This window comes from Silene latifolia, chromosome 2 (genome assembly GCF_048544455.1).
Source record: "Silene latifolia isolate original U9 population chromosome 2, ASM4854445v1, whole genome shotgun sequence".
Lineage (NCBI taxonomy): Eukaryota > Viridiplantae > Streptophyta > Magnoliopsida > Caryophyllales > Caryophyllaceae > Silene > Silene latifolia.
In genome coordinates, this window is record NC_133527.1 from 195,635,261 (window position 1) to 195,706,576 (window position 71,316).

At 34.8% G+C, this 71,316-nt stretch overlaps 6 protein-coding genes and 2 long non-coding RNA genes across 13 annotated transcripts; 5 read left to right on the top strand and 3 right to left on the bottom strand.

Annotated features, from left to right (window-relative positions):
• The first annotated feature begins 2,697 nt into the window (after positions 1-2,697).
• Positions 2,698-9,860, top strand: LOC141644210 (uncharacterized). 2 transcript variants are annotated; one of them, XM_074453679.1, is made up of 4 exons: positions 2,698-3,645; positions 6,575-7,213; positions 8,207-8,495; positions 9,443-9,860. In XM_074453679.1, exons 1-4 carry the CDS (start codon positions 3,049-3,051, stop codon positions 9,475-9,477), a joined length of 1,560 nt encoding a protein of 519 aa, XP_074309780.1. In that variant the 5' UTR covers positions 2,698-3,048; the 3' UTR covers positions 9,478-9,860. The 2 variants fall into 2 exon arrangements, 1 of the variants encoding a protein (XP_074309780.1); XR_012543951.1 differs by having other exon boundaries at positions 2,701-3,645; positions 8,207-8,723; positions 8,842-9,721.
• Positions 9,861-11,319: 1,459 nt separating this feature from the next.
• Positions 11,320-13,154, top strand: LOC141632488 (uncharacterized). The gene is made up of 4 exons (XM_074445036.1): positions 11,320-11,381; positions 11,559-11,721; positions 11,980-12,129; positions 12,772-13,154. Exons 2-4 carry the CDS (start codon positions 11,633-11,635, stop codon positions 12,908-12,910), a joined length of 378 nt encoding a protein of 125 aa, XP_074301137.1. The 5' UTR covers positions 11,320-11,381; positions 11,559-11,632; the 3' UTR covers positions 12,911-13,154.
• Positions 13,155-21,228: 8,074 nt separating this feature from the next.
• Positions 21,229-23,246, bottom strand: LOC141632493 (pentatricopeptide repeat-containing protein At1g59720, chloroplastic/mitochondrial). Its single transcript, XM_074445041.1, has one exon. The coding sequence runs from the start codon at positions 23,178-23,180 to the stop codon at positions 21,366-21,368; it is 1,815 nt and encodes a 604-aa protein (XP_074301142.1). The 5' UTR covers positions 23,181-23,246; the 3' UTR covers positions 21,229-21,365.
• Positions 23,247-25,623: 2,377 nt separating this feature from the next.
• On the bottom strand, positions 25,624-26,938 carry LOC141632498 (NAD(P)H:quinone oxidoreductase-like). Its single transcript, XM_074445047.1, has 3 exons — positions 26,784-26,938; positions 26,276-26,470; positions 25,624-26,172 (listed from the first exon to the last, which is right to left on the bottom strand). The coding sequence occupies exons 1-3, from the start codon at positions 26,878-26,880 to the stop codon at positions 25,865-25,867; spliced, it is 600 nt and encodes a 199-aa protein (XP_074301148.1). The 5' UTR covers positions 26,881-26,938; the 3' UTR covers positions 25,624-25,864.
• A 2,354-nt stretch (positions 26,939-29,292) lies between these two features.
• Positions 29,293-33,538, top strand: LOC141644213 (uncharacterized). 4 transcript variants are annotated; one of them, XR_012543953.1, is made up of 4 exons: positions 29,293-29,322; positions 30,204-31,025; positions 31,706-31,870; positions 32,825-33,538. It is a non-coding gene; the product is annotated as an uncharacterized LOC141644213 (long non-coding RNA). The 4 variants fall into 4 exon arrangements; XR_012543954.1 differs by lacking the exon at positions 32,825-33,538 and adding an exon at positions 31,997-32,076; XR_012543955.1 differs by lacking the exon at positions 32,825-33,538 and having other exon boundaries at positions 30,204-30,327; positions 30,900-31,025; positions 31,706-32,076.
• Positions 33,539-37,819: 4,281 nt separating this feature from the next.
• On the bottom strand, positions 37,820-38,917 carry LOC141632504 (uncharacterized). Its single transcript, XR_012537788.1, has 3 exons — positions 38,816-38,917; positions 38,550-38,655; positions 37,820-38,216 (listed from the first exon to the last, which is right to left on the bottom strand). It is a non-coding gene; the product is annotated as an uncharacterized LOC141632504 (long non-coding RNA).
• A 13,260-nt stretch (positions 38,918-52,177) lies between these two features.
• Positions 52,178-56,256, top strand: LOC141644216 (uncharacterized). The gene is made up of 2 exons (XM_074453686.1): positions 52,178-52,841; positions 55,446-56,256. The coding sequence occupies exons 1-2, from the start codon at positions 52,267-52,269 to the stop codon at positions 55,888-55,890; spliced, it is 1,020 nt and encodes a 339-aa protein (XP_074309787.1). The 5' UTR covers positions 52,178-52,266; the 3' UTR covers positions 55,891-56,256.
• A 1,444-nt stretch (positions 56,257-57,700) lies between these two features.
• Positions 57,701-65,024, top strand: LOC141644214 (uncharacterized). 2 transcript variants are annotated; one of them, XM_074453683.1, is made up of 7 exons: positions 57,701-57,888; positions 60,389-60,486; positions 60,586-60,705; positions 60,805-60,883; positions 61,194-61,280; positions 61,540-61,602; positions 64,709-65,024. In XM_074453683.1, exons 2-7 carry the CDS (start codon positions 60,431-60,433, stop codon positions 64,784-64,786), a joined length of 483 nt encoding a protein of 160 aa, XP_074309784.1. In that variant the 5' UTR covers positions 57,701-57,888; positions 60,389-60,430; the 3' UTR covers positions 64,787-65,024. The 2 variants fall into 2 exon arrangements, with proteins under 2 accessions (XP_074309784.1, XP_074309785.1); XM_074453684.1 differs by lacking the exon at positions 57,701-57,888 and adding an exon at positions 59,836-59,970.
• The last annotated feature ends 6,292 nt before the right edge of the window (positions 65,025-71,316 follow it).

Consider the following 71,316-nt stretch of genomic DNA (forward strand, 5'->3'; position numbering starts at 1 on the left):
GGGCCTACCCAGGTCTTGTGGTAGTCTTCTACTTTGATGGCTTGGTCAGCCAACTTCCTGGCGGCGTCCAAACCTAGGCCTCCGCACTTGATGAGCTCGTTTTTTAAATCTCCCCTTGGGAGGCCCTTCATCAGTGCGAAGGCCGCCAGGTCGGGATTGATTTCTCGAATCTGCTTTGGACCTTTCCGTCGAACCTCTTCACATAGTTTCGTAGAGACTCGTCTCCCTCCGTCGATAGTCGGGAGGTCGGATGTCTCTACGGCCCTTCTCTTATTGCAGAGTCTTGGGCTAGGAAAGCGCCCTTGGTCGGCGTAATAGTACACCGAGCCATCGGGAAGCCCTTTGTACCAGCTCTGAGCCATCCCATGCAAAGTTGTTGGGAAAATTCGGCACCAGACCTCATCGGGCTGCTCCCATACCGACATGTAAGACTCGAAAGCCTCAGCGTGGTCGGCTGGATCACTATCTCCCTTGTATGACAGAGGTGGCAACTTGAGCTTATGCGGCACCGGGACTTCCAGGACGTAGGCGTTGAGGGGCTGCCTAACCACGTGTCGAGCGACACGCGGCGATCGGCTCCTTGCATCCCTAACCTGGCTCCTCCCCCCGTAGCGGGAGGGGCTCCTTCTTCGACTCGGACTTCTTCTCCAACTCTGCTGGGTCGGACTCCTCTGGCTCCTTTGGAGTAAGCCTCGTTCGTGCGGCGGGGACGCTGTCCTCCCACGAGTGCGGGAAGGACTTAGGTCTACCGCGCCCACTTTGGGCTCCCCCGGCGTCTTGGCTGGGTCGGCTTCTCCTAGTGCCCCGTTCAAATTTCTTGGAGTCACGTTTAGGGCCCTAGCCTCCTGGACAGCTTCCGCCGCTCTTGTCGGCGTGACAGTGTGAGCGGGCGTATTGCTGATTAGGTCCAGGAGCATTTTCAGCTTTGCTACGTCAACCACCTGTCCCATGATGGTGACCTGGTTGGCTGGCACCGGTGTGTCGGGTATTATTGGCATCCCGAATTCTGGTTGGATTACTCCGCCGGTGGAGGGTTGCACGACTCCAGATTTGTGGACGGTATCATCGTGGTAAAATTCGGTTTCGTCCGTCACGAATACCTCTTGTTGTTTCGACATTTTCTTAGCTTTTTGGGTGGGTTTTTGTTGATTTGTTGTTTTTTTTTTTTTTTTTTGGGAATGAATGTGACTAGCTTCTAGTGTCTTTTCCCACAGACGGCGCCAATTGTTCCGGGTGTAATTCCAGAGCAAGTATCGTTACCACCCGTGGCTTGTAGAATAATGTCTTGGGTTGAACCCTTCTCGCTTCTATTGTCCCTTTCGGCCTCTCTCGCAACAATGAACGAGGCGAGGGCTTGGCTGTGTGCCAAGCGTACTCACTCCGACGCTCAAGTCAGTAAACTTAAAGGATTAAGCTGCGTTACTTGGCTAGGTATGTATTGTAGAGAGATAAGGGAGATATTACCAGATGAATAGTGTATTTAGGTTACGTTTCTTAGATCCTTTCCTCAATGAAGGTTGAGGAGTATTTATAGGCTTTCGCCTTTTGTCACGTAGTGGCCAAGTGGCCAAGTGGCTAGCAGGTGGAAAGACTGATCTACCCCTCGGCCGAGGGACCTATGGCAGGCCGGCGGGCCATGTTGACTCACCGCCGAGGGGTCTTGGATATGAGTACGCGGATATATGTCCCGGCGACTAGTTGTCACGCCGAGACCCAGGCTAACAGGCCGATGGGTCGTGATCGGCTAGGTCAGTATAAGTCGTTGACTTGTTGTGGACATCTTTGACCTTGCTCAGTATGTTGACTTGGTCAGCGGTGCAAAATATGCCCCATCACCTTTCATAAAACATCATATATTTTAAAAATAAAGGAAGGAATAGAATAACAAGATTACTAAGTTTTAAGTCTATTAAATTGAACTCAATCTAAACTTTTCTTCTTTTTCTTTTTGACGAGGGAACTCGGCTTTCTTCTTCTATTTTTTTTTTTTTTTTTTGTGACGAGGAAACTCGCAGCCGCTACGCTACCTTCGGTGCACACTGGGTAAAACATCGGGTGTACGTGATAGCATGCAAACCCTATATACCAGGTAAGCCACCCGAGAGTGACATGCTCGAAGTCTATTAGGCATGGACTCGGACCAAGAATGTTCCACAAAATTTTGCTCTTGGTTCAAGTTTGAACCTGAGTCTCCTAAAAATTTCACCCAAATTTTAACTACTAAACCCCACCCTTGTGGGCATCTAAACTTATCTTGTGCTTTATATTTAACTCGTTTTAAGCTTATAAACTAATAGTACAATCGTTTTAAAGGAGATCGACTATTGTAGACCGTAGTATACTACTCCCTCCTATTCTTCTTTTTCTTCCTCTTTGGTTGGGGCACAAATATTAAGGAGGATAATAAAATATGAATTGTGAGTTGGGTGGGGTTTGATGATAGGAGAGAAGAATGAATAAAATAAGGAATTGTGAGTTGGGTGGGGTTTGGTGATAGGAGAGAGAAATGAATAATTAGGAATTAAATAAAGAATTGTGAGTTGGGTGGGGTTTGGTGATAGGAGAGAGGAATGAATAAAATAAGATTAAAAAGTTTCCAAAAAAGGAAAGGGGAAGAAAACCTGAATAATCCGTTTTAGGAAATAGGGAAGAAAATAGAGAATAGGAGGGAGTAGTATTTATATCAGTTAGACCATTACTATGGTCATAAACTCATAGCCTCATAGGAGCCATCTCGAAACTTTTGACCAAAATTGCACTATACAAATCTCTCAATTAGACAATTACCATGATATAACCTCGAAGTTTCAAGTCAACTCCCTTTGGTAAAACTATTCGTCTTTCTTCTCCCAATATTTCTTTCTTTATTCCCATATAAATCCACAATTACACACACATATTTTCACCATTTGTTATTAGAAATTCCAACACAACAAGCAACCAATCCCAACACCCAACAAACTCCATTTTAACCCCATCACACATCACACATTTCCGTTCTATATTTCTAAATCGCACGAGCATTAAATTTAGTAATTATCCATTCAGATGGACCTGCTTACAAAAACCGGAGCAATTAAACTCCGGAGCCACTTGGAAAAATACCTAGTAGGCGACGAAGACAGAGAAACCGTCCGACAAAGCCGAAACGGTTCATCAAAACGAGCGATATGGCTAGTCGAACCGTGCCCAAAAAACCCGGACGCAATCAAGCTCAAAAACTTACAATCCGGTTTATACCTAACAGCCTCGGATACTCCATTTCTATTAGGAATGACGGGTAAACGAGTCGTACAACTGTCGATATTTGACCCGACCCGAGTAGAGTGGGAACCGATAAGTGACGGGTTTCAAGTTAAGTTTAGGAGTACTAAAGATAATGGTAAGTATTTGAGAGGGAATGGTGGGACCCCACCATGGAGAAATTCTGTTACTCATGATTCACCTCTTACGGGTGGGACGTATAATTGGGTGCTTTGGGATGTTGAAAATGTTTCGTTGACGGAAGTCGGGTCATTTTCGGATGTGTTGTCGCCTTTGACGAGTTTTAATTCGGTTTTTTCGGATGAGCATGATGGGTCGTCGTCGTACCCGGTTTCTCCTATGTCTGTTATTTCCGCTTCGTCTTCGTTTTCTGCGAGGAAGGTATGTTTTTCGTTACAATGTTAATTTCATCTTTTTATTACATGGTTAATATGACGATAATGGTAAGTTGATTGGTTAAGGTTTTGAACCCGAACTCTTTCCATTAAATCATCTTCATTTGTTCAATACATTGAAGGAGACTAATGTCTCACTTATGGTCTTATGGATATTAGATATTCATAATTAACATAAAGAAAAGTAAACTAAAACTCGTAATTTTATTTAGACTTGTGATTCCTTTAAAGCAAACAAAAATTATAACAGAGTGTCCGAGTCATGTTACATTGCTATATAAGTCAATAAGTCATCAGACATTCATATGAAATTACTAAATTAGTAGGTGAAAATAAGGTATATGAACCAAACAAAGTAGAGAAGAAGTAGAGATTTAAATCGCTTATTATAAATTCTCAAATTCACAAAAAAAGACGTTTTCACTTGGTACATGTAACATGTCCATTGATTACGAAATGAACCAACATTTCTTTATTAAGAAATGAAGCGGATTCATTTTCTTTCGCATATATATTCATGCTAGACTGCTAGTTACTTGTGCAATATTCATTATGGATTATCGCCTATCGGAGAATAGTTATCCGGCATATCTATCTGAAGGAAGACTTAGCGTTGGTACTAAAGAGTACTAATTAATCACTTGATTGATAACCACCAATTACTGTGCAGTAGAAGATGTAGAATGTGTCCAAACTTAGAACACCGAATATTTAGAATTAATAAATAAGCAAAGCATGTGCATTGCCCTTCTGTCGATATGGCGGCATGGAAGTTGGCTGCGAAAACTTGAAATTTAGTAGACAGTGGTCCTGTAATGCTGAACTGGCAATCTAACTGAGGTCTTTTGTTACTATACTACTCCCTCCTATTTCCTATGTTGTTCCCTTTTCTTTTTTTCCTCGAGAATTAAGACAATTAATTTGGACGACACATTTCACATGATCCCACATGTAGTTGATTTTTGACCACACAAACTTGTCCAAAAAAGGAAAGAGGGAACAACAACGAAATTGGATGTAAAGGGAAGGGGAACAACATAGAAAATTGGAGGGAGTATTATTTTGTGCTAGATGGACATGTTATGTTAGGTGCACATTTACTTACAAGCTTATTTTAATGTCCACTTGAAATTTAACTAAAATCATGTCGAAATGTCTCTTGAATCGTCTATAAAAGTGTCTTACAGTATAATTTATGTACTATAGTTCGTATGTGTTTAGGTTAGAGGTTGTTACCAACGGGGATTTCAAAATAAGCATTTTGAAAACTCTATCGATGGCCATCACTTTTTGACATTTTTAGTACAATATTTTTTCAATGAAAATTATAAGAGTCAAATTTTCAAATATCATCAAAACGTAATCATATTAGTGAGTAAAAGTAGTTATTAGAAGGAAGGACGCATTTTACAATAATTTTTTACAAAACCGTCTAATACACCGTCAAATTACTCTATTTTAGGTGTCAAGATGTGCAGAATCATTCATATCCATAGTAATCAAATGTAGTACGTAGTCTACGTACCTGTTTGGCTGTTTTTGTGTTCATATTAAATGTTGACTTGGTGAACATGCAATTGATACGTCAAGGCCTTAATCACCGATTTTATCACGGAATCGCTTACGACAGACGGTTATGAGTTGTGACATGTAACGATGATGACCCAAGTACCCAGCAAGTTACAAGTCGGCTTACGTTTATCTGTTTCTCAATTCCGAATGCAAAAATATCATCTCGATTTCTTTTCTTTATCATTTCATTTCTAAAAATCATATAATCGTTTTTATTATACCTATTACGGAATATCTCTTTATTTGCACGCATAAATTAGAGTCATTGGCCATTGCCTCGTTGGATGACTCCGGCAATACGATCTATATTAGGGTTGTTCACTCGGTGGTCCGGACCAAAGACCAGACCGAACCGGATCATTTGGTCCGGACCAGACTGGACCAAATTTTATTTGGTCCGGTCCACAGTCCACCTATTTACTCTACTTTGGTCTTCGGTCCGGTCCTGGACCAAACCAAATGGACCGCGTATCGGACCATGGACCGAACTTATATGAGAAAATAATCTTTAAAATTGTAATATTATTGATTTTTATTTTCTACTTTGTTTACACGTATTATAAGATGTGTAATTATGTACTCAAATCTAGAAAGAAGAAAATTCTGCTTATTTTTATCGTTACGAACTTCTAATTTATATGCTAAAACATGTCAATAACAATCATATTTGCTCCACTTTGGTCCATTCGGTTCGGTCGGTCCGGTCCACACGTTTTTATGGTCCAGACCGGACCGGACCAATATTAATATGGTCCGGTCCGCAACCCACCTTTTAGCCGTTATTTGGTCTTCGGTCCTAAGAGTTTGGTCCGATCCGGTCCAGTCTCAGACCAATGAACACCCCTAATCTGCATGGTTTATAGACTATTTATTTATTTTAGGAAATGAAGAGGAATTGGGCTCCATCCGAATATCCAATTTACCCTCAGAATGACCGATTTACCCTTGTCTACAATTATTGACCAAAACCTTTTCAACTTTTTTTCATGCATTTCTTCTCGTCTTCCTTTGAGACAACCTGCCCCCACCCAAAAACCTCAACATTCATCAATCAGACACACATTTTATCATCTCCCCATTTCACTAAAGCCCAAATTTGTGTTCTAATTATCAGTTACATACCTCTAATTCCCTCATTTTCTCAACTTTTAATCACAAATTCCTCATTAAATTCAACTGTTGAATTACAAATTTGTAATTTTCTTTAAAAATCTAACAAATACCCATTTCCCAAAATCCTAAATTGTGATCTGGGTATCAATTATTTTCTACAATTTCCATCAATTTTATTATCAAATTAGCTATAATTCTGTAAATTAATAAAATTGTTGTTTGGTCAACAGAAGTCAACGGCAATGGACCTCTTCCACAACGCAAAAGCAGTACGTCTAAAATCCCACCATGACAAGTACTTAATCGCTGAAGATGACGAAGAATCCGTTACACAAGACCGAAACGGGTCAACCCGAAACGCCAGATGGATAGTAGAATTCGTTGGTGATCGTTCAATTCGGTTGAAAAGTTGTTACGGAAAGTACTTGACCGCTACGACACACGCGTTTTTGCTTGGTATGACGGGTAAACGGGTTCAGCAAACGGGTCAAAAACCCGGCCCGAGTGTGGAGTGGGAGCCACTCAAGGCCGGGTCACAAACCCGGTTGCGGACCCGGGACGGGAGTTATTTGAGGGCTAATGGTGGGTTGCCACCGTGGCGGAATTCGATTACTCATGATTTGCCACATAGGACTGCCACGCAGGATTGGGTGCTTTGGGATGTTGATATTGTTGAGATTTTGGATCATAATGTGGATGGGATTGGTGGGAAGGTTGAGGAACCGGGTCTGGGTCGGGTTGGAAAGCAGGAGAAGCCGAGTCGGGTTCAGGTTCAGGTTCAGGCTCAGGTTGTGCATTCGGAGTCATTTGGGTCTGAGTCGGAGTCAGGGTCGGTTTCAGTTGGATCAGACAGGTATCAGAGACAAGAGGTATGGAGTTGTGTTCTTTTTGTTTGTAATGTTTTGCTTACTTTTGCAACAGTTGTGTTAATAAATTATGTGTTTAATTGTGTTTTGAAGTTGGTTGGATTGTTTTGGTGGATTAGTGTTAGTAATTTGCTGATATTATAAATTAGCAAAGCAGCTGAATTTGATAAGTACTCCTCTATCTCGGCCATTTGTTATCTTTTTCCATTTTGGCTGTCTCGGTCAATTGTTGTCCTCTCTATTTTAGGAATGCACTTGATGAACAATTTGTTCATTCGCAGTCAATTTGGTCCACATGTCATTTACTAATTAGCCCTTTCCTCTTTACTTGGTCTTTTTGTGCCAAAAACCAATGGACAACAAATGACCGGGATGGAGGGAGTAGCATGCAGTCATTTGTAATGTTCTTCTGTTTTCCGTTCAGTCGATAAATATTAAAGTTGCGAATGAAATGACACAAATTGATACCTCATCTTGAATTCGTCTCATGTGGCCATTACCCCGCTTGGAGAGATTAACGCGATAGGAACATATATTGATGAGGGGAAGTTGGTTGGATTGTTTGGTTTGGATTAGTGTTAATAGTTTGCTGATACTAAGTTAGCAAGAAGCTGAATTTGATAACTATGGAGTAGCATGCAGGATTGCAGTCATTTGCAATGTTCTTCTGTTGTTCCTTTTGATAAGACGGGTAGGTGTGAGGAAAAAATTATATTTACCTCTTTTGTGTAGTCAATAAAGATTAAAATTGCGAAAAAAAGACGAACTGATAAATAGACCATCTTGAATTCATCTAATGTGAGCATTCTGTTGTTGTAAGCCGTGTGGATCTTTCATATACGATTATGTTTTATTCTGTCCTATTTGAACGAGTATTTGGTTAATAGTGTGCGTGTGCTGTCATTTATGGTTAGAGTGAACTTATGAGGGACGTAAAATGTTGTATGGGTTTGAGTACTGAATGGCTTTTTGGTTCTTGGGTTTGGATTTTTGCAGTCAAGTGACTCGGGAACTTACTCACCGCCTAAGCCAGATGGTAGGCTCATCTACTATCATATTGCCGATGATTATGGTGATGTAAATGAAAGTGTGGAGGGATGCTCGTTTATGTTCAAGGGTCATAGTGTTGCCGAGTTGACTCACAAACTGGAAGAAGAGACAGGGCTGGAAGATATCTTTGTATGCACTCGTAGCCCTCTAAATGGAAAGTTATATCCCTTGCGCTTGCAGTTGCCTCCAAATATTACAACCATGCACGTCGTTGTGGTTCCATCTACATCTAGATGTAAGTTTTGCTTTTCTTATGCTCAGGTCATCCTGTTCATACTTGATTGTGTTTATTTATTTGTCAAGTGTATGCCTTTGGTTCCCTCTTGTTCAGTGATAATACTAGAAACTATTGTGTCTGCATTTTAAAAAAATTCCCGCTGTAGTTAGTATGGTCACGTGACTGCCATATGTTTCGTCATGCCAAATTCTACCCTTTGTCAGGCTCGTCTCAGCTTGCTTGCTTGCGGGGGGCTGATGACTAATAATATAAGGTACACCCCAAAAAAATTCGAAAAATTTAACTAAAAACTTCAAAAATCTCAACCGCCAGGGGAGGCGAGGGCCCCCGCTAGCCCCCCTAGCTCCACTACTGCCTTTTAGTTCGTCCTCCCTGATTCTTTGGGTATTTTACGGATGAAAAAGCCATCTCTTCCTTGTTTTTAAGTTGAAGGATGGAGGTTGATGAGTTCTTTGGCTACGTGAGTGTTGGTAATAATTTTCTTTAGAATTGATGCGTAAAGTTGCATACATATGAATATATGATGCCCCCTTGCCCGCTATATGATGGAGCATTGGAGTAATGGTATAAAGTTTCTTTACATACACGAGCGATCCCATTAGAGGTTTTGTCATTATCATTATCCAATAGTATATGTTTAATGATGTCGATACTGACACTCATACAAGCATCTCTCTGAAGCTCATTGCACAGTTTGTAACTACAAATTGTGATCAACTTGCTCAGACTTTGCGATGCTGCATTTGACTGTTCTTCAATTTTAATTTAATTACTACTCTGGAATCTGGACATCTTTTTCTTGATATAATTTGGGTCACGACTCACGACCCATTGCGGTTGAGCTGTAAAGGTTTAAAAGGCAAGATTTAATACTGTGGTTTCGACCTATATCTCCATATATCATGACTAATTATGAACGTTTTTGCCTGATTTTGATTCTACAGTGGCCGAAGATTTTTCAAAAGTTGGAATCTTATAATAAGATGAGTCTATTCAAGATGAGCATAGGCAGATTTTGAACGACGAGTGTACAGTTCCGAGTTATATTTATGCACATATCATCAAAAACTACTACTCCGTATTATTCCAGGTGAAATGCAGTAGACGCTAGAAATTTAGTATTATCAGGTTCGACAAGCACACTTCTCCTCAAGTCAGTTTTCTTACTGTCATCTCAGACCGGAAATGTTCTCTGCAATGAAGCTTTTGCTAATTCTTTCGTATGTTTGACTGTGGTTTTGATCTTTTTATGTAATGTTTGAGCGGATTGCGATTCAGATTGTTCTGTAAGTTTTGGAATCCTTTTCTCATCGGAATTTTCTTAATTTTGATTTGAGATCTTCTTAGCAAGATCTTCACTAAGCTCTAAGCATGCATTTTGCTTGCAACAAGCATTTAGAAAGCTTTTCCATATGGACCGTATTACGGGCCGGGTTTCATAGGCATGCTCGACACAAATTCGAGGGCTTCATCAATGAATCCTGTCGTTACGTTCATTATCAAACCCATTTACATGCTCCTCGATTCTCTTATAGATGAACGATTTCAGTAATCTCGCAACTTTCCTTGCCTTGAAAAATAGGCCATTAAATTCATCAATCCAACCCAACCAAGGTATAAAATTTCGCACATAACTCGGAAAATTGACTCAAAAGCCGTCCAAAATTATGATAGTTTCACAAAGATAGCGTATTCGTTGAACACCACATCACTCGCTATCTTTGTGAAACTGTCGCGACAAATTTAGAGGCGAATTGGGTTTCGAATTCTTGACACTTTCAACCATGAGCCCAACTTCTTAGAAAACGAGAACTACACTAAGGGGGCGTTTGGTACGGGAAAGGGTAAGAGAATGAAATCAAGAAAGGGTAAGAGAGGGAAATGAATGGGATCACCCATATTATACTTGGGTGTTTGGTTGACAATTAGAGGGAAAGGGAATTAAAAGCCAACATCCACCACCTCCACCACCATTACCCACCACCTGCCACCATTATCTACACCAGCACCACCACAAGTAGCGGCGCCGACGATCTTCCTCACGGTACCCCACGACGACCTAATCACCGTGCCTCACGCCCTCAACAAAAACCACAATCCCGACCCCAAACACCTTATTCATTCTAAAAAACTCCACCACAACCCTTCCAAAACCCCTCCCTCACCCCTTAAAACACCAGATCTGGTGTGGCCGGCGTCGGGCGGTTGCAGTGGTGTGGCCGAGGAAGGTGGTGGTGGTGGTTGGTGGGGTGGGAGAGTTACTGAAGGTGTTGGTGTGGTGTTTAGTGGTTTAGGATATGGGGTAGCGTGGACAGGCGGCGTCGGTGGTGGTGGTGGTTGTGTCGGCGTCGGTGGTGGTTGTGTCAGTGTGGTGGGTGTAGGGTGTAGGTGGCAGTGGTTGACGGTGTGAGAGGGTGTGGTGGGTGTTGGTAGGAGTGATGGAAATAGGGAGTAGGAGGAAGAAGGGATTATGGGGTTATGGGCTTACCCAAGGGAGGGAGGGGTATGGATGAGAATGGTTTTGGGGGTAAGGGGGGGTATGGGTTACCCTTTCTTTGTGTCAAACAAACAACAACAAAAGGAATCACTCATTTTTATTCTCTTTTCCTTTCCTTATTCCCCCTAACCAAACGCCCCCTAAGTGTTTTATAAAGCCAACCAAACAAGTCCTAAACATGTGCACGCAAACATTAACTTATGCGAAAAGAAACCTAATAAATTATTTTCCTTAAACTAAGTTTTGTGCTCAATATTAAACTTATGGGATAAAAAACATATTCCGTATAAAATACTTCCTATATAAATATATATATATATTTATATAATGGCATAATCATAAATTCAAGTTTCCACCCAATCTAAGACCACAAAATCATTAACGAGGTTAAACCCTAATTCCCTCCTCCTTTAATTACAATTTAATCGAATTTCATATTGTTTGATTTAATCAATTAGTCTAATTTGATAGCTAATTAGATTAATTTTTTTATTGTTGTTAGTTGTACGCTTTATTTGTTTCAGTTATGCTCATTAATTTATACGTTTGCAAATTAATGTTAGGTTTTTGTTCTAAACCTAATCGTAAGTATTTATCGGGCAATATCGGCACAGAAACAATAACGTGATATTCCAATATGGAAAAGGACACATTAATAATCGTCCAGAAAAACCGGAAATTTTTTACCAAGATGTTCAAGTTTACCGGCGGCCTTCTGTTATTGGGGTGAGCAATTTGTTTTATTATTTATTTATTTTCAATTAAAATATTCGTTATAAATAAACTAAATAGATAAACAAAAAAATGAGATAAAAGATAAACAAATGAATAAGACGAAAAAAGTATTAATATTACGTCATTATATGCTATTACTTTTGATATAATTATAATTGGGACGGAGGGAGTACATCATCATGTTCTCCGTAGTCCGTCTTATATCGTCTTGTATATGTATATATCTTTTAACATATTAATATCATGCAGCTATGCTTGGTGGACTTTTCCTATTGAAGACATGTGTATTCCAAAAAGTATATTGGATGCTCGGAAAAAAAGGGTGGAAGAGCGGAGAGAGAGACGGGAAAAGGAGGCGGAAGAGTGGAGAGAGTTAAATCGTAAGGTGGAATTAAAGCGGTAAGTAACTGCCCGATGTGAAAAATGTGTTTGCACCCTACCAGTAACCAATGAGTAGATTATACAACCTGTAATCTGATTTATACTGTAAAGTTTGTGAACTCACACACTTAAAACATAAAAAAATAAACTTTTACAAAACTCTGAAAAATTACATATAAGCCCCTATTTAATGTATAGGATTGTACAATGCTTATTATACAACTGGTTGTATAATATTATTTGTGAATAGTAATTGGAAAATTGTTTGCTTTAAAATTAGATTTTTAATTAATATTATTACTTTGTTCGAGTGACTTGTTTACATTTGTTTTTGCAACTATTGCAATGACATACATATGCAATAATCAATATGCCTTCCTACTAATGAAATAGGAGTAATCAAATACTCATATATATAAATGTACATTAAAAATCTAAACAAAAATAACATTGATATAACATTGTGTCTTGTACGACATTTTGAATATTACGAGGGTATGTCATAGTTATTGTATGAGGCGGATTTTCAATGTGAAACTATTTTAGTTGGTCCTTTTATATAAAGGGATAGTCTTACATGCCGTGTTATATTTATTTCTATTATGCTTTAAATCAAAAATGATGTTGTTGTTGTTTAATATGTTTGTCTACATCATGCAGTGTTTACGATGAATACAAAAAAAAGGAAGAAAAAGAGAAAAATGTGTGGCCCGAAAAGGAGATGGTAGAGTATATCGAAAAGCGTAGAGCGATGGAGGCCGAAGCCAAGGCTGCAAGGGCCAAGGAGAATGAGAACTGAGAAGAAGTAAAAAGGAAAAGTTATCTTAACTTATTTATTGTTGATACAAAAATTTTTTGTTCGTAATCAATTTAATAGGACAACTCATAGTTTAGCACATTTTGTTCCGTGGGTGTCACGTAAAAAATGTGGGCTTAGGATTAAATTTAGTTTATAAAAACCTTGCTACTTTCTTCGTGCTACAAGACTTATCTTAACTTATTTATTGTTGATACAAAAATTTGCAATCATCGCTGTGATGTTTCGTGCTAATTTCGATGTTTAGGTAGAGAAACGATTTCCTCGGACTTATAATAAATCTGCTAATTTACTACCAAAGAGGCCGGAATAAAATGAAATATTGGTGTGTTAAAAACTTACTTGCTATTTTGCTAGCAATTATTTTGACACTAAAAAGTGTCTTCGATATCCTAATTTGGTTTCTATGAAGAGAAAACTAGAAGTAATCAATATCTATCTATATTAATAAAGGAAACTTTTTTCGAGCGATTACAGAGAGTCCAGCTTTTACGAATTACCGAAATTTAAAATTAACTAAATAATTAATATTTATCTATAACAACCGCATAATTAGCAGAGTTATAATCTAATCTAAACACAATTATAGAGTTATAGTTGTTGTATTACACCTTGCCTGATCCCTATAAATAAATAAATTGTTCATACAAATAAATTCTTCATACGTACTCCTATCTCTATGTGTTATTTTTTATGTTTTCATTTATCAATTGTTTTTGATAATTAATATGCTATTTAGTATTTATGTTATACTTTGTGTATGCTCAAGTTTTACGGAATCTAAATTCATAAGTTGTTTTTTGGCAGGAAGTTGGGACCACAGGAGATCGATTAGATGCGCGGGATATAATTATCATTCATTTGGTGCTATCATTGGTGATTAGCATTTGTAAAAGTAAGATGATTATTGTAGTTTTTATAAGATCATAGTACTTTAGTATAAATATAACATAGGTTTAATTGTTCATTCAACAAATTTGACGTCTTTATGTTTTTTGGAGCCTTTCCCCCTCCCCAAATACATGTATATATTTTTTGGGTTATTCTACGTGGTAACCCTGTGTTTGTTTGAATTCTAGCTGGTAACCCTTCGTTTTTCAACCACCTACATGGTAACCCTGAACTTATTAAAAAAAATTCTCCGTGACCCTCAACTTTTATTCGGTTAAAAAACTCCGTTAGTTTGAATGTTTATTGGGACTTGGGCTTGTCTTTTACACTTCAAATGCTTAAATGGACAAGTAACTATGGTCTTCTCAACTCAATTAAATAAATAAATCCCGAGTTTTCCAAACAAATAATTATATTATAGGTGTGATAAGAGTATAATTCATAATCTTTTATTATCATTGTTATTATTATCATCATTTTTATTGCTTAACAAAGAATACTAAAGTAGTAAATATATCGAAACACGTCTTACTTTTGTTTTTGTTATAAACTAGATTGAATTATAATTGTTAATATTGATATTATGTTATTATTATTTTTATAACAAAAACAAAGATAAGATGTGTTTCGGTATATTTACTACTTTAATATTATTTGTTAAGCAATAAAAACGATGATAGTAATAATAATAATGATAATAAAAAGATTATGAATTATACTCTTAAGTCTTACTACACCTAGAATATAATTATTTGTTAGGAAAATTTAGAGTTTATTTATTTAATTGAGTTGAGAAGACCATAGTTACTCGGCTATTTATGCATTTGAAATCTAAAAAATAAACCCAAGCCCCAATAAACATGCAAACTAACGGAGTTTTTTAAAGCGTTAAAAGTTGAGGGTTACGGAGAACGTTTTTTGATAAGTTCAGGGTTACCATATGGGTGGTTGAAAAATGAAGGGTTACCAGCTAGAATTCAAAAAAACACGGGGTTACCGCGTAGAATAACCCATATTTTTTTGTTATGCTTTAAAATTACTCCTATAATTTATTGCATCTGCTGTTTTTTTGTCATCCATCATGGCCATGATTTGATGAGCTTTGCCGATCATGTCTACATTGTTTCACAGGACTCCAATATGGACAATCACGCGTCGAAAATCGTATACTCGATGTGTTGATGGAGTAGATAGCATTCAACACATAAAATCTAATCGCCAGTAGTCCAGTACCATGTTTCATTTGTAGCTAAGATTATTGATATTGTTATGTACAAAGGATTATATATAAACATAAGTTAGGCTAATTGACACATGATGAAAAAAGAGCTTCTTGCTCAACCCCGGAAGCTAGGCCGTTCAAACATTGTTTTGTGACACACTGACAAGTGACACCCACTCAGATTAATGGGTAATTGAATTGAATTAGTAGTAATCAAAATATACGTGATAACCACAAAGCTCATCCTCCTATGTTTGGACCGTCTCCCCCGAACTATTTATCAATAGGAATATGCAATCAAGCTAACTTGGTAGTCGAGTAATTTGAAGTACAAGAGTAATAAAATTGTAAACAGTTGGTAGTCGAGTAAGTTACACTACAAAAGTAATGATATTGTAAACGGCTATCACGATATGCCGAAAATCTTCGAGAAAAGATGACCAATCTATCTATCTATGTTTTTTTGAGCGATTACAGAAAGTTCAATTTTTTGAAGACTTTCGAGATAGAAGATAAGATAATAATATAATTATATAATTATCTGACTATTCTTAAAAGATTGTAAATGAGAATAATCTCAATTAACATGTTAATAGTCATACCGACTCATACGTTATTTGGTTAGTGCAAGAGTAAAACAATTGTGAAGTTACATAATAGGATCGAAATTACTAAATACGCAGAGTACTAGAGTTTCTATAAGCTCAAAACACAAAAAACTAATCTTTATGGCTTAAGATTTAAGAACATCACGAGAAGACCAATTTCTATATAACTACAATTACTTCATTGGGTATTTCTTTTTAACTATGTTTGTGCTTTGTGAGTTTAGATCCGGTGTGAATTTTTTTTTTTGAGTAATGATTATCATTGTTTTCACGTATTAACGTACATTATTTGTATATACGATGCAGGTAAACGATAAATATAGTCGTACTTAATAAGAACTTATTGAAGATCATAACACATATTTGACTTTAGTAAAGGTTGAAGGGACATGGGAATTTAGAGATTTTGTTATAAAAAGATGAATAAGATAAGATGGCCTGAAAATACATGGGATTAAAAGGCTTTGTTATCGTAAGATAAGATGAAAACGGTAATAAAAAAAAAACTTGGTGCTTTAACTTTGATCCAATAATTTTTTGTAGACTTTTTAATGTTACGAACCAACCACTTCTCATTTAAAGCTAGGTCACAAATTTATTATTTATTGTTATTCATAGATATGTTTGAGTTTTTTCTTTTGTTACAAATTAATCTAATTAGCAAGATGAGATTTAGTCATTTAGGTGAAACTTCAAATAAGCGTTGTTCCTCTTTATTTCTCTTTATCATATTTTTAAAATTCTTCAATGAATTGTTCAGCAAATAGGCCATTTTTGCTCAATCTAAACTCATAAATGCATTTATATACAAGATTTAAGAGATTTTACCGTGAGAAATAGGTGTTAGAAAGTTCATTTAAATTTTCTTTTATCATATACGTTAATTAGTGTCCTTTTAACTTTAGTCTTTGTGGTTATTAGCTTTTGTTCGACTATTCGAGTAAGAAATATTAGAAGCAGTTATGTGACTTATGTCCCATGCACCACAATATTGAATTTGAGATTGTACGTGAGATTTGTGGTGGATGGGCACTATTATTGAAAATTAGGATGGTTGTTAGAGAGATTATTAGAGTCTAATTGTAAATATATTATAATAAAATTTATATATTTATATATACTCCTATATTAGAGTATCACGTTATTTCATTTAATTGTGAACGAAGACGCTGTTCTTTGGGACTTAATTTAAGGTCATTTCAATTCAATTTATTAGCTCTATTAAGTTCAGTTCATTTCAATTTTATTCAGTTTAGTTTAGTTTAGTCCAGTTAAGTTCTTCTCTTCACAAATTAACTCTTATTTCAGTTCAGTTCAGCCCCATTAAATTCAGAATTCAGTTGATCTCTATCAAATTGATTTTCTTGATTCAGACAGATTTGATTGAAAAAAGAATGCGCTTAACTAAGGCTCTACTTAATGGCCTAAAAAACTTAGTCATTTTCTAATAGGTTCTATTTGGAGGCCCGTGCATCGCACGTGCATTAAATCTAGTATATATATAAAAGAGGCTTTTTTCAGGCAATTATAGAGTCAACAACTTTTGTAAAACACCTATATACTTTAAATATTATTTAATATGAACGAAAAGATATAAATTTAATAATTAAAAGATATAACAGAAGCTAAGCATCCAACTACAATGGGAACTCCGGACTCTGTCTCGGATTTCCAATCTTAATCTCTTCCCATATTTTAATCACAAAATCTATCTTATATCTCGCCAAATTCGATCCCGAAACCGACCTGGCTCAAGTATAAATACCCGATTCCGAAGCAAGTATACATATAATAAAACCAAAATCCGGCGACGGGAAGCAACGATGATGTAATTCAGAGGAAGTTAGGAGGCCTGACTTGCAGATCGAGGCGTTGCAACCGAAACAAGGGACGGTTTTCTGTACTCAATTTATCTGTAGATGAAGCACATGACGGTTTAAAATCGAGAAAACTAATTAAGGTTTTCTGAGGTTAAGCGAAGATACCGAAAAGAAAGCAGAAGTAATTATTAAAAGGATTGAAGACGGCTATGATGATGAATTCAGTACAGATAAATCTGTAGATGAAGCACATGACGGTTTAAAATCGAGAAAACTAATTAAGGTTTTCTGAGGTTAAGTTTAATTAGGCCGTATTAGGTTAGATTGTCGGTGTTTTCATTGTAGATTTGTGGTTGTAGTTCCATGACAAAAGCCAGACATGGAAGAAGCACCCGAAGAAGAAGATTATTGTTATTACGATGCACAAGACTTTTTTAGTGAATAACCAGAAAAAAATCGCCTCAAAATTTTGCTACATCCGAACAGTGGTATCAACTCATTTATATATGTCAGGCTACTCCACTTAAATTCTGGGCCAAGAGTGGTATCAGTCTATCAGAGCAGCCGTTAGGCGATGTGTGAGGTGGGCCGGTTGAGATTGAAGATCTGATTGCAGCATGCGAGCAGGTGTGATACCAATGGCCCCCAGACATAATCAAGACCAAGGCCCTTGCTTGAATTTAGGCTCGTGACGAGTGCAACTTCTTGCACAACATATACGGTGGAGAAGCACGCAACAGTGAAAGGCTAATGTTCATCCGGCATGACCCGCACACTGCCATGATCAAAGCAACCAAAATGATTCTAAACATAATACTTATCAGTTGCATGTCTCCTAACATCGGCGGACTACTCCTTTCGAGCTTCATTGAAAGTTGAGCCCTAGAAATCGGAAAGGTGAACTTCAATTACAATGGTAGCATCAATTAAAATAAAAACAGCGAGTCTTTTGTGTCTTGGATGCAAGATTTAAGTTAAAACACGAGCTCCTTGATAATTAATGGAACAAGCTTTATATTTGTATTCCTTGGACAATATAATTGTGCAGAAGGATCCCAATCTTATCAATCATTAAAACATCGATCTGGTTGTGATTTAAGCAAAAGCAATACCTTGATTCAATTCTAAAGTAATGACAAAGTTAGACAAGATAGTTTCATTAAAGTGATAGCATGCAAACCACACATAGCCTCGCACAACATCGCTTTTAGGACAGCTTAAACCTCGACACTTTTGTAATTAAGGAAAAACCCAGGAAATTGAATGCAATGAAATGCACAAAAGTTAATTTAATCACAATTCGGGAAAAAAAAAATCAGTAGAGTAAGGGAATTAATGTAATTAACTAATTTGTGTTTGAATAATAATGATAGACATAACATCATTATATATATTATTATATAAGCAATAAAGAGGTTGTTGCTGGTTGAATAACATTTTTTTATGAATACTTTTATTTTTAAGATATTTTTGATGTCTATAAAATGATTTTTGATACAGGGGTATATTTTCACAAATTTTGTTGATAATAATATTAGTTGGTATCTTTAAATTAAAGTATGATTCATTTTTTTATGGCATGTGTTAATAATTATAATTTTAGGGGGCGTTTGGTCCAATAGCATGGAATGGAATGAATTGGAATATGAACCCATAATGGTATGGGGTTCTAAATCCATTCCTTTATAAACTTGTTTGGTTCATCTAAAATTGTACAAGGGAGGAAGTTGGGTATGGGATTCTAAGGGGTTGGAATGGAGTTAAAATCCATTGGGTATCTAACTCCATTCCAAAAGACTCCAACCAAACATTGGAATGGAGCAAATCCATTCCAATCTATTCCAAGAGAGTCAACCAAACACCTCCTTAAATCAAAATATACAATAATAACACTATTGTCCAATTGCTAAATCAAGAAAAAAAAACGCATGAAATTCAAGGCTAAATAAAATTGGATTTAATATGTATATTATTTCTAATGCAATTATTAATTATCTTGATTAAATTAGTTTCGATTAGATAATTATTTAAATTAAAAATTATAAAATTTAAATTTAAATTTAAATATTTTTTTAAAATAAAGAGGTTGATAAATTAAATTTGACCCCAACAATAATTTCACATTTATGTTCATGTCATCCACAATATCTTACCTTTTTAGTTAATATTGAGAGATGAACCAATATTATAACCCGTGCAACGCACGGGCACAAAATCTTATGCCAACTCTATAATCTAAATGTATAAAAGTTATGAATTTGGGTGTAATACGTTACATATAGTTGTCTCTAAGTGATATAATTTAAGAACAAATATAATTCTAGGGGCTATACAAGTACATCAAATCTTAAGTAAAAGTACAAATAATGTTACATCCACGTATTCATGATAATAATACATGAAATCTGGATGAATACATACATAAACCATGCAACTAAATATATGTGCATGCAATCTTATTAATAGTGGTAGTGGTGCTAACCCAAACGATAAATCTATTTGTTTACTATACGTCCATTAACTCAATGTTTACGGTGAGCGTTAGCCATCGTATTCATATTATTTGATCTTTGAAGTAGAAATATCTGACAGTTATTGAGTACGTATTGCTCCATATTTCTCATCATCGCTTTCATACATAAAAAAAGTTATCTATGAAGTTAGAAGACGTCATTTTTTACATTTTTATTGATTTTGTTTTGTTATAAAAATATTTCATTTTTCAACCTACAATTTTTTACGAGAAGAGCACAAATTTTCAGGAAAGATGGTCTCTCATTAATCTCAATAAAAGACCTCTCTCATAAAAGAAATTATCATTTTATTATCATTTTTTTTTAGATTTTTCCTTGAACACATTTAGTGTAATATTTTATTGTATTTTTCCATTTACCTAAAAAATAGAACTACATTATTAGATGAAGCTCTTCCCGTTAATTTGACATTTCTACAGTTCTACCGTTCTAATGCTCCTTAATTAACCAAAAAGTCCAAAGAAATTGGTAAACGACTACAAGTTTTGAGGGGTTTGTACATTTATTAATTTGATATGGAGATAAACAATGGGGATAAACAACATAGTAAGGTAAACGACTTGCAGTTTTGAGGAGTTTACATTGTATAATGAGGTGATGATGACAATCGTTGAGCTAAGTATTTGGGTGATAATCAAAGTATTCAATGAAAGTTTCGTTTAATATAACTATGTGGTGTTTTACGTACGGATAACTAACTTAATTTACAAATTACTAAATTATATTCCATTAAAAAATTTATATATAAATTTGAAAAGTGAAAACTTAAAGGATAAAACTTTAAAATAATTTGTAATTATCCTCTTATTCTAACAAATTGTAATTCCTATTCCTAGAAACCTTACATAAATGTACTTCTTAATCTTATATAAAATTAATAAGATAAATTTCTGAAAAAAAAAAGAAACTTTATTGAAAGGTGTTCAAATTAATAAGAGAAGAAGATTTATACGGAGTACCTTATTTGAGTAATTGAAATACAACTTTTACGTATAATTCAAAATGATATTAAAAAGTCTAAACAATTAGAGGAAAGACAAATTGGAAACCCGTGCAACGCACGGGCACAAAATCTAGTTTTATTATATTTTGAGGAAGGATAAGTGTTCAAAAGACGCAATTTGGGGTTTTTTTGTGAAGATGAGGGGCAACGTATGGAAAATTCATGAAAAAAAGTATGTGAAAAAATAAAATGCGTATGTGAATGAGCAGCAATACCCCAAAAAAAATACATTTAAAGGATTGACTCGAAAACCATCCAAATGTAAACGTTACTGATCGATTCCTCGATTATTAGAGGGAGTATGAAAGAACATGATTTGCTATACAAAATTTACATACAGTAAATTAATACCAAAGGTTCTACCAATAATCAGAGCAAGAACAAGCTCCATCCCTGAAATGATGGAAGCGAATTCGATCTCTCACAATGACCTCAACATCAAAGAGCTTAGATATCCGCTTTATAACTTCATGGCAGTCGTTGCAGACACGAAGGTTCTTGAATACACGAATTGGCACACCGTGTTCTAAATGTAGAAGCCCATAAGCAATAGCAAATCTTTCACTATGAAGCTTAAGAGCATCTTTCTTACTGTTTTCATCTTCATCGTCGACTAAGGGTGCTTGTGAAAGGTCGCTCTTATATCCTACTGACTCGAGTTTCTCATTTATCATCTCCAAGACTTTGTATATATCCTTCCTTTCGGGATGAGACGTATCCCCTGCGAAAAATTCATGGTTAACTCCATTAATCTCTAAGGAGCTACAGCCGGGTTCTTTCCTTATGCCCTTATCAGTCATTAGCTGACGGATTAAACCAACATTGTTCCATCTAGCAGCCGAGGCATAAACTTTGGAGAGGAGCACATAAACTCCACTAGAAGTACCGTCTTCTGATTCGAGTATCTTGTTAGCAAGTTGTTCACTAAGCTCTAAGCCTACATTTTGCTTGCAACAAGCATCTAAAAGACTTCTCCATATTACAATGTCGGGTTTCATAGGCATGCTCGACACAAGATCTAGGGCTTCATAAATGAATCCTGCTCGGGCAAGGAGATCAACAAGGCAACCATAGTGCTCAAGTCGAGGTTCAATCGAGTAATCATTCACCATCTTATCGAAGTACTCCCGGCCTAATTCAACCATGCCGCCATGGTTACACGCACTCAAAATGCCAACAAAAGTGACCGAATTTGGGATTAATCCTTCAACCTTAGTCATTTCGTCAAAATACTCCAATGCCAACTTCGACAGTCCGTGTATAGCAAGTCCTAGAATCATCGAATTCCACGAGTTAATGTCGCGTCTACCCATCTCGTCAAACACTCGTATAGCCAAATCGAACATCCCACATTTGAAATACATTTCCACCAATGCATTGTTCAACAACACATCATTACCAACCTTACCATCACAACCCCTCAAAACATAAGCATGGACCCACATACCCGACGATAAAGCGCCTAAACCAGCGCAACCCATCACTACGCTCTTCAACGTATACCCATCCGGGTCAAATTCCCTCTGCATTCGACAAAACAAGCTCAACGCCGCATCAAACTCCCCTGACACAACCAACCCATCAATCATCGCATTCCAAGACACAACACTTCTCTCAGGCATTTCATCAAACACCTTCCGTGCACAACCCAACTCGCCACACGACGCATAAAAATGGATCAAACTGTTATTAACATAAACATCAGACCAAAACCCAAGTTTAAAAACATGGGCATGAATCTGTTTCCCGCCAAAATGATCAAACAAATACGCACAAGCCTTAAGAACAAACGGAAAAGTATGTTTATCAGGGGTAACTTGACTAACACGCAACATATCACAATAAAGCATAAATGCAAACCCTTTGTGTGACTGACTGTGAGCGCAAGCTCGGATTAGAGTGTTCCACATGAAAGTATTCGGGTTTTCGATGGTGTCGAAAAGGCGAAAGGCGGACCGGATGTCGGAAAAGGACGTGTAGTAGTGGAGGAGTCTGCTTTGGAGGAAGAGGAGGTGGGTGGGGTGATGGAAGGGTGTTGTGCGGAGGGTTTGAGCGTGGAGTTGCTTGAGGTTAGCCATGGTTGTGCATTGGTTGAGGAGAGATAAGAGTTCGCCATGGTTGTGGCTATGGTTGATGTGGGGTGGTGGATTGTTGGTTGTGGAAGTTAGGAGCATGGTTGATGTCGGGGTTGTGACAATGTGACGCTATCTCATTTTCCTTCCCGAAATTTTGATATGAGGTGTATTATGTGACGTGGACTCGTTTTTAGGCTTAAGGCTTTGTTTGGAAAAACTGCTGAAAAAAGGAATTAAAACGAAAAGTTAATCGAAACCGAAAAGGTGAATCGATAAGGTAGAATGAAAATTATGGTGATAAGGAATCGATTATATAAAAATGTGTTTGGCAAACTAGTTGAAAAGATAGTTGATTTTGGTAAAATGACGTAAAAGTATATGAAAATTATTTAATATTATAGAATAGAGGGGTAAAAAATGGAAAATAAGTTATTTCTGGTACCTGATTTCTCAAATGCTACCCGATGTAACATTCCATTTCAGGTACCTTATTTGACCAAATAAGTTATTTGCCAAACACTTGCAAAAAAATCAGGTAGCTGAAATTTTGGTCAAATAAGCTACTTTAGTCAAATAAGCTACCTGAAATGTCGTGTCAAACGGAGCCTAAAACTATTTGAACTTAACTTAGTTGGGCTGAACCTAGAGCTGTTTAACGGTGTGGGTCAACTCAGCCCAGCCCGCCCAGCTCATATTAATGGGTCGATTTTTTCTAGCCCTGCCAGCCGCGCCCTTTGCCCGGGCTGGGCCAGTGCCCCAAATTCTCAGCCCAGCTTGGCCGGGTAAAAATTCAAAAAACACTAAAAGAACACTGTATGGGCCGGGCTAGACATTATGGAGCCCAGCCCAGCGTAACCCCTTTTTAGTGCTGGGCCTGAGCCACAAATTGACAGCCTAACCCGGCCCAGTGTACACCCCAAGCTGAACCAAACTGCTCGAAATGAAGACAAAAATGATTAAGCTAATGTAAATTATAAAAATTGTAGTGAATTGAAATCGAGTTTATAAAACATCAAAACCAGTTGATTTAATCGTCTATTTACACTATACTCCCTCCTATTCACTATACTAGTTTACGTAAAAGTACAGCTCAAAAGTCAAATCGATGCATCTTATTTTACTTTATTCGTCGATCGATGCTTTTAGTGCGTCTAGAGATTGGTGTTAGTTCTAGACCCTGCAAACGTGTCATCCGCTGATTTCAAAACACGTTAAATTAGTTCAATTTTATTTGTGTTTACCTTAGCTTATGTATCTGCTCGATTTCGATCGAGGTCATTTCGATTAGCCACTTGAATTGGTTTCTACTATTTCGAGTTGCGTACGGTGGAATCGGGTTGACAACTATTCAACTGAGCATATGGTAATAATTTTCTTGAATTGAGTAAAGAAAAATTGGCCTGATATTCGCGTCGTCACATTTTTCAATTTGGATATAATAGTTTACCGTAGATAAATAAATAAACAATCACTGAAAAAAATTCATGTTTTAGTATTTTTATTTGAAAATGAATGTTTTTATTTCAGGTCATTCGGTTCATATACATTTAGGTTTGGTTATCTTTTCAGTACAAAGAATTTGTTAAGTGGCACATGGGCCTGGGCCGCGTCCGTTGAGGAGGAGAGAGTGTCCATTTTACAAGTCCAAAGAGGTTTCATTCCAAAATCAATTGGAAATGGGTGGAGTAGCTCCTTGGTTTATAAAGTAGATCATACTCTTATGTTTGTCCAATATGGCAGACCTACATGTGATATCTCCACACGCCCTCTCACATATAAGGTCTCCTTTTCGATCGATCGACAGGAACGCCATTCTTTTCGAACCTATTTCATGGGACAGGAACGTCGTTGCTTTTCGGACCCGCCAAATAATGGCCCGGTTTCGCTTTTCATTGAACGGGAATGTCGTCGCTTTTCGGATCCGTCTTCGTCTCGGAACCCATGACTAAACCTTAGGCTCTGATACCATGTTAGATCGAACATGGGCCTGGGCCTCACCCGTCAAGGAGGAGAAGAGAGTGTCCACTTCACAAGTCCAAGGAGGTTCCATCCCAAAACCAATTGGCAATTAGCGAAGTAGCCCCTTAACTTATAAAGTGATTACACTTCTCTCTTTCTCCAATGTAAGAGACCTAACATGTGGTTCTTCACAAAATTCAATTCAATTTTGGGTCGATTTGAATTGAATCCGCTCGGGTTCTATTTAAGTTACTTATATCTGCTTTCAATCGTATATCAATTTAGATATTTTCAGGTTCAAATTTATTTGGGAGGCCTAGTTAATTCCCATACATCAATGATATATATTAGGATTTTACTGTCAAGATCAATTAGAGTTATTTTGACTTTTAATATACCCATTTCATAAGTTTTGAAAGTGACACAAAATCTCACTTTAGACGGACATTATCTATCTGAAGTTGTATACGGGTCAAATATATTACCGCTTTTATAATAAGACAAACAAAAAGTGGTGATATATTATCTTTCAATGGACATACCCGTCTACAATAAGAGTAATTGTTAAAGTAAATAATGAGCTCGATGAAAAATAGTAAAAACTTTAAATAGAAAAAGAGGAATAACATGAATCAAGCAAAAAGGTCACAAACTCACAACTTAGAAGGAGGAGATTTACGATTGTGTTTGGTATGACAATTCACAAACCGTATAAACCTTGCACTGGTATGTTCAAGTGCTTTTGTAGAGGGAATATCAATCGGTCGACGATCATAATACCGTCTAACTACGAAATTCAAACCAAATACAGAGTAGCTAATATGCTAAAAACTGGGGGCATTTGTGAGACGAAGCGTAAAAACTCGTAACGCGATGAGAACATCTTTCAACCTTTGTATGGTGACCGGATCAATTAAGTCACCATTAGTATCGAACTGTTGTGGAGTTCCGTGAACACCATTGATAAAGAATTCGGGTTTGTTGATGAAGTGAATGTCTAGGTAAACACCAATTTGACGAAGATGGTATTGCCAGATTCTTCCACCTGCTTGTGTGCTTACTATTGCAGCTGCCTTATCCGCCCAAACATTTGGTGGTCGAGATGCCCAATCAATTGCATTTTTTAGCAATGCTACGATTAATAAAAAAAGAGGACTAGAATTGTTAAACTCCTGTATCAAATAATAGTAATCAGAATAGTTTATATTCATTCATATATCAAAAACTATTCTTACGAGTAAGGGAATAATTGTATTCAGGAGAAGCGAAAAAGATAGCATCGGCTTGGAGGATGTTCTGGCGAAAGGTTTGGACCACAAGCGGGAAAGTGGCATCTACTTCAAGGTCAGTATTGAGCATTGGCAAGGTTGATATATCTACGTCTTCTATCTCCATTCCTTCTATTATCTTCTCCGAACACATCTTCATTGCTGCACTAATTAATGTTATATCAATTACTCCTATATTTGATGCTACATTACTGATATTACAATAAAATTAACCATTTAATATGATTATATACAATGGTACCGTATAAGGCTCGCTAATCATACAAGGGCGGCCCAAAATTTCTTAGCATCTCTTTGCATTGTTGGAGTTTTAGTTTCATCTCATTCTTAATCTTAATCTTGTCTTATTTTTTAATTTTTTTTAAAAAAAAACAAAAATAAATTATTCATTCTGTTCGAGTCGATAGTTATTTATTTGTCTAATAAAATAGTTAAAATAGAAAAAAAGAAAAACCTGCGCGGAGGAGGCCACGATTGTTGGAGGCCTTACGAAGGGAACCACAAAGACCCACAACTCTTACAACACGTTTCGTTGAAACTTGATTTGCCATCTTTCTTTTTTAGTAAGTGTTAATTTCTCGTTTGATTTGATAGGCTATTGATGTACGTTATATATAAGGAGATGTGAAAATAAGATTAATTTAAGCCGTTAGATTGATTGTTTTATAAGAATCGTTGCTTTTATTTGCTGACCTAAGTGATGAGCTACTTTTTTAGTAAGTGGATATTATGCGCTTACGTCCCTTTTATTTGCTGACCTAACTGATGAGCTACTTTTCCTCACTATATCATTGCTTTGGAAGCTCCTCCAACCTTTGTTTTAATCCCTTATCCATATACTCTTTTAAAAACCCAAACTTCCCCTACTGTAGCTGTAACAGTATCATTGTCACTTATTGACCATTATGCCCCCCTCTTTTTCCCTCTTAATCCCGTCTCTCCTGAATCATTCCCTCCCAGTTCCCCTTTTGTTTCCATCTCCATCATCTCAGCAAAAATGACTTCCACCATTTTCGCACCTTCTCCTCTTCTCTCTCTCTTTTCATCAATTTACGATTTTCGTACTGTTTACCTTTGTGAGTTTTGCTATGCGATTAGAATAGTTGTTCTTGAAGACAACGGAAATCATCGAGAAGCACTACTACCACTTTCCCCCTTTCATCTACTTTTGGTAGATCAATCACAGGTGATTTTCCCTTGATTCCTCTATTTTTTCTTCCTATTTATAGAGTTGTAAAGCATATTCTTCTTTCTTTGAGTTGTGATTAACTTCCTATATGTTACTTATTTGGATGGATTATTGATTTTGAGTTAGTTTAAATAATTTAGGGTTTTATTTTTGGGTTTAAATTGATTGCATGCAATGATCTAGGCCTTTTCTAAAGGTTTAAGTTAATTGCATGCAATAACTTTTTGATGCACTGTGATAAGTGAAGCTGCTTAATTGTATCGTTATTGTCTGATTCAGATTGATCTGGTATTAGGTCATGTTCGAGTTTTTATTTACTTTTTGATTTTGAATTAGTTTGTGCTTTCTACTGTTTGTATAGTTGTAACATGTTTGATATTAGGTCCTGCTCGAGTTTTTTTTCCCCTAAATTCATATCAACTTTATTTGTTTTTTTTTTTTCGTTTTCATATATTTTGTATTGTTATGGAATTAATTATGGTTTGCAAAACTACTTGTGCAGCTTCAATAAGCATGAAACGAATGAGAGATGATAGAATTGATGTTGTTCTTTGCCAAAGCTTGCGCTAGGCTCACAAGGTAATAAAATTCTTGTGGCGTTTTTACTTTTTACTAATGTCAATTTTACTGTGTGTATCTTTGTTTTGTCAATATTTACCTTGTATACATTGGTAATTTACGGACACTTTTGATAATGTTTGAATCTTGTTTGAGTTTGTGGTTTCTTTGTGTAATTCATTTGTTGGTCTGTTGAGAAATGTTCCATTGAGTTGGGAATTAAATTATACTCGAAGCTTTCGAGCTTTAATTTGTTTATTTTCTTTTTTCTTCTTAATGCTATTTTATGGAATAGTTATGAATGTTGTAGGTTGACATTTCTTTGAGATGAATGTGAAACCGTCCCGAATATGGAACTTTCCAAAATTAGCTTTTGGATGGCCTTAAAACCCAGTGAAAGTTGTCTATTCACTTTCCATCTCTTTAGTGCCGCCTATTCATTGTTTTTATGGATGGACAAACTTTGATCTGGTAAGGTAGAAATACTGTCTTTGATGTTAGTTTCTTCACATATTTGTTTGGTTCAGATTGAAAGAAAGATGGGTTGTAGTATATATGTAGTAGGGAGATGGAATAGTGCCAGCTTTAGGACATTTAATGTCACAATAAGAGGACCCAAATGATGTGGTCTACTGATGAGTGGAGTGAGCCATTTGCTCTTAAAGTTCCAGTGATGAGAAGTTATTTTGATTCGCATTTTTACAGTACTAAGGTACGGATCAGATGGAATTGCTGTTCTTGGTGTTACACCCTGGCATTGTGGGCCTATGTATTTTAGTATCAGTTTAAAATCGCTAGAGAGAACATTATTTCTGGGATATATCGGTCGAAATTTTCCAAAATATTAATTTAGTCTTATGTGAGACTGACAATTCGGAGTATTATGTGTTGTAGGAATCTACAAAAACAAACTACCCTCAATTGCATTATGAGTCAACATTGTACATGCTTCTTCAGGTAGGAAAAAAGTTCACATGCCTTATATCTTTTAACTCCTGTTTTAGTGTATTTGTGCTTTGACTTACTATCTATGGTTTGAGTCATTGCATTTGTCATCTAACTCATCTCTTTTATGTATTACAGCTGGTATTACACAAATCAAGTGGTATGGAGTAGAAGACGAATCGGAGTAGGAGCCATCGGAACCGGTGGTAGCGCCTGTTGATGGAAACGGTGGTTGACGGCTTGCTCAAATTTTTATCTAAATGCAATGGTGCGTGATCGGTGATGAAAGCGATTGTTGACGGTTTGCTCAATTTCTAAATCGCTGCATTGTCTTTCTTTTAATTATATATTTGGTTTGAATGTGTTTCGGTTGGTCCGACTTCTCGCAAATGTGGTTCTCGGATAGCCAAGTGCTTACTTGTTTATGAATTGTTGTTGTTAGTTGTTACATGCTAATTTTTTGTGGTTATTGGGTTCATCGATGTCGCGCTTTGCTACATTTTGGCAAAGTGTGTGTGTACTAAATTCTCAAAACTGTTTCGGTGTGTCGTGCACTTCTTGTGCAATTTTTTTTACCTTTGGTCTATGATTTCTGGTGCTTTGGGCAATTAGGCTAGGATTTTCAGATGTAATAGACATGTCTCATGGCGCATAATTGGCAGTTACTGGAAAAGCTAGATCACCCAATTTTGAAATCTTATTTGGATGTGATATGAGCTAGATGTCAGCAGCTGACCAAAAGCTTTCTTACAAGTAACAAAGCCGGTTTATGAGTTGTTTTTTCAGTTTCCTTCCCATATAGTAGTAAAGAGATATTGAGAAGCTAATGGGTCAATTTTTGTTTTTTTGGTACGAGCACCCGAGTAGAAAATTTGACAAATGACCCATCTTATGTCTTTGGCTTCCAAAAAAAGGTCTGAGACACAGAAAGTTTCATACTTTCATGACTCCTTTTCCTTTGTTTCACGTAATTATCAATTTCTTTAAAAACATGATGGGCGAAACATTGTGCATCTTCTTCTTTGAAGTAATCTTTATGGACCCTTAGCCAGGGGTTTGTCCTTTTGTTGCTTCTTCTCTGGTCGATATATTTCTGTTTTTGTTCCAAATAAGGTCCTAAATTTCATTTTGGTCAGCTTCTCATTTTAATGATAGAAGACTATGTGCGTTGTGTACATCTAGGATTGTTTGGACGAGCGGTACAAGGACCCTATGCAGATTCCAAGTATTGGGGCTGAAGATGATCAGTCGAGCCTTAAAAGTAGTGGCTCCTTAAGAAACTTATGCAATGAATTAACCATGAAGGGTACTTTCTACAGCTTTGTTTTCTTCTGAAATTTTTAACGAGCAAGAAATTTACTACAAGGCTCCATCAACTGATCGGTCGAGCTTTGTTTGTTGGACTCATTTTAGGGTGTTTGTCGCAAGAAGTGTCTTGCAGATTTTGGAATTGTGACACAGTGCATAGCTTCTGTGAGGGTTAATTATCGGTACCTGATTAATGTGCTACTAATGATAGATGCCAAGGTGAGGCTGCAAAAGCAGGAGTGCTAGGAATGTTGACGAATGTTTTGGCCCTGCATATGCCAACTTTTACTTGTTTCACTATATTGTTATCAAAGTTAATTAGGTCATTAGTCTTTTGCTAAGGGATGTCTCCTCTAGGTTTACTTGGGATTTAATGGGAAATGTTTGTTGTTTAAAAATTTCAACATTGATTGGTTTAAAATTAGAGATTTCCTGTGTTTGCAGTAGGATGTCATAATTCTATATATTTGGAAAATTATAGTTTCTCTTAGAGTCCTTAGAGACTCCTCGAGCGAGAGTATATGCAAGGTATTCTAATCAGTAAGGTGGTTGAAAGTCATTCGTTTTCAGGTCTAGACTAGAAGAGTAAAACGGAGGCAGAAGAGACTAGCAAAAGAGGTGAAAAAGACCAGGTGAAGCTATTATTAAAGGTCATCGAAGTTATGATTTAATGCTCAGCTTGCAGTTAGGGATAAGGTATTTTTGCTCGCTTTATCCCTTTTTAGCTTATCTCTTATCGATGTGTTCACTTCTGATGAGCTTCATTTGTTGTCAACTTGTAAGACTGATTGTTGACACCCATCTTTTGAGATAGATAAAGTTGCAGTTTGCAAAAGCATCTATTAACATATATCTAGCAGATGTCATAGCTTGTTTCGTGTCCAATGGTCAATGACATTAATTTGCAACTGTGCTTAGTGTTCGCAACACTATCTTGAATTTCCTACTGAATTTGTTTTACTCTCATATTGCAGTTCTCAGTACATTTTATGTTAGTCTGCCTCTTTATATTATCTTGCGTACTTGATTCCGATACTCCACATATGGATATAAGAATGACCTTTGGACATTTAATTGTAAGCGAAGAACACCGGCATTTTCTTTTTCCCATAAAATAGTCAAGTAACGCTTGGACATGCCCCGGTGTTGGATACTTATAACCGAGTTCGAGTGATATAGATTATGTTACACGGGTAGCCTTTGTCGTATTCATCATGTAACTCATTCATTGTCCTGTTGACCGAAGTATACTTTGTCTTTCCAAATTTCCTATACATAAGTAAGGAAAGTCTTCCTTTTTTTTAGGTAAAAGAGATCTTTTAGTCGATGGTGACATCTTGAAAACCTATACTAAATGTACATTATAATGTAATCAGATACACCGTGGGAAAAATCACGCCAATATTAAACCGTGAAGTTTGAGCATCTGATTTTGGTTCCCAAGCAAGTTTTTGGATGAGTTTTCCTAAAGAAGGGTCACAGCTGACGCCTCATAAGTCAGTGGATTTTAAATGGAAGGACTATTGCCCCATGGTTTCCAGGTTTGTTATTGAATCCATCATGGACACATGATTAGAATTATTGATAGAATTGTTGAAGTGCCTCCTGAATCAGAAAGTCTTTTAAACGTAAGCATATTCCGTTAAAAAATCTGTAAACGTATGTAGGCCCAAAATGATCAAACTGCTGGTGAATCAGGGCAAAACAAAGCCGGCCTCAAGTATAAAATAGCCAAGTATGATTGTATTTGTTTATTCGTATTAATAAAGTCATGATGTTCTCTTCTCCTAACAAAAAAAATGGCCATGTTGGTCTTAGAAAATAGTACACACATTACATTCTAAAAAATAACTTAATGGTTGATTATAATCAACCATTTCAAGTGACTATATAAACTTGATTATTGTATTTGTAAATTCATCTTGCGAGTTAGAACTGGGCTTTCTAAGAGCTGTTTATATATAATTTCGGAGTTGAGGTAAGAAAATATTATGAAAGAACGAGAAAATATATATAATTTCGGAGTTGAGGTAAGAATAGTATATGTAAATTGTAGGTTAACTGAAATCTGATGCACATTTGGTCAGAGACGTAGCGACCCGTGCCAGTTAAAACTTAAAAACAGTTGGGGAAGGGGAGGTACGGTCTTAACAAAGGGAAACTTGACCTGTCTAAGAAGAGATGGACCTATGCAGTAATCAAATAAAATATTGAAGATAATTATGATAATTTGTCTTGTGTGAGACAATTTAACTTTTGAAATAAATCGAGCTTCTTTTGTACTCCGTCTTTAATTATGTCTTAATTGATTTTTGTACCATGTGTTAATTTCGGTTTGGTTTGTTTCAAATTGATTTGTGGGCTTGAGTGGAGTAATTCTCAATCATGTTTTTTTAAGGTTGCACTAAGAGCATTGGGGTATATAAGAACTACAAACTTCTACTTAAGTAGGAGTAATTCTCAGTCATGTTTTTATGCATGTGTCCCGGGCGCAGTTATACAGGAAGCAAGGAAGCAAGGAAGCAGAAGAACTTGCTGATGCCGAAGCGGTTAACACATACGAATGTCTCCGCAGTTCTTACTCCACTCTACCCATAAGGTGTCCAGACAAATCGCTGCAGCTAATCGTCCTACCCCGTGTCAAATCTAAAAAAAGTATTGTTATTGTCTCATTATGAGACCTATATATAATATAATAATGCTAGATGACTCCATCTTTAAGAGTTCGTTGGGAAGGTCGGGGTTTCTCTACTCGGAATGCATTGCCTTTAGTGGAGACTTTGCTTTCATCCTAAGTTATCCGGTTATGCATATCAAATATGGGCCCTCTGCAAGTTGTATTACTCACCATATTTGCACAAATTCTCATTCGTGACGATCGATATCCGTCATAAGTTTGTGACGTGTCAAGCAAAACTCACGTGGTAGATAAGACAAATCATTTGTGACTCCCTAAGCACTTTAATTTGTGTCATCTACCTGTGGGTGATACTTGACCCGCCACAAGCTTCTGACGGATATCCGTCACAAGGGAGACTTACTGGCATATTTGATGCCAATGTTGTTATTATGGGAGGTGGTTGTTGTACTACCTTTGTCAGATTATGAATTGTGCCTTTCTTTAGCTAAAACACACCAAGTAGATTAGAGATGTTAGCTAAACTGACTGGACGGCTTAGGAAATGTTTAAAATTATGGCCTATGTTTCATTTTTGTTTGTAGCTTTGCACCTTCGCACTCTAATTTCTGACTATTATGTGATGTTTTCCATCAAACATGATATTTTAAAGCGTCTTCGCCAACAAGTAACAACTACGCTTGCGTCACCTTTTCTGGATACGTGATGGAAAAACATAGGGTTTTGACTCGATAATTCCAGCTTACTTCCGCTTACGATGTCACCAATTTGGGGCACCGCGCCCGATAGGGCGCGGTGCAACAACTAGTATACTAAAAGACTAGTTTGAATGCCCGTGCGTTGTAACGGGGTAATTAACTTAGTAAAAAAAAATTGGTTATAAGGTCTTAATATTTACATCTTATGTCTAATCATTTATTTAGATTGATCAAAAATCAAAACATCTTATTTAATAGACGATGCAAAAGAATGCTAGGTTGATACCTAAGTTCCAAAGATGTCTCATATTTATAATCATAAGAGCACTACATCGTATGTTAATCTTTCGACGTAGGATAATTCTATTACTTTTATATAATCCTACATTATTTTTCAATGTGGGACATATAACATACTAAGAAATACAAAATTTTATATATGTACAAATTATATAAAATCTATACGCTAATGATATCGTTTTTACCACAAATCAAATTATGTTATTTTCATAATTTTCTCAACGATATTTTTTTGCCAAATGAAATGTAAAATTTTTTATATAAAAATTAGAAACATCACGTGAATATAATATAGGAAATAAATATTATAATAATTAAAAGATTCTCCACTTTGTTTTTTACATCAAAAAATTTTATTTATGATACTTTCCTAAATACAATATTTTTTTGCCAAATGAAATGTAAATTTTTTTATATAAAAATTAGAAACATCACGTGAATATAATATAGGAAATAAATATTATAATAATTAAAAGATTCTCCACTTTATTTTTTACATCAAAAAATATTATTTATGATACTTTTCTAAATTAATTTTTAAGATCACCCCACCTTATGATAATTTTCTGATGTGGGACAATTCAACTATTTATATATAGTATATTTACCACACCTACATTATTTTTCAATATGGGACAAATAACACACGAAAAAGTACCCCATCTTTTTTGCACCTATTTCGATATCCAACCCGATTTAATAATGAGAAAATATTATACTATCTATTTATATTCGTATGTTTTTTTCCATTTTTTGTCACAATTAAAATATGTACACATGATATGATTTAAATTACTTTTTTTTTCCTAGCACGACTTTTAAGATGTAATTGAGGGAACAATAAAATGTATAAATAAATGCAAAATATTTTCTTTTCCTGGTGCGATTTTGATTAATGGTTAAAAATTATGATGTGTTTTAGTTACTCAAATGTAATGAGGCATAATAATTACATATATTTGAAAGTTAAAAAGATTTAATTCTACTATTTATCAAAGTAAAAAAGCTCATTATTGATTTGTTTGTGGATTCAAGATCTTTTTATGCAACACGTGATTGTATTATAATTCATAAATTTTCTATTTTAGTGCAGAGATTATCATTATATGACACATTAATAACCAATTTAATTATATTTAGCACTCATTTTATTTTTTAATTATGATTTTGTCTTAAATAAAGTTATTATACTATCGATTGTCTTAAAATAAATATTATAATATCACTAACATAGTAATATATAATCGCTTTTATAAATATCTACGTGATTAATACTTGTATGGTATTGTTGTAACTAAGGTTCGCCGTTAATACAAACTTTTATAAGAACTCTCTATGATAATTTTTAAGCGATTCAAAAATTTTGGGTTAATACCCCTAAGTTTCAAATATGACTCATATTTATAATCATGTGATACCTCACCTCATGATAATCTTCTAATGTGGGACAATTCAACTATTTATATGTAGTATATTTACCACACCTATATTATTTTTCAATGTGGGACAAACAATATACTTAGAAATACACCATCTTTTTCGCACCTAATTCGACATCTAACCCGGTTTAATAATAATAAGCAAATACTATACTATTTATTAATATTCGTATAGTACATTTTTTTAACTTCTTATCGTAATTAAAATATGTGCAAATAATATGATACTATATTCTAATGCTAGCATTTATTTACCACGAATCTAATTATTTAATTTTTCAAAAAAAAAAATTATGTTACTTTTTTGCTAAATGAGATGTATAAGTTTTTATATAAAAATTATACACATCACTTGGACATAATATAAAAAATTTATATATCATATCGTGGAGATAATGATATAAACTCTTAAGAGCTCTCCAAGACAATGCTTAAGAGACTCGGAAGGTTTTGGGTTGATATTTAGGTTCTAAGGATGCCTTCTATTTATAAGCATATGATCACCCACCTTATGCTAAACTTTCGATGTGGGACAATTCTATTATTTATACGTAATATATTCAGCACACCAATATATTTTTCAATGTGGGACAAATAACATACTTAGAAATACACCATCTTTTTCGCACATAATTCGACAACTAACCCGGGTTAATAATAATGAGCAAATACTATACTCCCTCGATTCAAGACCAAATACAACATTCCTTTTTTTTTTTACACTATTCATGAACGAATAGAATTTTTATGATTCCTTGCAATATGTAAGACAAAATATGGTCATGTGAGATCTTATTTGATTCACCTATAAAGTACAATGAGAATATCAAACTTTTTAATTTTTTTATAATGTAAACTTAAAGATATTTACGTTGTAATTTGTGTCTTGGCAAGTGTGTAAATGAAAATGTTGTATTTGGTCTTGAATGGAGGGAGTACTATTTATTAATATCCATACGTTCTTTTTATAATACTTTTTTGGCAAATGAGATGTATAAGTTTTTATATAAAGATTATAAACATCACTTGAATATAATACATAATACATAATATAGAAAAAATATGTATATATCATACTGTGAAGATAATGATATAAACTCTTAAGAGCTCTCCAAAACAATATTTAAGAGACTCAAAAAGTTTTTGGTTGGTATATAGGTTCCAATGATGACTCAAAAAGTTATATGTGGGACATATAACATATTAAAGAAGTACAGCATCTGTAATACTCGTATGTGCAAATCATATGAAATCTATACTCTAATGAAAGCATTTTTTACCACGAATCTAATTATATTATCTTCATAATTTTTATAACAACATTTTTTTGCCAAATGAAATGTCAAAGTTTTTATATAAAAAATAGAAACTTCTCATGAATATAAAATAGGAAATATATAGATATTATAATAATTAAAAGATTTTCCACTTTATTTTTTATGTGGAAAATATTATTTATGAAACTTTCCTAAATTAATTTTTGATGACGCGACGCCTAATCATTTCGAAAAAACTCTCTTTTATATGATATTTAGATTTAATGCGTGCGATGCGATGACTTTTACCAAAGTAATCAACATTAACATTACTCGCACGTAGTACGATTCTCGGACTATGCAATCTTGTTGTGTAATCATCATTGCAATCTTTTTTTTCCCAATCTTTAACTCAAATATGTCCAAGTCAATTTAAGATTATACACAAAATCTCATTGAAGACGGGCACTATCCGTCACAAACTGAAGACGGATAGTGCCCCTCTCACAAGATCCAAGTGGCAATATGCATGGATGCTCCATTTTTCCTCCCACTTGCCAACCCACTTACTTTATTGTGAGAGGTCTTCAGCTTGTGACGGATATTGTCCGTCACAAGCAAGACGCTTTGAAGATTATAATAGACCTAAGGGATTGAAGTTGTAGTATGACATGATGGATAATAATAATAATAATAATAATAATGAATGATAAGAATAGGACATAGGTTTTGTGTTATTTTAGTGTTGTAGGGCCGGGCAATTTTGTAAATAAACTTGATCTAGATTTAAGCACAAATTCTTATTTTAGACCGCAAAATTCGTTTGAAATAATAAGACGAACCGTTTCCTCTCACAAAATACCCATTTAGAAAGTGAGTGGGAAAGCACATGGGGTGTCCCACCATCCATGTGATTTCCACTTGTGAGAGAGGTCTTATTGTTTCAGACGGATCTTGGGGTCTAAAGCAAGACGGACTGATATTTAAGCTATACGCATTACTCTTTGAAGGTATGTGAGGTTTAAGTTCTTTCCCAAATTCATACTATAGATATTATGAGGCATTTAATACTTCGTAGGTATTTATATTTCTTGAAGTCGGTTGGAAACCTTTCTTGAGCATTTGACCATACTTTGCCAAGCTGAAAGCAAGCCTCTCATGCCTACAATGACCACTTATCAAAGTAGTGTAAACAACATCATTCGAAACCAACTCTCTTTCGCACATCTCATCAAACAACCGATTGACATCTTCAAACCTGGCATCCTTAACTTACATAATTTACTGTTCAATATACTATAAGAGTGAACATATCTGGAGCAATTTTCTCATCCTCCATAACCCCCTTCAACCAAAAACCCTTCTCAACTACTTGACCTATTCTAAACTAACCACTTATCGGTGTATTAAAACTAACGACTGTCGCCTGCAAATTTCTCCTCTGAATTTCACAAAACACCAAATAAGCATCCCTAACTCTACCATCCTTAAAAAACCGATTCATCGCATATGCTCTCCTTACTCAATCATTGACCTCCGCTGCTAGGCATCATCACCTATGAGAACATGATTAACACCGAGAGGAAAAAAAAAACAACCATGATTGGAACGACAAAGTAGTAGTAAAACAATTACGGAGTAAAACATAAAACAAAAGAGGATCTCTACTTATTTAATTGGTTATAGTAGAATACTTTCTCAATAATAAGTAAAATATACTCTTTGGCAACATAAAAAAATTCCATGAATAAACAATGTTGGTCGGGTATTATACTCTTTGTCAACATAAAACAATTCTACTGCAAGAATCCATACCCATTGTATTTAGGAATTAGTGTTGTATTTAATCTAATTCAGAATTATTTAACAATAAAATAAATCAAACCAACCTTTAAATTAGTTTCATGTGTGTTTATCTATCCATTAGATATTGTACTCAATGCATCAATGTTTGATTTCGAGCCATGCATGCGATTATCGATCGTTGTTGGTTTCCTGTGAAAACAATGCAAATAGAATTAGAAAAAGCTCATAAATCATTTCATGGATGAATGATAGTATCCAAATCTAAAACGTTGTAATTGTATTGACATACATGCAATGGACATTATCACATGTACTCCGTATATCTTTGGATTAATTGCTAGTTTGTTACCTTTACTCGAATAGTGACCACGTAAACACCACAAATATGCAAAACACTGCAAATATGCAAATAATTCATCTAAACGTCTCCGCATCTATACAATATAATGGAATTGTGCTGCAAAAAAAAAAGAAAAAAAGAAAAAAATCATCAACCAATAGACTTAATACTATGAGAAAATAAAAAAAAAGATTACATATTAGGAAAACAATAGGACGAAGATGAATAGTTTGTAGCATAAATATATTAAGAATTAGCATAAATATATTAAGAATTCTACCTATTTGAGTCATATTAAACTTCTTTTTCTAGCATAAATATATTAAGAATTCTACCTATTGTCAAGTTTGAGGTTTATTATTTTTACAAACTCTATCTTTTAGTTTTATTTGAGTTTTTTTTTTATTTCTAGGTAGTTTGCAAAAGCTGGAGACTCTAATATCGCTCGGAAAAAGCTTCCTTTAATAATATAGATAAATATAGATTCTTCCCTATTTCCTTATTCGGATTATCTTCCCTATTTCCTTTTTTGGGTTGATTTGTATGGTCCAAATTAAATTGCATGTGGGGTAGTGTTTTGTGTGGTCCAAATTCACTTTCTTATTTCTTGGGCAAAAAGGAAAGGGAAAGAATATAGTGAATAGGAGGGAGTACAATTTAAGATACAAACTAAAAAACAAAACCGTGGTTTATTTTTACAAATGTTATCATTTTTCAACTAAATTTATTTAATCGAAACTAAGAAAATAAAATATTCTCGTCTTTTTAGTGACTTGAGAGATGTTTTCGTGAATTAATAACTATAGTTCGCCTCGTCCTCATGAAGATTAGCTATGTCAAGAAGTTGGTGTTTTAAGTTACCTCAATTCAAAATCAGTGATTAAATGTGTGTTTAGCTTGGCAATAATAAGTCTGGTCGATGCTACCTTAATTTGTGATTTACCCATGTATAATAACTTTGGAATAAATCAACGACCCATTCTTTTTTCTTTTCTTTTTTATTGGCAAACGGTCAAGTGACCGAGTCTAATGTATTTTTTTTTTTTTTGGTGTTGACCAGGGAGATCCCCACCGACGGTTAAAGAATCTCCTTCGAGAGTCAAGCGCAATTTAATGGGTTGACCCCTCCCAAGTTTGGCTTTTTCATTCGCAAGAGTTAGGAATCGAATCCTTGACCACTTGTTTAAGAGATGAGAGCCCTTACCATTCACACCAGCCAACTTTGGTACGAGTCTAATGTATTGGACGAGAGATTATGAGCTCCACAAGAAGTTTATCGGTGGCATAAGGAGGTACACAAAAATAGGATAAGAGATTTGCATTGTTATTAAATTGCTCCTAAGTATATACAAAAATCTACGTCAATTTCTTATCTAACATGTAGGACATCGCAATTTAAAACTCCTTTTCCAATTTCGCAAATAGAATTTATATTGTGCATCCGTAAAATAATGAGAATTGATATGAATTACAAAGACAAAATGACACCATATGGTCCACCCTAATGTTAAGTCTTACCCACCCATATTGATGCGACCCCTTCACCTTCCTTGTCAATTCTCTTGCCATTAGCCTATATGTCCCAAAATCGAGTGTCTCTTCATCTTAAAGATATTGCTTTTGTTTGTCGTCCTTGACCTCTCCATTTAAGAATTTAGTGGTACGGATTATGGATTCGGTTAAAAAGTGTTTTTTAAGGTTGAACCAGACCGAAGATTGAAACTTTGGAAAATTAGGACTGAATGGCAACCGGTTCAGTCCGATCCATTCTGGTTTACCGTTTCGACCTCGTTCTGAACTACCGTAGTTCAAATAGGAAAGTTTATGAGATTATTTACTTAAATAAGTGAACGAGGAATACTCGAGGAAAAAGTTGATCGTGGTAAGAATCTGAATATTCGTGGCTTAAAAAATTTGTTGCTCTATCATTACGCTAATAAATTTTGTGTGAAGTGATTACAAATTTACAATTTACATCTATATACTCTCTATGTATTTGTGAATAGTTTACATTTACTTTATTTTGAGTGAACAAAATAAAGCAAGTGTAAACTATTGATTGGACGGATCGGAGAAGTAGCAAACTTATTGTCATTTGTTTACTTTTTTTATTTTTGCACAAAGATCAAGGAGGAAGGAGTTGACCATTTGTGGTGCTAGTCAATGGATGAAAAATGGGCAATAGTGTCATTGGAGAATCCATTTTTGAAATAATGGTTAAAAATAAAATATTTGTCGTTTTGGGTCGGTTTTGAAAATATTTGTCAAAATGGTGTCCACGTAGGCTCGGGATTTCTGGACCTAAAACACGCCACTACCAATGGCATGTTTATAATGAGTACGGAAAGAAACTTCATTAAAAAATGGACTAAAATAAACACGCCATTGGGAATGGCGGGTTTCGGAGGGGAAACACGCCACCCCTAATGGCGTGTCTTATGTAATTTTTTTTTTTTTTTTTTTTTAAAATTCAGTCAGTTGAAGAAAAAAATTGTTGTAAAGACACGCCACTACTAATGGCGTGTTTCCTTCACAAAACACGCCATTAGTAGTGGCGTGTTTCAGGTCTAAAAATCCCGAGCCTACGTGGACATCATTTTGACAAATATTTTCAAAACCGACCCAAAACGACAAATATTTTATTTTTGACCATTATTTCAAAAATGGACTCGTCATTGGATTATCAAATTACTCATAAAAATCCTACCCAATATGTAAACAAGTGAATAAAACACTTTAAAATGGAATAAATAGACAAATGATCGGAGGCTGGGAACGGAGGGAATAGATAACTCCGTACAAGTTTATTTTGATTAAAAATATTTGGTGGAAGGTTTCACAGTAAAAGTGCGCGCGCACACAAGAAATTAGACCAAACTATAATAAGAGCATGCCTTAAAAACAATAAAATGCGTAATTAAACATGATTATTACTCCTTAAAATGTGAACATAAATGATGGTGTGTAAATGTAATGATTAGTCTAAACTCTTAAAATTACACCTATGTCAACCTTTTCAAAGTACAATCATACACAACCTCCCTTTAGATCACTACTAGTACTATTTACAAAGTATATACAAACGTCGTACAAACTACCAAGTACCAACAAACAAACCCACTAATATTGGGCCTCTAGTCTTCTACTATGGTACTCAACTAAGGTTGGGGCACTACTCATCCCGACCTAGATATCTACCTAAGGTTTTATAAGGTTACTATTAGACCTAAGTTGGGGTGTAACTTAGTCAAGTTGAGTCGAGCCAAGCCGAGATCGAGCTTACCTATGATTGAGCTCGGCTCATATTGTAAAAATCGAGTTCGAGTCCGAACCCGAGCTCTTGAAATCAAGGCTCGGGATCAGCTCATATAATATTTTACGAGCCCGAGCTTTGTTTGCGTACCATTTTTTCGACCATTATTTTAATTATAACGTAATTTTTGATTTAAAAATTCAAATTCAAACGAGAATATTATCTTTTTGTTAGCTTATAATAACAATTATTATGTAATTTTATCTTATAAACTAATATTTTAATTTATATATTTTAAAATTGATACAATTTAAGTAAATATATTGAAAAACGTTAAGTAATTTTAAAAATAACGAGCTCAAATGAACTCCCGAGCCGAGCTTTAGTGTGCTCGAGCTCGGCTCGGTTTGGGCCCAGCTTAGTTCGAGCTCGAGCTCAGTTTGACCGATCTCGAGCCGAACTTTGACCGAGCCGATCCCGAGAACTTGTCGAGCAGGCTCAGTTCATTTACAGCCTAGACCTGACAAAACTAATTCAAAATCAGGTTCAAACCTGGCTCATACTCGAGTTGAAGACATGAAATACGAATTGACCCAAATGCTTATTATGGCATACTAACCGTTATCTCCGAATAAGTTAATAGAAACCCACAAGAAAATGACCTAATTTGGCCCGAATTCTTGCTAACCCGAAATGACTCGATCCAAACCCGACTCGATCGACCCTATTTCCATGTCTACTTACTAGTTACTACCACCTTCTTCCCAGTTTTTTAGGAACTATTGACAAAATTATCAATTATTCCAATCTCAATTTTCAAATCGAGATTTAATATCATAGACTCGACACTAGTAAGGTATAGACCCATCGCCCAACCACATTCGGGTTAGGACCGGGTCGGGCTCCCATGCCTCAGCCTGAAATCTTCTCGAGTGAATGGGGATGGTTGATCCGTGTTGTTGGACAGGTCTAGTAAGGTACTTCTTCCGTCTCAATCATTAGTTATCTACTCGTATTCATTTGGGTTATTTGTTGGCCAGGTCTAGTAAGGTATATCTCATGTGATAGTTCCACTCTACTACATTCATTCCTAGCAGATCCCTTACTTTTCAAGCAAAGTGTGCGTGGTTAATGCAAAGGAGACAAGAAACAACACAAGGCAGGAAACCAACAACATCTATGAGTTATGAAATCAGACATAAATCTTTTTAGGTCCCATAAAATTTGGTTTTATTTCCAAAACTCCATAATTTGAGGGGTCTGTGTGTACTTGAATATTAGAGGGGCAAATATTAGGAATGAAGCAACTTGCTTTTTTGGCAAATTGAATTGGTGTGATTACACTTTCATTATCTTTAACTTTTCGTACATTTGTATCCTACAACTTGGACGTCCCTCTTTGTTCATGTAGAGATATACAACAAATTGCAAATATAATCAATGAGTTTGGGGGTCAATGGATTGCATATGCACTTAATTATTTCATTCATTGGATCGACATCAACTTAATTCAAATCTGAACCTTTAATTAGTCAAACATGTCAAAAACTTTGAATAAGCTAAATAAACATGTCCCGACAAATAGATAAACGTATGAAATGAAATGAAATGAAATGAATTGAGAAGGCATTTGGACCGTTGGTATGTAACAAGTTAAAATAACATATTGATTGACATTTCTAAAATAGGAAATTCTAAGAAAGATCTCCAATCATTTCTGATCGTTGATCAGCTTGATTTGTCATATCGATTTTTAAAGCTACTCGCTTTCCCAAGAACGCATCGCTTTAATGGCAAACTACAATATATGTAGCTTGTATGAGTCCCACATACTTGCTTTCATCCAATGAAAATTTACCTTTTATTTTTTTCCTAAACAAGCATGTAGCTTGGTAGAGCTACCATGCTTGCAAGCTACATCTCACTTTTCCATCTTCAATGGTAAGCTACATGCTTATTATTTTGCAAAAATTGCAAGCAGGTCCTTATAGAGAACCATTGGAGATGCTCTAATACATTTTACAAGCAAAATAGCAATCTATTATAGCAATCTATTACTCTTCAACTAGTATAGCAACCCGTGCTATAGCACGGTAATTTTATAAAGGTTAATTCTCAAGATTTAGTATATTAATATAATTTTAATAAATTGAATATGAATTTAATTTAATGTATATGTACTTCTATATATAAAACGTAACCATAAGAAATATTCCATATATAGGGGCATAATGATTAACAACAATATTATTATTAATTGTGTAGAATATTGTAGTAAACTATTCCATATATGGGTCGATTAAAATATTTTAACTACAATATATTAGAAGGGAAATATATTAGAAGATAATATTCCAGAAAAGAATATTCTGTATAGGGGATTGTTAATGACCAAACAAATCAACTAATTATGCTAATTAAAATACGTTGGTCAAACTTTCTTATAAAATGTGTCGTTTATAAATTATAACCAGCTAATGCTAAATGAATCAGTTGATTATCAAACCTGACCTCAATTCCCTTCAACGTTGAAGATTTAAATACGTACCGAGAATATCTCTAAATAAATAACTCGTAAATGATTGAGATAAAGGGAATATCAGCGACAGTACAAATACCGATTAGATAATGAATACTTCTTCTGTTTTAAACTTTAAAATTAAAGTTCTCTATCTCATGCTTGCAAAGTGTAATATAGATAAAGTATACCTTAACTATTCGATTTAACTTCCACCCTCATCACACTATGTTGCTAAAGCTACTTTGTCATGAGACTGCAAAAGCCATGGCAGAATCGCTTTATTTAAATACAAAGAAAACTAAGGAGGAGGAAAGAGCACGTAAGTATGACGATTTGTTGTTAACTTTAGAAACGAGTTAGTTTAATTAATTTTAATGATCCGAATCGTTTCTACACCATTAAAATAGTCCGGCTTAGATTTCGAGTATATACTACTCCGTCTTGGCGTCATGGTTATTTATTTACCTTTCTTCTTATATTTTTTGTGAGAGATATTTTACTCAAATGTAAATAATTGATTGAAATAAAAAGTATAATTATTTATTTATTTATTTTTGATTAAAATACTACTGTATACATTAAACGGCAAATATACTTGCTCTAAGCTAAAAATAATTTGCATCGACAAATCACTTTCTTACCAGAGTAATTAAATTAAGAACAGCTACTCAAAAGTTATAAAGTAAAATAATTTACATTGAAAAGTACAATTGTCTTTATCCCGGTTATTTATTTACATAATTCATTTCTTGGCATCTTACTACCAATCTAATTTGGAAATATTTTGCATGAGTAATTTGATTCTCCACTTCATCTTAGTTTACTTGTTCTCCGATAATTATATTTCTCCTTATTTTTTCGTCAAAATTAAAGGCAAATAAACGGCCGCGACGAGGGATATAGTATGGTATTGAAGTCATAGCGGATTAGTAGCTAACTAGTGATGCATATTCCTTAAGACTTTAAGCCATAAAGGCCCTTCAAGTCTGTGGGGCATTTCTGCTTTTTAAAGCAACTGACACAGAGTAATTAAATTAAGAACAGTTTACACAAATGTTACAAGGAAAAAAAACCACGATGTGGACAAACAAATACAATGTGAAAAGAAAAACTACACATGCGTAATTAATTAAGGAAAATTAAGATGCTTAGGACTAATTAATGGATGCTTTGAGACCTTCAAAGTTTAGGAAACTTTGTAAACTTTTTACAATTCTTTTTTTGTAAACTTTTTAGAATGTTTTCAATAATCTTCATATCTACATGTTGGCAAGGAGTTGTTATAGCTTAACCAGATGTCTTGTGTTCGAACTCTGGGAAAGCAGCAGTATTAAAATTCATGAGAGAGAGCTTTATTGCCCTAGTGGTCCTATCCGATTCAAATCCGGACTAAACCGAATGGTCTAGACCAAAAAAAACATTTACATGTAATCATTTTTAATAGTACTGAATTCAAACCTCGTTAGCATCATATTCGCCTATGCTGCTCCTTTTATGCCAAAAAAGATCCAAATCTTCTGTTACAGTGCTGGAACGAGGGGCGAATAGGAGTGGTGGTTAACACAGTGATCAATGAAATTATGTACAGTTGGTTAAAATTTTCATTTTTTTTCTATTTACTCGAATACCCTGCCAAATTCGTCCTATAACTTTTTACCTTAACTATAAATCCTCGTTTCGTATTTCTTCAATTCTTCTTAATAACGTTGAATAATATTTCTTAAAACGAACATATCTGTATTAATATTAAAACCTGTCATAATTATAGCATTCCACTTACATAGGTAAGATACATTTTATGCTATTCTCTCGACATTCTGCTTATGTCGTTCTTATCTATTCTATTCGGTCAATTCTAAATTTAAGACTGATATTCTTGTCTTAAACCAGAGTTCTTGAATAACTTTAGCTTAACAAAAGATTATAAGCAAAAGGATTAGATGATATAACAACAAAGCAAAAGTCTATGATGAGATATGAAACCAGCTTAAAAGTACGTACCGTCTTTTTCCTTGATAAGCTAGGCTGTAGTAACCTTTGCTTTAATTTTGTTTTAGTACTTTGCTAATCCTCATCCCCTTATCTTTTTATTTTAATACATACTTAATTATCGCCCACCCTTCTCCCTTAACTTTATTTATTTTTAATTATATTGTCGGCCAACCTAACACTTTTTCTAATTTTGATTAAAATAATTGTCCATGTATTATGGAAGTGGTTAAGTTGCTTCTCACTTGTTTCTATCACAAAGGTCAAGTCAACTTGTATTATTCAAATCGGTTTTTTAACTATGTTCCAGGAATATTTTAAGTGCACATATTAATAACCCAATATGATAAAATTCAGACGGTATTTTCATAATTATGATAAATATGAGTTTATTCTTGTGAATTTTATCACATTCAGGTTACTAATGCAGACAGTGGCGGATGCAGGATTTGACTAAAGGGAGGGCACACCCAAAAAAAAAAAATTTGCGGACAACTTTTATACATTAAAATTTTTTCATCGTCAATACATAATAATATAATCGTAAAGAAAAGATATATCAACAAACCCTAAACGGCTAAACCAATGTTGTTAAAATCGCGATCCGGATCGTAGAATCGTACGATTCTACGATCCAAAAATAGATAAACGATCCAAATCGCTCATAGGATCGTTATGGGGTAGAATCGCAGTAGAATCGGTCAGAATCGGTCAGAATCGTAGAATCGTAGAATCGTTGTAGAATCGTACGATTCTATATTTTGCCTATAATAATTGCTTTTTCATGTAATGGGCCAATGGGCCACATATTCTTACAACTTTTTAAGGCCTATTACACTCTTAATTCCCTTTTTTTCATCGACTTATGTAGCCACTTAGTTATGTTAACCCGTTTGACTAACAAAAATAAGAAAAATTAAGTAAAAAAGACGTAAAAATAAGCCCCAACTAAACTGGTAAACCTAACTTCCTAATTCTATTTCTTTTCTCAAATACCCACAAACCTTAACTCCAATTTAACATTCAACAATTTGTTATCATTACTCGTTACTCATCACCCGTGAACCCTAAATAAGTTTTGATGACTAGTATTAAATTAGTATGTAGTCCGAGACTCCAATTGTCCTTGTCACTATTTTTTCAACAATAAGTTTTGATAACTAGTGTTGATATTAGTATGTTGTCTGAGACTATAATTGTCCGTTTCACTATTTTTTCAACATTTTGGTCCTTAGTTGCCGTAAACTAGCAATGGTGACATTAGCGGTTGAATTATCAATTCTTTTGTTCAAAAACACTATAGTGGCTTTTATAATTATATAATTAATACTTCATTTATGTTATTTTATAGTTAATTTACATATTTGTGAGATCCCTTCCATCAATCATGCCTAAACTAGCGAGAATCGTAGAATCGTACGATCCTACGATCCGATCCCACGATCCGATCTCACGGAACTCAAACGATTCAAAGTAGAATCCCGATCCTGACAACATTGGGCTAAACCAAATACCAACAAGCCTAAGTGCATTATTTTAGAGGGAATATCCATTTTCGGCGGTAGAATTGGGTGTCCTGTGTAAAAAAAATTCGAGAGACCCCTTCAATTTCATATATTATCGTCATGAAAATAGTAAAAATATTAACCAAAGAGTACCATAATCTTTATTTATAAGACAGTGGGAAATTTTACATGGAACTACTTCTAAAAGTGTATAATTCTATAGATATAAAAATATATATGCTTAACAAACAATATTACTATGCAATTGGTGTGTTGGACAATCATTGAATAGACTAGCCTAACGTCCCAGGTTCGAACCCTTGTAGCATCATTTTGAAATTCAATTAATTAAATCTAACTTTGAACATACAAAAAAAAATAAAACAAACATAACCATAGTGAGATTTGAACACGAGACCATCAGGGAAGTTTATAAGCCTCTTACCCCCAGACCAAGAGCATCATCACGCTAAAAATAGGCGCTCTAAATATGTAAACATAGATTTCACTTTTTTTTTTTCTTTTTTTTTTTTTTCGTCACGTGAGGGCACGTGCCCTCACTTTCCCCTCCCCAAATCCGCCGCTGAATGCAGAGCCTTTAAAGCAAACATTAGAAAAACCGCAATTAAATAAACTAATTTCAAAACTTAATCAGGCTCATAATCGGGTATGTTTGGCCTCATTAGGATACATGATACATTTTCTTATTTTAGGTGATTGTTTTTCATTGTAAAGATACACCAAGCTGTCCGATCTTGGATTTATGTACTCATGGCATGCATGGTAAAAATCCTCTAGCAAAATCAATCTAGATTTAAATTGTGACAACTCACAATGTGTGTTTTAAAGATTATGTCGTCGTTTATTATGATGAAAAAACTATTTACGGAGTAAAACATAAAAATAATTAAGGTGATGAAATAATTCATCTCTTTGACAATATTACCTTACAATGAAGTTAGGTTTTATTTGATAAAAATTAACTGAAAAGGTAGCTGAAAACTGAAAAGATAACTGAAAATTGATAAGGTAACTGATAAGATAGCTGGAAATTAGGAACTGATAAGGTATTTGATTATATAAAAAAAATGTTTGGCATGCAAACTAACTGAAAAGGTAACTGATTTTGATAAAATGACGTAAAAGAATATGATAATCATTTAATAATATAGATGTAAAGGTTAAAAACGGGAAATTAAACCAAATCAGGACATCAGGTATTTGAAATTTCAAATGCTACTCTAGGTAGCATTTCATTTCAGACAGCTTATTTGGTTAAATAAGCTACTTGTCAAACGCTTATAAAAAAAATAAGGTACCTGAAGTTTTAGTCAAATAAACTACTGTGACTAAATCGGGTACCTGAAATATCTTGCCAAACGAAGCCTTAAAGAAGAGTTACAAATCATAATTGTACGAGACTTGATCAACCAGACACCTAATATTATCTCTACGTATAGTATTCTGGCCACTCGATGATATAATCGTCTGATCTAAAACTCAAACACGAAACTTAAATCACACCCAAATAGAATAATCCGACAATGACCAAATCCAAACTCGATAAGCGAATACCGAATTACCGACCCAAACCAAATAATAGACATGTTGGATAGTAAGAAAAGCGTCTCAATAATTATCTTAATAGCCATCCTAAATAATGTCTAATCATAAGAGAGAAGACGACAATTCCACTCCCTAACGAACCTAATCATATGGATTTGGCACATCTTAAATGAGTAGTACTACAATTAAGAATGCTTAAAACTTAAAAGTAAGAGTAAGCTAAAGTCGTATATTAACGGTTATCGTTAAGAAAACCGGTCAGTCTTCCTTAAGACGAAATATATCCGTCTTAATATTAAATAGAGACAAATATCATTTTAATTGAACATTTGAGATAAATCTTTGATTTTTTTTCCCATACATTTCACTTTTATATTTTGTTTATATTAGTTTATTCGTTTTAGATTTAAAACAGATAAAACAGTCTTAAATGAGAATTTTGTCAATGAAAAAGAGGTTATTAAATTGAGGCGCCTCACGACGCCAAAACAGATTCTGTTGAAGGCGGACATATAGTAAAACAGTTAGCTCTCCCTCTCTTTAGCTCGTTTTACGTCAACTTGAAGATTCTCAATTGTATAGTTGCAACTCTCTTTCCACTTATTACTCGTCTGCACGTTCTCTAGCCCACATCATCTACACATATTTTCATTTAATATTATGGTACGTATTATTATGGTACATTTTCATTTAACGTAAATAACCTGGTAAACGGATTATTCGGATTGGATATGAACAGGAGTTTAGTCGTTTTACTTTGGCGATTCTTAGAATCCGTGTCAATTAGGTGAGTTTATTATCGGGTTTTTACTTGGTCATATTATTAGAGCAAAGTTATTTATATGTCCTGCAGTCCTGTTATACATTTTGAAGTCTGGTTAATCAACTAGATTTAGTTTTACGTCAAATTAAGTCATTATAATACTCTATCCGTCCCGATCAATAGTTATTTATTTCCATTTTGGGTGTATCATTGAATTGTTATCTATTTCTATTTTTGGCAACCTTTTGTGAATCACATTTCATTGCATGTGGGGTTATATAATTTGTATGATTCAAATTCATTTATACTTCTTTCCTTAATCTTTGTGTTAAAAGTAATAAATAACAATTAACTGAAACGGAACGAGTAGATAATTTTGATTCAAATTAATCGTTTATACGGAAACTAGTGTAGATCACCGTGCTACAGCACGATATTTTTTAGTTTTGTTTTATAAAGAGACATTCTCATTAAATTAATTGCATAAATTAACTGTACCTTTAATGTTATAATGTACTAATATAATCTTAGTAAGAGGTAGAAAATGAAAGTTTAATTATTTTTGACTTAAACCATTTTTATATTACTTTACTATAAAAATTAACTCTATAATGCTATATCATTGAATGAAACTAATTTATGACATTAAATTTCAATTAAGTGAAGTAAAAATGTAATCTAATTAAAATGCATATAAACCTTAAAAAAAACAGGTAAAAACAATATACCACACACTTAAAAAGACGATTTACGAATAAGTAGACTAATATATTTTTTTTAATTAAAAAAATAAATTGGAATTGTTACATCCTTTAAAATATACACCATATTTAGAGTGTAACTGATGAAGGATAATATAAGAAATAAATTTACGTAATTTTAAGGTGTAAGTGATGACAATAATTATGTTAAAGACTACATAGGAAGTGGGTTTCCGTAATTTTAGAGTGTAACTGATAAAGAATAATATTTATGGCAATGATAATGATTGCATAATAAATTATGGATTTTAATGAAAGAGTCATAAATATGAATTTTAATTAAAAGATTAGAATTTAATTAGGGTTTTTCTAACCTATGCCCACTAGGCATAGGTTAAGAAAGCAAAAAATAGAAAGAATTTAATGATGTCTTTATGGGAAATTGTAATATACAATTACTTTTACTTTTTTTTCCAAGGAAAACATTTAAATCTTTCTATTTTTGCTTTTTTAACCTATGCCCAGTGGGCATAGGATAGAAAACCCGATTTAATTATAAGAATATATAAATTGAAAAGATAATAATGTAATGAAAAAAAATACTTGCTACCTTATTTAGCTAGATGCTTTTTGGAGGGAAAACTAAGAGAATAAAATTCTCTTAGTAGTAGGGGATGTTTAGGAAAACAAATTAGTTATGAGACCCTTTTCACCAATCCCATTACCATAAGTGTCCTGAATATTAGTTCCTTAAAAAAAATCACCCATATTTGACTATATTTATCATCAAATTTATACATTTATTGGTAATATTTACCATTGATTAACATCAAATTACGATCTTCCCAATGTTTTTTTTTTTTTTTTTTTTTGGTAACACAAGGAAACAATTACGCTCATACACATTATATTCCAATAAATACATCACAAAAATTACCATAACTAACACAAGCGACTTCACAGCCAACTCACCTTAAAAACCAATCATATCCATCCACGTCACCCCACTCCAACCAATCACACACACTCCCCGAAATAACCGAACTACCCCCCTCAACTACATATATACACACTCTCCCTCATCACCCCCTCATTCCCTTCCATCTCATTTCACAACAACTTAAAAAAAAAACTAAAAAACCGCTTTACACAAGACTAACTCATGACGGTCGATTACTACAACATTCTAAAGGTATCACGCACAACCGGAGAGGAAGAATTACGGCGAGCTTACAAAAAGCTCGCCGTTAGATGGCACCCTGACAAACACTCAAGTGTCAATAAAGTAATCGCCGAGGCGAAATTTAAACAGATTTGCGAAGCCTATGATGCTCTTTCCGATCCTAATAAGCGTCAGATCTATGATCTTTACGGCGAAGACGGGCTTCGCTATAATGTCTCATCTCCCTCCGCGGCAACCGCCGCCGCGCGATGCGGTGGCGGCGGACGCGGTGGGTCGTTTAGGGAGAGGGATATTTTTGATGAGTTTTTAGGGGAGGGGTTTGGGAGTGATAAGAGTCCGTCTCCGAAATCGGATAATGGTTATTGTTATAATAATAAGAGTAAGGTTAATGGAGGTAATTATTATCGGAGTAGTAGTATTCCGGTGAAACGGAGTTCTCCGTTGGGGAGTAAAGCGGCTCCGATTGAGAATAACTTGGGTTGCACTTTGGAGGAATTGTATAAGGGTTCGAAACGTAAGATGGCTATTTCGAGGGTTGTTCCTGATGATTCTGGGTATGTTTTTTCGGTTTTAATTTAATTACTCCGTCCGTCTCAATTATTTACGTTCTAATTATGTTTTTATTAGTTTATTTGTTGTTATTATTGTGCTAGAAAGAATAATTATATTTGATTTACTGAAGATTATTAATGTATTTTGGTTAAACATCAATTTAGGTGCGTCTTTTAATGTCGAACTCGACTATTTTTATTTAAAATGAAGTGTTCAATCGTAATGTTCATATAGAAAATTGATTAACATATACCGAGTAGTTAAGGAGGCTTGTCAATTATTTTTACCTGTTTTAATCATTTGTTTACTTTTTTTTTTAATTTTTGTGTGAAATGTTTTAATTAAAGGTAAATAAAAGACGGAAATGGAGGGAGGACTGTAGATGAGGTTTTATAATTTGAGCAGAATTTGGAGGCAAAATTATTAGGAGAAAGTGATAGTGAATGAATAATTAATGGTGATGACGTTGAAATTTGAGCTGAAACGTGGTGGGGATATGTACATTTGTGTTGATAATTTTGGTTTGTTTGGTTAAAAATAGGCTGAAGATTGTTACACTTTGATGATGATCTTGAGTGTTTGTTAGTGTATACTCCATTCGTTCTGTTAATGGTTATCTATCTTACTTGTGAGGAGAAATCCAAATAAAAATCGTTGATTATATATAACTGACTTCCACAAATTGTAGAATAAGATGGGTCGAATATACGTAACATAACCTCTGTGTTAGCAACTAAGAAACTGTTTCCAGAGTATTTAGTTTAGTAAACAATTGGATTATTTTAAAAATTACATGAGTTGGTGGTGAAATTAAAACTAAGGACAAGGGGACCATGTGGAGTTGAACTAGCATTCAATTATATGTGACACAGAAAGGTCACATGTTGAATTATTGGCATATAAGGATTTGTTTTTGAGTTTAATGTCATTGTGATTTAAGTTGAATTTGAATTTGAAAAGAGGGCAATTCACCAAAGTCATGTCACAGGATGTAAAAAAAGGACCAAGTTAATAAGGCTCCAATATGTGTTGATATTGTGTGCTTATTGAATTTTTTTTAATAAAGAACGGTGATTTAAACCGTCTTTAGTTAAGATACTCAGGATCCTCCAAACCTTTTAACCAAGAATTTGTGAATAAAATGTGCATTTTTAAGCCAATATCTTAGCGCCGCCCCTTTCAGAGCACATTCCATAGTAGTTGGATCTATATAAAATGTTTTCACTATAGAATTATTAATTTATGTTGGATATATCTATGACATAAATGATACTTGCAGTCGTTACTCGTTACTACTCGTATGATTCTTTTTGAAAGGATTTTTATCCAAATACGACTTAAAAATTTCACTAGTCTCTGGGCAACTGAGCATAGAGAAGTGATCTCTAATTGACCCGTATTTTGTTTAAACGGATACTCGTTTAAATATGATTTTTTTTTTGACAAATGGGTTTTCTAAACTAGATAGACTACTTTAATTTGATTTGGTGATGAATATTTTGGCACACAAGTTGATTCTAATTGACTTTGACATAACTTTTCCTTTAGTCTAGCTCACTACCCATGTACTATATTAATGTCTTTCTGCTGAATGGTCAAATTATGTTGGCCTAATCTGGTAGCTTAGTGAGTAGTTGATTACTTACCTTAGAGTTGGTCAGCTGTCAACTACTTGAATTAGCATGACTTATGTTATGTTGTACAAGTAAAATCATTTTATTATCTAGTGTTTTTGCTTGCTGAGGTTTACATTTTAGTTTTGGAACTTCCGAGGTATATATTGTCGACCCCAAATCATTTCGGGACTAAGACTTTGTTGTCGTTGTTACATCTGAGTTATAACTTCTGATACAAATAAACAATCCCCTTGTCTATTTGTGGAGAATTTTGCAGTATTGAATGAGTTTCCCCTGTTTACCAGCCCTAATCGGTTCCATTCTAACTGAATTGCTACCGGAGCAATGACAGGAAAGACAGATTTTAGTATGAAGATGGTTTAATTCATCCTGTTTGGCCTTTAGTTCATATACGGAGTACATTTTAGTACGGAGTACATAGATTATCAATTGGCCCCGTTATATAATGGTTGTCAAATCTAACACGCTTACGAATGGGTTGAATAGATGCTGAAAGCTTACCACTGAACTGATGGAAATTCTTGTTGTCTTTCTTCTGTGTTTGAAGGTAAGCTGTAGCTTTCGAAAAACAAAAGAAAAACATTTGAATACTGGCCGGATGACTATTCCTTGCTAAAATCTACTGAAATGGACTCTTCTGTCATTGTACTCATAACCAATTTAAATTTATTTTGTGGCTTGTATAGTCAAGCATGTGTTTATGTCCACTTCCTTTTGATTCTTTGCGTACCAAGATCTGTATTTCAGCTTCTTAACACTAGAGTTAGTTCGTTGGTCGTTTTCTTGACTGTCATGTCTCATTAAGATTATATTATATGACGAGTCTATACGACTATACTTGGTTTTTTTTTTTTTTTTTTTTTTTGTGTGAAGGGTGTTCGTTTCAGTACTTTAGTTCTCGTATCAGTCAAATCTTTTTAATTAATTCAGTGTCGGGCGACATGACTTGACATATATACCATTTTTCAGGAAGCCTAGTACAGTGGAAGAAGTCTTGGCAATTGACATCAAACCCGGCTGGAAGAAAGGGACCAAGATCACCTTCCCTGATAAAGGCAATCACGAATCCGGCCTACTGCCTGGAGATCTTATATTTGTGATTGAGGAGAAGCCACATCTCACTTTCCAGAGAGACGGAAATGATCTTGTGGTAAGCGAGAAGATATCATTGGTTGAAGCTCTCACCGGTAAAACAGTAAATTTGACAACCTTAGACGGAAGGAACCTCAACATTGAAGTATCAGATATCGTTAAACCAGGTCATGAAGTCGTGATCCCTGGTGAGGGAATGCCGATATCCAAGGACCCGAGACAGAAAGGAAACTTAAAGATCAAGTTTGATGTCAAATTCCCGTCAAGGCTGTCTTCGGATCAAAAGGCTGACATAAAGAGGGTTTTAAGCCGAAGATCATGATTTAAAAACCGGCGTTTTTGAGCAAGTATATTAACACTGATAATGAAATGTAAATAGGCAATTACTTTTGTCATGGATTTTTATTTCTGGGTTTTTCTTAAACTTGTGCATACTAGGCAGTTTGCAGGGTTATGTATGTTGCGAATAGCGACACAAGTCCACGACACGTTAGTATAGTGAGTCGAAGGAGACGGTAGCTAAGTTCGTCTTCCATCACCTACCATGAGACGAGGTGATCTGATCTTCACCCCTTTTATGTGAAGTTTGTTTGTCAGTACACTTGTCTTTTTTGCTCTTTCTTGTGTTAAGTTTTGGTGCAAGTTATAATTATAATGTAATGCGAAATTTGTGTTGCATTTTTTCTCATGATTTTGTTTTCTATGCTAAAATGTCTATTAAGAGGATGTAATAGACTAATTCCAAAATTCAATTTTTGAAATAATGATTAGGATGTTGAAATTCAAAAATAATTTCTGAAAATATAGTTTGAGTTTGAATTAATGAAAATAAGTTGAAATGTAATACGGACTCTAGAGGTGGTCAAATGTGGGCTTGAGCCCGAATATGGGTCGGGTTCACATTAAATTTTTGGCCCACGGATAAGCGGGTTTGGGACGGGTTAGTGGGTGGACCTTTGTATTTTTCTAAAATTCCTCGGGCGGGATAGGCCGGGTTAAATGAACAGGACGATCCATAAACAGCTCTAATACAGAGTATTTCGTTTATATTTCCTTTTCTTTGGTTGATTTTCATCCTTCTCAATTAAACTTTGATTAACATTCCTATGGACTATCTTATGATAAAAACAATTCAACAAAAGTTGGACCTATACATTACAATGTTTGTATTTATAGAATTTTCAGCTTTATTTTGACAAACGATACTTCATAAACTGACTATGTCAGTTATTATTTTAAAAAAAGTCTAAGTTGTCAAAATAAAATCACTTTTCGTATTATATACTCCCTCCATACTAGACCAATGTTAACATGGTAAAAATTGCGGTTTTTAAGAAAAAAAGGGTGAAAGCGGGGGCAAAGATGAGATTAATGGGTTAAATGTTGGGTTGGTGGTGGCAAAGATGAGATTAATGGGTTAAAGATGAGATTAATGGGTTAAATGAGATTAATTGATTAATTTGTGTAAATATAAGAAGGATATAAGGATATTATCGTAAACAAACAACCATTAATAGTATGTTAACATTGGTGTGATACAGTCGTATTAGGTAACTGTTACTATTGATCTGATATGGAGGGGTATAATGGCAACAAAAGCGGTAAAAATAAAGTAACCAAAAATTTTGCACCCTACAGTCTACAGAGTACAGACCACGAACCCGTAACTTTTTTTTTTTTGAAATTGTCATCTCATTAATAATCAACTAGGCGTAGGTTACAATGAAGATAACAAATAGACAAAGGAAAATCAAGATTGATAACGTAAAAAATACATTCAAAATAACTATCTAAATATCAGTAATGGCGCCGCGCTCCAAAATCATAAATTTCTTGAATCTATGAATAATCGATGTCTTTGCATCCTTCTTGATGGAGGGAAACAGTGTAGCCGTCTTGATGTATTCATCCACGAAACAAATCTGATAATCTCCCCGTCGATTAAAACTTATTATATTGATAACAATCCCACGGAAAAATGGAAAAACCCCGAAAGAAGGGACGGAACAACAGATCTCACCAAAAGGGAGACTATTATTGAAAATAAGATAGATCTGCATGGGTGGAAAGTGAGGGCACCACGTGCCCTCACGTGATTAAAAAAAAAAAAAAAAAATCTGAAAAAATAGAAGAAAAGACGCGCGATGACACAGTTAACTCAACACAACTACCCAAAATAAAACCAAACCCTTACTCCCCAAATACAACCACCCACTCCCACCTGCCACCTCACTCCTCGGCCGTCCACGGTCCACCGCCGGCCTCCTCCTCCGTCCACCTGCCATTAACGGTCCACCTGCCGCCTCGCCTGCTTGTATTAGTAAGTTCATTTTTCCCCAAATTCAATTATTGTTCATTTGATTGATTGAATATTGATGTGTAATTTCTAAATTGTTATTATTAATTTGTTAATCTTTTTATCTATTTGTTTAATTGTAGATTTGTGTTAGTTTAGATTGAATGATTGGTTAATTAAATCAATTTTGTCAAACCCTTGGCAATTAATTTCGGATAGGACACTTGGAATTATTTGCGAAATAGTATCAGTGATGAACTTTTGAATAATTATTTAGTCCCTTATATTGAGAGAGATTTTTTTGCAGGTTAGTGATAATGATGTTATTATGCGTTTTCAAGATACGAATCCTCCTTGTCCCCAATTCCCCTCACATTTCCCTCTAATTTCAAAGAAACAAGAGACTCGGATAGTGGTCACCTGTCTTTTGGCTGCAAACATGGGTTAATTGTTGGTTTGCTAGTGCAAATTTTCAGATTTTCTTTCTAACTTTAACCATTTTTAAATTACCATTACGTATTTTATGACAGATGAGTTTATTTGATACATCATGTGCAATTTAGATTTGGCTTTGATTGTTTCTATTGCGTTGGCTTCTCTTTTGATAAAGTGTATCGTGATGAATTAGTTTGTGTAGTGTGTGTTGATACCATTCTTCTCCGATATTCGACCCTTTACCGGCGCCGCCTCCGACCACCAATAATCAAACCCTAATAAACCCCAAAACGCCAAACAAAAAAAAGAACTATTACCAAAAAGAAATGGAAGAAAGCATTAATTTGTTGAATAATTTACATTTAAGAAGACAAATACTTGTTTTACGTTCAAATTAAAGAAATTTGGTTGGTTTGAAATGTTTCGTGATTGGAAGTTGGGAAAATTGGTTATAAGTATTTTAGCTAAGGGTATGAAAATGGAAATTATTGTGAAAAAAGTACCGAGTTGAGTAACATGTGTACTGCGAAAATAAACTACGTTATATTGTTATCTATTGACGATATTGGAATTTTAATGTATAATGTCGTCCGCAATTTTTTCTTAGTGTGCCACCCCTTTACTCAAATCCTGGATCCGATCCGCTCCTGCTTTTAAGTAGGATATACTAACCACAAGTCCACAACCACTAAGCTAGCTTAACTCGTACTCTTTATAACAAAACGGATTATTACAATGTATAAAAAAAAAGGAATATGGTTATTCTTTTCTAATGTCGTCCGCAATTTTTTTTCTTAGTGTGCCACCCCTTTACTCAAATCCTGGATCCGATCCGCTCCTGCTTTTAAGTAGGATATACTAACCACAAGTCCACAACCACTAAGCTAGCTTAACTCGTACTCTTTATAACAAAACAGATTATTCCAATGTATAAAAAAAAGGAATATGGTTATTCTTTTCTAGCCTCTTGGGCTATTACTAACAAAACGGATTATGGTGGGTTCTAAGTAGGATATACTAACCACAAATCCACAACCACTAAGCTAGCTTAACTCGTACTCTTTATAACGAAACGGATTATTCCAATTTATAAAAAAAAGGAATATGGTTATTCTTTTCTAGCCTCTTGGGCTATTACTAACAAAACGGATTATGGTGGGTTCTTTCGTTTTTATATTTCCTTCTTAAACGGTCAGGTCTTATTCTATACACCGGAGCTCCTCTACTTTAACTTCTTTTCTATCGATTGATAGCTTGTACAGTTCAAACTTTTTTTGACTCTACCCATGAATTATCCAATAATGGGTCTTTCACTATTAGATTCACCTGGACATAACGGTATTTCATTTTGAAAGTTAGCTGGATAGCTGACCCTAATAGTCCGTTTTTATGTATAATACGGATTTCGGGATTTTAGGATCCCAGAACAAAAATATCTTTAAAATATTGACCGAAACCAGAAGAGTATAATTACTATATTTCATAGAAAATCAAATTTAACGGTAAATACTAGATAAGCCTGATGGGATCGAACACCAAACCTATTATAATCACAAAATAACTACGGTTGCGAGGTGTCAATCGTCAAATTAAGTTAAAGCTTAAGTCCTCGCTCAGTATCTCATTTCGTTGCGCTCTTCAGTCTTCACTATCGGGGAACAACCACCTGAGGTATAAACAAAACCTAATTTTGTAGTTCGATTTTTTTGGGTTATAATTGTCGTGCTATTATTGTGTTTATAATACTGTAATTTGATGTTTGTAAACACAATCTGAAGAATTCTGGGAAGAATATTGAGAAGTTGATTATGAATTTTGAATTACCTATGATATGTCGAAATCGGAAATTCTGGTTTTTGTTCGATTAGTTTTTGTTTGGTTGATTTTGTTTCATTCTATTTATTCAGCTTGGTGTTTGGATGTTTGATTCCCCAAATTGTTGATTAAACACATGATATCATTCTCGGTTTCGAATCATTCAAACTTGGCAAATGAGATAGCTCTGTGTTATGTCCAAGTATTTGTTTGTTGTACTTGTAAGCTTTACCTCAATGTCTAAAGTAGTGGTGTTTTGTATTTCTGTTGGTAGGGGTGTCAGAGCTGTATTATCCACTACTACCCACATTGTTCAATGTCAGAATCATCTGTCTTCGGTACAGTGATGCTTCGTCTCAGGGAATCATGCAGGTGAAAAACAATTTTCTTATGTGTTGACTATTGAGTGCAGTGAACCCTCAATTTTTTGCTTGATTGTTACTTTATGAGCGTTTTGTTTTGATTAACTAGGTATTATACGGGTTATCCCAAGGATTTAGGGCCGTCTCGTGTAATTCACTTTACATCTGAGCGTGAGTTTGTCCAACTCCTTCATCAAGGTTACCCTGTGGTTGTTGCTTTCACCATCAGGTTATATATTTTTCCAGGTTTTACTTTAGCCCTTTTTATCCTGGATTTTTTTTTTGGTGCCTGTGGTTTCAACCATTGTAAAATGTGTGAGTTATGTAGGGGGAACTACACGGAACATCTTGATAAAGTATTGGAGGAGGCTGCTGCCAAGTTCTACCCTAGTGTCAAGTTTATGAGAGTACGTTTCGTGTTCATAATTTTTATTATTTCACGGTAGGCACAAATGCATTCCCCTTCAAAATCATGTAGTTGTTTGATTGGCGTTTCTATTTCTTACCAATGAGAAAAGTAGAGGTGGTGCTTGAGTGAGGGAGGATGCCCGTGTCACTGGATGCTATTATGATGTGATCTCCGTATCTCCTCACCGCACTTGCCCGCATTTTAGAGCTCATTGTTCTCCCTTGTGTTGTTCTATATAGCTGATAGAATTTTGGATAATTTACATTTAGTACCGTATCTTATAATTCTAAATTCACGTTGTTCTTCAGGTTGAGTGCCCTAAATATCCAGGGTTCTGTATTGCACGGCAAAGGAAAGAATACCCATTTATTGAAATCTTCCATAGTCCAGAACAAGTATGTGTCATCATTTTACCTGAATCATTTTTGTGTTCGAACAATAACATTGTCAAAGTACAATAGCTCTTGTAGACTTTCACCTTCTATGCGTTGAATGAAAGGTCTTTCCCTATTGGTTTTCTCTGTCATTGTATATGTATCAATTTCTTAGAAGGGAACATTGTTGTCAATAGCTACAACTCTATCCTATCCTTTTCCTAGTAGAAGGAATAGGGGAAATAATGTCTCTTACCTTTTCTTTTCTACCCTCCTGCAGGCTGCTGCTCAGGGTAGAATCGCGGATCCAAATGTCACAAAGTACTCAGTGAAAGTTCTCCCGGTAAGAATCTCATAAACTTCTCCTGGTGCTTAACATCCTCATTTCTCATTAGTCATGTGAATTCGAACTACAACCTATGACCTTCTGCGTCACTTTCTGAGTTTCTGTCTCCTGTAAATTCCTTAAAAAATTCAAGTATTGCATATCCTTCATACCCTGTTCTTCTGTGTCACTTCGTCTCCTGTAAATTATTTTGAAAATATTTCAATTTTGTGCTTTTAAGTTTGAGCTAACTTCACTTATAGGCCATGAGGTTTGTCTAATTCTAATTTTAATGATCTAAAGTTGTGATATTTTCCACTTTATTGACTTGACCGATTGAAATTCTTACTTTGGTAGTCTGAGGTATAACCTAGTCAACCTTCATTTAAACTAATACTGTTTTCTTAGCATAACAAAGTTCGGCACTAAACATTATAGTAAATATTATCAGGTTTCACATGATTTTGTGAACGACTCCTCCAGAAATAAGCATGTTTTTAATGATGCCATCTTCGTTGCTGATATTCCAATAATATTATGTGCTGCTTGTAGTGTGTTCTGGGTAAAGCCTTGTAATCCTAAGTTCAAATTGAAGTTGGAAATGGGGTATTGGAGTTCGTAAAGTATACTAGGCAGCAGGCACTTAGGCAGTCAGGTGAAAGTAACAGTCAGTGTTTACGGTGAGTATAAACGACAATTTGAGGAAGTCATCCATCTCCTGTGTGCTGGTGTTAATTCATGGAGTTCTTGGCTGACTCTGGAAAGAGACGAAAGGAGACTACTTGAAACTTCTCTTACTTGTGCATGGTTGTGTTAATCTCTTGATAATGTCCCTTCCTTAAAATCACTCCTCTCCAATTCCTGTGCCCTTATTATGGAACTATGGATTATGGAAGGCACTTTTCTTTTATGGTGGAGCGTTCTTGCCATCCTTACTTTCCATTTGATATAGATTTGATGGCAGAAATTATTTGTCTTCACCACTTATCTTCCTTTTATCTCCTTTTTTTCCGCATTGGAATGGCAATGAACTTCAACCGCATAGTGGTTAGGACGGTGAGCTAGGTGGTCGTTGGGGTGCCTTTGTTATGGTTTAGGTTGCACTGGCGTTGTTAGATGGATGGGTGGTGTTGTTAGGAGAGGCTGGCAGTGATGTTAGTGGTTGGTGAGGAACGGGTTTAGGGTAAGCGTGGCATTTCACTCACCAAAACTATTAACTGATCACCCATAGGCCATAGAAGAATACTTCAGCTATTGAGCGGGATAGAGGAAATATAACGTATTTTAGTTGCTACCATTTTGAATTTGAACAAGCCTCGTGAAATAGATAGGTTTGAGTCGAGTTCAATAACATTGAGCATTGTGTCAGCCGTTCATTAGTCTGACAGTTTGAAGGAGCCCACACAACTTAAATATTAATTCAACTGATAAGCAAATCAATATGTGATTTTTGAGGGTTATATCAGAGTTTTTTTTTTTTTTATAAGGAAAGGAAACTAGGTCAATCGAAATCGACCTATAACATCCTTGCGGATGAGAGCGGTAATCGCAAGTCAAAAACCTTCAAAATACCCAAATCATTAAAGAATAAGGGAAACAAAAGTGTACAAATTAATACTCTCAAAGAAGTCTTGCAAAAACTTTGAGCCACATAGAAAATAAAAATAAAATTGGAGAAGTTAGAGATATTCCCCATCTACAAAAACTCACAACCACTTGCTAACGGAGGATTAAAATTCAGATCTACATTCCAAATTCCAACCCAGAAACTGAAAATGGAGAAAACAACCAAAGAACCAAATATACTCCCAACACAATTTTTGTAATTGAGTTTTGCTAAAATCGAATCAAGAGATTAAACTCATGAATCTTTTCTGTATAAATTCATGTTTATTTTAAACCTTCAAAACGTATTGATTGTAAATAACTCCCCGATGCTAAAAATGGAGAGTAAAAACAATTACAGTATATCTTAAAGAAGGTAAAAAATAAAACAAGAAAAATAACTGAAGAAAAAATTGCTAAGTGAAAAGAGGAAGACATTGCTGGGAATCCGGGGTTATATCAGAGTTGTTTTCTTTAAAATGTTCCCACTAAGCTTCATTGGAGTATTAATTCCTGACAGGACAAAAAAATGTTTTATTTTATCTACTTTGCTCATGAAGCGACATAGAGTAACTGGTGTCAGTTGTCTGTTTTTGAGCCTAAAATGATTTACACACTTTCATCAACGGTGAGAAATTTGCTCTCTTAGATGCAGTTTATCATATATACATTTAAGGCATTCACTTGCTGTCCACTTAGTCAGGAGCCAATGATCCACGTGCTTTCTGTCCACTTACTTTCCGTCTATTGATTACTGGCATAATGTATTCTTAATCAACTTTATGTTTGGGAATCATCTCATCAATGGGAAAACTCATTTCCCACGGAGTTGAACAAAAGACTCGCTATTCTATGGCTTTGAAATAAGATGTAATAAAGCAAAATAACTCATAAGCTCTTTGCGTTTTTCACCCTGTGAAATAGTTGTCAGCTGATGCAGTTTTGTACACAATTTTATCGTAGGTTATAATAAAGGGCGTATTTGCCTTTTGTTTTTTCCACAGTAGGATAAACTTTTCTGCATCTGATCCCATACACTATATAAGGAATCTTTGTTGCACTTGAGCAATATATTGGAAGCTGGTTATTCAGCCTTTTGCCTTCTAAATTGGTATGATGACTATATGAATGCATAGGGTAGCTGGGTTACCAGTATATTAAAACTATATGTAAAAGGCCCAGTGTTTCGGTACCTTACATAATCTTTCTTATGTGTTTGCAATGCATCATAATCTTTCTTATGTGTTTGCAATGCATGACTCATATGCATATATTTTCTGCCGTGGGTTTTGTTGGCTTAGGATATTTACTGCACGCTTTGTAAAAAAGTGCGTAAACAATATTCGAGCACGCAATTTATGCTTGCTAGATACTTTTGTGCAGTTACATTAAAATTGCGTAGAATCATTGCTCACCCTTTTTATCATTTTTCTTTTTACCTCCAAATTGTCCTTAGAAATGTAACATCATGTGTCTCCAATCCCTAAAGCTGTTTGTGTTCTCTCTGTTGTTTTTGCAGTTCAATTATGACGTTAGTACCTACGGATTCAGAGAGTATTTCAAACGTCACGGCGTTCAAATGACTGATCGGAAGTGAATAAGCGAGATTTTGTAGGGTGACTCGAGCTCTATCCTTTGTATCCTATTAAAAGAGGAGTATTGTCTAGCTTAATCGACAACTGTTGACAGAATTATTAATTTCTCGTACTTTGGCAGCATGTGGCACTATTTGGGTGTATTACATACGAGTAAGTTAATCAATTCTTTTTAGAAATTCATACAGTAATCATTTATTTATTAATCAACCAAATAAGTTGGTCATGAAGAACAGAAAATCATAGTCCATAGTCCATAGTATAGAATGTAAATATGTCACATTAAATCATTAATGCAGCATTCCACTAAGAACCGTCGGCCGTCGGACGTCTTATATAATTATTACGAGTATTATCCATTTTCGGTGCTTGCCAACCTCTTTTGCCTTATAAGACAAAAACATGATATTGACTATGATGCTAAATTGCCAAGTACCCGTATAGTAGACCTGATAACACTCATTTTATCCCCAACAAGACTATTTTTATAAATAGAGACCACTTTATGTCATTCGTACCCGTATACTGACCTGGCAATAAGGTCAAACGGGTCGGATTTAGGTCGGGTTATTTTAGGTCTTTCACTAATTCCGGGTCATTTCGGGTTACGGGTTCGTTGGTAGGGTCTGCTTCGGGTCAAGTGGGTTAGGTTATTTCGGATAAGGTCATTTTGGGTCAATGTATAAGAGAGAAAAAGCGATTTTAAGGTCATTCGTTTCAATCAGAGTCATGTTTTATCGGTCATTTTCGGATTGGGTAGTTTTGGATTGGGTTATTTTCAAGCTGGGGTTAGTTACAGGTCAAGAAAATTCGGGACATGTTCGTGTCAGGTCGGCTCAATTCGAGTTTTGGGTCACATTCAGGAGATGTAGTTCGGCATTTCGGGTCTCGAGTCAGGCTTTTCGAATTGGATCAATCAGGTCGGCTTGCTTTTGTCAGGTCTAATTGCTTCTCAAAATCTGTGTGTCTGCTTTATATGACCCAAAGAACCGGTCGTATGATTTACAGACATTTTTATTTCAGGACCTTGAAATCACTAAAACCGTGTATTATATACACTTAAATTTGAGTCGTTTGGGAGGTCTTATTAGGTCATGATTATTTTTCTACCATGTGCCTAGGGTCGCTTCATGAGTTACCGCATTCGATTCCAATCCTAAATAACAAGTTTTCATCTATTTTTAAGGACTACCCCATTTTTGTCCGAGACTAGTTTATCGCGTACCTAGCACCTGCACCCTCAAATGTCATTTGTAACTTCTCAAAATTTGTGTGGCTTCTTTATCTGACCCGAGAAACCGTTTGTTTGATTTACGTACATTTTTGTTACGAGACCTAAAATTCCGAAAACTGTGTATTATAAACTTAAATTTGAGCCGTTTGGAAGGCCGTACCTGGTCAAGATTCTTGTTCTTCTAGTTTTTCTATTAAGTGTCTGGGGTCGCTTCATGAGTTACCGTATTCGATTCGAACCCTAAATAACAAGTATTCATCTATTTTTGAGGACTACCCGATTTTCGGTCGAAAATCGTTTATAGCATACCGATATTCTCAAATGTTCTCTGTTGCTTCTTAAAATTTGTGTGTCTGCCTTATCTGACTAGAGGAACCGTCCGTATAATTTACAGACATTTTGGTTCCGGGACCCTGAAATCCCGAAAACCGTGTATTATACACTTTAATTTGAGCCTTTTGGGAGGTCGTACCAGGGGATGTTTCATTTTCTCCCAGTTTTTCTATCACGTCTCTGAGGTCGCTCCCTGAGGTACCGTATTTGATTTCAGGCCGAAATAACAAGTATTTATCTATTTCTAAGAAGTTCCCGATTTTTGTAAGAGACTCATTTATCCCTTACCGGTACACTCAAATTTCCTCTGTTGCTTCTCAAAATTTGTGTGACTGCTTTATCTGACCCGAGGAACCATCCATATAATTTACGAACATTTTTGTTTCAAGACCCTTAAATCCCGAAAACCATGTATTAAACACTTCAATTTGAGCCATTTGGAAGGTCGTACCGGGTCGTGATTATTTTTCTCCTAGTTTTTCTACCTCGTGTCTCTACTACGTGTCTCTACTATGTGTTTGAGGTTACTTCATGAGTTACCGTACTCGATTTTACCCCTAAATAACAAGTATTCATCTATTTTTAAAGACTACTTGACTTTCGTACGAGACTAGTTTATTACGTACCCGAACCCTCAAATATCCTCTGTTACTTCTCAAAATTTGTGTGTCTGCATATCTGACCCAGTGAACCATTCGTATGATTTACGACCATTTTTGTTTCAGAACCCTAAAATTTCGAAAACTGTGTATTATACACTTAAATTTGAGCCGTTTGGAAGGTCTTACCTGGTCATGACTCTTTTTCTTCAAGTTTTTCTATTACGTGTTTAGGGTCGCTTCATGAGTTACCGTATTCGATTCTAGCCCTAAATATAACAAGTATTAATCGATTTTTAAGGACTACCTGATTTCCTCTGAAAATCGTTTATCTTGTACCGACACCCTCAAATGTCACCTATTGTTTCTCAAAATTTGTGTGGGTGCTTTATCTGACCCGAGAAACTGTCGTTATGATTTAACATTTTTATTCCGAGACCTAAAATTCCGAAAACCGTGTATTATACACTTAAATTGGAGTTGTTTGGAGGTCGTACGAGGTCATATTTCATTTTCTCCCACTTTTTATATCACGTCTCTAAGGTCAACACATAACTAATAATACAACATTTCCCAATACGTTCTTAATTCTTGTGAAATATCTAAAACGACTTATATTATGAAACCTATGGAGTATTTATTGTAAAACAAATATACTTAGTAACCCTACATAAACTAGACAGTGGCGGATCTGACCCAGTGCAGCAAGTGCAACTGCACTAGGTCTGGAGTGCATAAGCAAAAAGTTTGTGTATACGTTTTTGTATGCATCTCTAAAAAAATTTAGTTTGAGAAGTGAATGTCTCGAAAAAATTTCGTAAGTCTTTGGTATCCAATTACTTTCATAAGAATATCCATTTCATTCATTATATATTATGTGTTGTTCATAAGAATACTCTACCATGAATACCCTATTCATATTATTTGCCAGTATTATTATTATTGTGCATTTGTTGGTAGTATACAAGTGTCGAATAAATTCATTGTCAACAAAAGAAAAATAGTTTAATATCATGTTATTTGAAGAAACAAAAAATTTCAATTGTTTTGAGAAAATGTTATTTAGCCTTTAAATATTTGTTGAAGACTAATCAATTTTTTAATTTTTTTACTTTATACAACATTATTTAGGGAACAAAATTTCCAAATTGATCATTCGACTCAACCTTCTGAGACATAACCAACTGTTTAATATTGAGGACAAACAGATCGAAAAAAGCAAATCAACTACCTCAAAAAAAATGATTCTTTGAAATATGTTTCAAATAATTATGAAATAGGAGGAGAATATCTTACATAACAAAACCATATATATATCTTTAGTTGTTCCTCCAAAAAATATTGAAATAACAAAAATTTAATAGAAAAGTGAGTCAGGTACATTAACATGATGAACAGTAATATTGTTTTCTTTAAAAAATTTCAATGTTACTCATTTATTAGTTAAAGAAAATACAGAAGCATGTTCTTTGGAAAGTTGACTCAGCCCTTCAAAGTTTCCCGCGTTAATATAGACCATTTTACGTGAGACGAGAACTATATCATCCACCGCTCAGTAAGAACACTGAAAAAAGGAACACTCAATAATAGGGTACGAGTGTCGTAAAATAGGTCAGAAATACGACTCCTAAATAAAAAAAATCATTTACCCCAATATTGGGAAACGACAACTCAAAAATTATCCTATAATAACTACATATTTTCTAAAATGTGATGATTATTGTTGAAATTGTGATGATTTTCTACAATGTTTTGCTATAAAGTCTTTTATACTGTTATTACTTTTATGAGCTGGTATTACTTGTTTATGTATAGCTCATGTCCGCTTTTCTCTTTCAAAATAATTAAACTTTTGAAAAATTGTGCAGCAAGTACAAATATTTGTATGTACATATATGGCATCTTTTCAATGTATATTATCAATATTTTAGTAAAACCGATCATTCCGAAAAGCTTAGACGATGCAACTTGAGTATCGTCGGGCCCAAAAACTATTATTGTAAAAAACAATATATTGGCACCAAATATGTTGCTTCAATATCATGTTTACTAAAAACTAAAATTAGTATATTGATTGGTCAAACATGTTAAAACCTTTAAATATGCCAAAAATCGGTCAATATGTCGTTTACCAAACACCCTCATTATTTGTATGTATATTAAACCTCAATTACTACAATTTTGCCACAACTTTCAGTATTTTGCCACAAATGTTGTTAGGTTTATAAGTAATTTGCCACGACTTTTGTTATTATTATTGTCGTCGTCGTCGTGCTTATCATCATCATCATCATCATTATTATCATTATTAACCGGAACTTTTATTAATAATTATCAAAAAATACAATAAATTAGTTGGCAGTCGAGATACAATCTGAACCCCCACTCCCTTAGCAATAACAAAGATAAGTCCAACAAAAATGTAAGCGGCCGACTTGGTATTTTTTCCTTTTTGTTCTCTTATTATTATTGTTATTATTTTTTATGTCTGTTTTCCTGATTTTTTTTGGTTCATTCTTCCTGGTGCTCAATGGTGTTATTTTGTATGATTGATTGTTGTAATTTGTTTATTATTTTGCGTCATTCAGATACCATTGGTGGAGTATCTTGAGGCGTATGACAGTGAGTTTTACATGATTGTACGAGCTATGACTAATGTTACTACAGATTTCGACTTTCTCCTCAGGTTATCACCTCTTTCCTTATTTTTTAAAATATTTAGAAATCATATTATTTATACGTAGCGGTTGTTCACATAAATCCCATACGTTAACAATTTTTATTGATATAAGTAGGTGTTTTCGTGTAAGGCAGCAGTTATCCTTTCAAGTAAAACAGTCCCAAGAACCGTCTATATTGATGTGGAAAATACAGACGGGCTGTGTGAACTTTGTAGAGAACTTTTAACCGCCTCGTTAACGCTGCTGTATTGGTATATTTTCCTCTTTGTTCTATTATTATTAATGTCCGTTTCTTTGATTGCCGATTTGTTTTTTTTTTTCCTTTTTATTCTCTTATTATTATTGTTATTATTTTTTTTAATATCTGTTTCCCTGATTTTTTTTTGTATGTGTGTATTTTGTTAACAGGTAATAGTTTGGTTGTGGTTGATCCAGCCGACTATTCGTTAGGGCTGCTGTATTGGTATGTTTTCCTCTTTGTTCTATTATTATTAATGTCCGTTTCTTTGATTGCCGATTTGGTTTTTTTTCCTTTTTGTTCTCTTATTATTATTGTTATTATTTTTTTAATGTCTGTTTCCCTGATTTTTTTTGTATGTGTGTATTTTGTTAACAGGTAATAATTTGGTTGTGGTTGATCCAGCTGACTATTCACGAGTCGCCGAGGCGTTGAGTGAATCACCATTAGCTGGGAAGTCTCTATACTTGAAACTGAGTAAAAAAGGCTATGGACATGGTACTTACCCCGTAGTTTCAAATGTTATGCTTGAACTTTTTGTTAGTTGAACTAAATAGTTGGTTTGCTTGTTGAAAGTTTTATGAACATTTTTCGGTCGGTTATGGAATTGAATGCTGAAGACTTGCGATGTTTCTTGTTATTTCTCGAAATTTGTGTGGCTGCTTTATCTGACCCGAAAAACCGTTCGTACAATTTACGAACATATTTGTTCAGGGACATTGAAATCCCGAAAACCGTGTATTATAATTTTCAATTTGAGCCGTTTGAGAGGTCGTACCGGACCATGTTTCATTTTCTCCAAGTTTTTCTATCACGTCTCTGAGGTCGTTTCCTGAGTTACCGTATTCGATTTCAGGCTCAAATAATAAATATTTATCTATTTTTAAGGAGTTCCCGATTTTTGTCTCAGACTCGTTTATCGTGTACCAGCACACTCAAATGTCTCATGTTGCTTCTCAAAATATGTGTGGCTGCTCTATCTGACCCGATGAATCGTCCGTATAACTTACGGATATTTTTTATCCGGGACTCTAAAATCGCGAAAACCATATTTTATACACTTCAGTTTGAGCCGTTTGGGAGGTCGTACCACATAATGTTTCTTTTTCTCCTAGTTTTTCTATCACGTCTCTGAGGTCGCTTCATGAGTCACCATATTCGATTTGAGGTCCAAATAACAAGTATTTTTCTCCTAGTTTTTCTATCACGCCTCCGAGGTCGCTTCTTGAGTTACCGCATTCGATTTCGGGTCCAAATAACAAGTATTCCATCTATTTTTAAGGTGTTCCCAATTTTTGTTCAAAACTCGTTTATCTCGTACCGGCACACTCAAATGTCCTATGTTACTTCTCAAAATTTGTGTGGCTACTTTATCTGACCCTAGGAACCGTCCTCATAATTTGTGGATATTTTTGTTCCGGGAACCTTAAAATCTCGAAAACCGTGC

What these genes read in the sequence shown, in the direction of transcription:
- LOC141644210 (XM_074453679.1), top strand. Translation starts at nt 3,049, where the DNA reads ATGGACCTGCTTACAAAAACCGGAGCAATTAAACTCCGGAGCCACTTG. An exon ending in CTTCGTTTTCTGCGAGGAAG is followed by an intron (nt 3,646 to 6,574) that starts GTATGTTTTTCG and finishes TTTGGTCAACAG; the next exon opens with AAGTCAACGGCAATGGACCT. An exon ending in GGTTCCATCTACATCTAGAT is followed by an intron (nt 8,496 to 9,442) that starts GTAAGTTTTGCT and finishes TTGATTCTACAG; the next exon opens with TGGCCGAAGATTTTTCAAAA.
- LOC141632488 (XM_074445036.1), top strand. Translation starts at nt 11,633, where the DNA reads ATGGAAAAGGACACATTAATAATCGTCCAGAAAAACCGGAAATTTTTT. An exon ending in GGCGGCCTTCTGTTATTGGG is followed by an intron (nt 11,722 to 11,979) that starts GTGAGCAATTTG and finishes AATATCATGCAG; the next exon opens with CTATGCTTGGTGGACTTTTC. An exon ending in CGTAAGGTGGAATTAAAGCG is followed by an intron (nt 12,130 to 12,771) that starts GTAAGTAACTGC and finishes TACATCATGCAG; the next exon opens with TGTTTACGATGAATACAAAA.
- LOC141632493 (XM_074445041.1), bottom strand. Translation starts at nt 23,180, where the DNA reads ATGCTCCTAACTTCCACAACCAACAATCCACCACCCCACATCAACCAT.
- LOC141632498 (XM_074445047.1), bottom strand. Translation starts at nt 26,880, where the DNA reads ATGGCAAATCAAGTTTCAACGAAACGTGTTGTAAGAGTTGTGGGTCTT. An exon ending in TCGTGGCCTCCTCCGCGCAG is followed by an intron (nt 26,471 to 26,783) that starts GTTTTTCTTTTT and finishes TAATTAGTGCAG; the next exon opens with CAATGAAGATGTGTTCGGAG. An exon ending in ATACAATTATTCCCTTACTC is followed by an intron (nt 26,173 to 26,275) that starts GTAAGAATAGTT and finishes TATTAATCGTAG; the next exon opens with CATTGCTAAAAAATGCAATT.
- LOC141644216 (XM_074453686.1), top strand. Translation starts at nt 52,267, where the DNA reads ATGACGGTCGATTACTACAACATTCTAAAGGTATCACGCACAACCGGA. An exon ending in GTTGTTCCTGATGATTCTGG is followed by an intron (nt 52,842 to 55,445) that starts GTATGTTTTTTC and finishes ACCATTTTTCAG; the next exon opens with GAAGCCTAGTACAGTGGAAG.
- LOC141644214 (XM_074453683.1), top strand. Translation starts at nt 60,431, where the DNA reads ATGTCAGAATCATCTGTCTTCGGTACAGTGATGCTTCGTCTCAGGGAA. An exon ending in CTAGTGTCAAGTTTATGAGA is followed by an intron (nt 60,884 to 61,193) that starts GTACGTTTCGTG and finishes GTTGTTCTTCAG; the next exon opens with GTTGAGTGCCCTAAATATCC. An exon ending in TCTTCCATAGTCCAGAACAA is followed by an intron (nt 61,281 to 61,539) that starts GTATGTGTCATC and finishes ACCCTCCTGCAG; the next exon opens with GCTGCTGCTCAGGGTAGAAT.